Below are 72,089 nucleotides of genomic sequence, written 5' to 3'. Positions count from 1 at the left end.
CATTCTATTTTAAGGGGGTGTATTCAGTTTTCATAAATTATCTGTGGACTTGCTTGTGTAATGCACAACTGTGAGGGGATGCTCCCTCACCTGGGACCAGGCTTCCTATGCCCACAACCTCCAGGGCTCCTTGTAGACCATGGGATGTAGTGAACACACATCCCATGGCACCAGCAGCTGGGCCCCCACAGCCGGCAGGGGCCTCTAGCCACCTGGATGCCTCCTCCTCCCCATTTTCCTCGGTGGTTCTGTGGGGCTTGCCCAACCTTCTCCATGGGGCTGTCGTATTGCCCCTCACTATGAGATTTTATTTTAAACATTTTTATTTGTTCAAATTAGTTGTACATGAGCATAGAATGCATTTATGACTTTGATGTGTCATACTTAAATGGAGTATAATTTCTCATTTTTCTAATTGTGCATGTTGTAGAATCACATTGGCCATGTAGTCTTATATGTACATAAGATGGTAATGTTGGTTTCATTCTACTATCCTTCCTACCCAATACCCATTCCTCTCCCTTAACTCCCCTCTACCTACTCTAAAGTAACTGTATTCTTTCCTAGTGCCTCCCCACCTTATTTTGAATTAGTGTCCACATATCACAGAAAACATTTAGCCTTTGTTTTGGGGGGATTGGCTTATTTTGCTTAGCATGATATTCTCCAACTCTATCCATCATTGTGGGCTTTTAATCAAAAGAAACATTGGATGCAGAAATAGTTATGTTTGTCATTTTTAGCAACTGAAACTAAAACACAATTTAGGCAAATGTTGTTGACCTCACCAGACCCATTATGACAAGTGTGACATTCTTAAAGCAAACCCTAGCATCTGAGTTATTTTTTCCCATGTGGGTCAGACTTGGGAATAGGTCCCCTCTCCTGGAAAGATAGGTAGACAGTTTAATGATGACTAACACACTTGCTATTTAGTAATTGACTCAATTTTTCTTTGTTTCTTTGGAAACTTTGAAACAAGAAAACTCTTTAGTAAAAGTACTTTGATGAAGAAACTATAGAATTAATTGATAAAATAAATGATTTAGACTTAAAACAGAGTATTAATATAGAGTATTTCATCCATCATGGAGCAAATACACTTTCTTCTCAGCAGCACATGGATCCTTCTCTAAAACAGACTATATTTTATGCCACAAAGCAACTCTCAGCAAATTAAAAAAAAAAAATAGAATCCTACCCTGCATTCTATCAGATAATAATGGAATGAAACTAGAAATTAGTGATAAAATAAAGAACAGAAATTACTCCAACATTTGAAAACTAAATAGGATGCCATTGAATGATGAATGGATAGCAGAAGAAATCAAAGAGGAAATAAAAAAAATACTTAGAGGTAAATGAGAACACCAATACAACACATCAAAACCTCTGGGATACTATGAAGGCACTGCTAAAGAGGAAACTTCAATGCATTGAGCTCATACATTAAAAGAATAAAAAGTCAACAAATAAATGACCTAACGTTACATCTCAAAGCCCTAGAAAAAGAAGAGCAAATCAATACCAAAATTAAAAGACAGGAAATAATTAAAGTCAGAGATGAAATTAATGAAAATGAAACAAAAGAAACAATTCAAAAAATTGACAAAACAAAAAGTTGTTTCTTTGAAAAAATAAATTGATAAACCCTTAGCTACACTAACAAAGAGAAAGAGAAAACTCAAATTATTAAATTTGTGATAAAAAAGGAACTATCATGACAGATACTGCTGAAATACAGAAGATAATTAGAAACAATTTTGAAAATTTACCTCAAATAAAATAGAAAAACTTGAAGACATCAACAAATTTCTAGAGACGTATGACCTACCCAAACTGATGGAGGAGGACATACACAATTTAAATAGATCAATTTCAAGCAAAGAAATAGAAGATGCCATCAAATATCTACCAACCAAGAAAAGCCCAGGACCAGACAGATTCTCAGCTGAGTTCTACAAGACCTTCAAAGAATTAACACCAATAACCCTGAAATTATTCCATGAAATAGAAAAGAAGGGATCCCTTCTGAACTCATTCTATAAGGCTAGTCTCACCCTGCTACCAAAACCAGACAAACACATCAAGGAAAGAAAGCTTTAGACCAATATTACTCATAAATATAGATGCAAAAATTCTCAATAAAATTCTGGCAAATCACATACAAAAATATATTAAAAAGATAATGTCATGGTCAAGTGGGATTCATCCCTGGAATGCAAAGTTAGTTCAATGTAGGGAAATCAATAAACATAGTACATCACATCAATAGACTTAAAGGCAAGAATCATATGATTATCTCAATAGACAGAGAGAAAGCATTTGACAAAGTTTAGCACCTCTTCAAAACACTAGAAAAACTAAGGATAGTAGGAACATACCTCAACATTGTAAGAGTTACATATGCTAAGCCCATGGCCAACATCATTCTAAGTAGAGAAAAACTAAAAGCATTTCCTCTAAAAACTGGAACAAGACACGAACTTTCACCACTTCTATTTAACATCATCCTTGAAACCCTAGCCAGAGTAATTAGATGAAAGAAATTAAAGGGATATGAAGGGGCTGGGGAGATAGTTCAGTCAGTAAAGTGCTTGCCTTGTAAGCACAAGGCCCTGGGTTCGATCCCCAGCACCCCCCCAAAAAAAAAAAAAAAAAAAAAGGATATGAATAGGAAAAGAAGAACTCAAGTTATCACTATTTGCTAATGACATGATTCTACATTCAGAAGATCCAAAAAACTCCACCAGAAAACTTCTAGAACTCATAAATGAATTCAGCAAAGTAGCAGGATAATCAGTACCCTTTTAATCTAATGCATTTCTATACATAAGCGATGAATGCACTGCAAGAGAAATTGGGAAAACTACACCATTCAAAATACCCCCCCCCAAAAAAAAAAAAAGAACTTGGGAATCAATCTAACAAAAGAGGTGAAAGACCTCTATGTGTAAACTACAGCACATTAAAGAAAAAAAAATAAAGAAGACCTTAGAGGAAGGAAAGATCTCCCTTGTTCTTGGATAGGCAGAATTAATACCAAAGTGTTATATAGATTCAATGCAATTCATATTAAAATCTCAATGACATTCTTCTTAGAAATAGACAAATGAATCATGAAAACTATTTGTAAAAATATGAGACCCAATATAACCAAAGAAATCCTTAGCAAGAAGAGTGAAGCAGAAGACATCATAATACCAAAACTTGAACTATACTACAGAGCAATAGTAAAAAAAACAGCATGATATTGGCACCAAAATAGACAGATAGACCAATGGTACAGAATAGAAGACACAAAGACAAATCCACATTAAAACAGTTATCTCATACTAGGCAAAGGAGCCAAAAACATACATTGGAGAAAAGATAAACCTATTCAACAAATGGTGTTGGAAAAACTGGAAATAAACCTCTATCTCTCAGCCCACACAAAACTCAACTCAAAGTGGATCAAAGACTTAGAATAGACACCCTGTGCCTAATAAAAGAAAAAGTAGACCCAAATCTGCATCATGTGTGCTTAGGACCTGGCTTCCTAACAAGATTCCTAAAGAGCAAGAAATAAAATTAAGAATCAATAAATGGGATGGATTCAAACTAAAAAGCTTCTCAGTAAAGAAAACAATCAATTATTTGAAGAGAGAGCATACAGAATGGGAAAAAATCTTTACCACATGCACCTCAGATAGAGCGCTAGTCTCCAATTTATAAAAAGAATTCAAAAAACTTAATACCAAAAAAACAAATAACCCAATCAATGGGCTAAAGAACTGAACAGACACTTCGAAGAAGAAAAAATACAATTGATCAACAAACTTATGAAAAAAAGTTCATCATCTTTTGCAATTAGAGAAAATGCAAATCAAAACTACTCTAAGATTTTATCTCACTCCAGTCAGAATGGCAATTATTGAGAATACAAGCAATAATAAGTGTTAGCAAGGATGTGGGGAAAAGTTGCCCTCATTATTGGTGGGACTGTAGATTAGTGAAACCACTTTGGAAAGCAGTATGAAGATTCCTCAGAATACTTGGAATGGAACCACAATTCGACCCAGCTATCCCACTCCTTGGTTTACTCCCAAAGGACTTAAAATTAGTATACTCCAGTGATGCATCCACATAAATGTTTATAGCAACTCAATTCACAAATATCAAAACTATGGAACCTATCTAGATGCCCTTCAACAGATTAATGGATAAATAAAATGTCATACATATACACAATGGAATACTACTCAGCCTTAAAGAAGAATGAAATTATGACATTTGCAGGCAAATGGATGGAACTGGAGAGTATAATGCTATGTGAAAAAAACCAATCCCCAAAAAACCCAAAGGTCAAATGTTTTCTCTAGTAAGTGGATGCTGATCTGTAGTAGGGGGTGGGTAGAGAAGAATGAAGGAACTTTGGATTGTACAGAGGGAAGTGAAGGGAGGGTTGAAGTAGGTGGGGAGGTAGATTGTGAGACAAACAGTATTAACCTATACACATGTATGAAAAGAATTTTTTAAAAAATATTTATCACTGTTAAAAAGTTAATCAAAATAAATGTTTATATAAAATGTACTTTGATGTAGAAAAACATAAGCACTTTTGATGAAATCATATTTCTCTCATCATTGTATTATTTTCCTTTTTACATTATTGTCTTTATTTCTAAGTGTTCTTTTAATCTTTGCTTGTTAAGCTAGCTGTTCTAATTGTACTTTTTTCTCAAATCCCTCTCCCACACCATCACTTGAAAACTTTTTCTAGTACACTAAGAAGCCTCTGCCATGCTAGTTCTCTACTGTTTTATATTGTTGTCTTAGTTTTATATTCATTTTGTCTCCTAAAATGCATTATTTGATTCTTCAGGAAAAGAACAGTGTTTTCTCATGCCTATAATCCTCATATCTCTGAGCTGTCCTCACAAACAGTATAGAGGAAGGAGTGACAGAGTACAAGTGACATTTATTTAATCCATGCCATTTGCTATGCACTTTGAGATGTACCTTATAGTTTATCTAACATATTTTGTTTTTTAAACATTTTTTTGTTTGCAGACCACATTTAGATTCTTTGTACACAAATGGGGTAAAGTTTTTCATTTTTATGCTTGTACATGATATAGATTAATATCATTCATTTAATCATACATGTACATAGGGTAGTGATGTTTGTCTCAGATCACTATGTTTCCTTCCCCTACCCCCTCTCTCCCATTTAACATTTTTATAACAACATTAAGATACAAAATATTAGGTTCATTTTATTTTTGGGGATACTTGTTTCCAGAGAGGTTAGATAGGGTGGTCAAAATATGGGCAGAGTCTGGCATGTTTGGTATTAAATCACCTGCCTCTCTTCCACTTACTTTTTGTGTTACCAAAACATTTTACATAATCTTTCTGACTCTGTTTCAAAATAAAATTCTTGGATTGGCTACAGACGACTGCGGCCCGGACTCTCGGGCGCCCGGGTCCGACCTGCTTTTGCAGGGTCGCTCCAGCTTGTGCAGCCGCCAACTCCCGGTGCAAAGTTTGGGCCCGGCCCTGGACGTCCTTCTACGGCCGCTTCAGGCACTTCTTGGATATCATCGACCCTCGCACACTCTTTGTCACCGAGGTTGGGTTCAGCTTTGAATAAGAATAAAAAGTCTGGGGAGGTTCAAGATGGCGGACTAGAGGGCGGCTGCATTTCATGTTGCTCCAGGACTCAAGATTCAAAAGAGGAGATAGTGACTTGGGACCAACTCAAAGCCGCCGGGGGAGTTTCTCCCATAGGGGAGGCGTCCCCGATGGGGCAGTAGCCCCGGAACGCAGAGAACTTTGTGAAGTAGAGTGACTCGGCGGGTCGCCCCTCCCCCGCCGGAGCGGTAAAAACGGACAGCGAAGCGGAGCGAAAAATGGCGGATTGAAGTTTCCAGGACCGCGGGCAGATTCTCTAACCTAAGGAGACTCGTCTGTGAAGGGTGAGGCTCTCAAGCCCAGGAGGGAGGTCCGGGCCCCTGGGAACGTTGCCTGCGAAGGCTGCCCTGCCCAGGCGGCAAGACACACCTCCCCTGCTGGAGCAGTGAACTCGGAAAGCGGGGAACTTTGCAAGGGAGGTTGTGCGACACACTGCTTGGTTTTGAAGCGATCTGCCAGGGCTCCAGCGGCTGCCAGAGAAAGAGTGGGGCGGCGAGTTGTTTGGATCCAGCAACCGCCTGAGCCACGGGGAGGGGACTGCCCAGAGGAGGTGGAGGTACACAGTGAGTGCCTTGGTCTCCAAGCGCCCACACCTGGAGGAAGAGACGAGCGACGGGTCACTGGGACTTGGAGCATATGTACGAGGCTCCAAGTGACTGCTCAGAGGGCGGGTCGCATAACCAGGCGATTAGGTGCATAGCTGAGGGGCGAAGTGAAGGTTCCAGGACTTCAGGCAGCGTCTCTGAGAAGGAACAACCTAAGGAGACTCGTCTACGAAGGGTGAGGCTCCCAGGCCCAGGAGGTAGGTCTGGGCCCCTGGGAAGGCTGCCCTGCCCAGGCAGCAAGACACATCTACCCTCATTGGAACAGTGAGCTCGGAAAGTGGGGAACCTTGCAGAGGAGGCCGAGCAGCACACCGCTTGGTTTTTTGGTTTTTTGGACCAATCTGCCAGGGCTCCGGGGGCTGCCAGAGAAAGAGTTGGGTGGCGAACTCTTTGGATTCAGCAACTGCCTGAACAACGGGGAGGGGGCTGTCCTGAGGAGGTGGAGGTGCGCAGTGAGTGGCTTGGTCTCCAAGCGCCCACACAGAACACCTGCCTGGAGGAAGAGACGAGTGACGGGTCACTGGGGCTTGGAGCATATGTACGAGGCTCCAAGTGACTCTTCAGAGGAGGGGTCGCATAGCCAGGTGATTAGGTGCAAAGCACGGTCCGAGCCGGGGATCTAAGCACCTTTTCTTGAAAGAGCTACACAGAGACCAGCTGAGGGGTGGAGCGAAGGTTCCAGGACTGTGGGCAGCTTCTCTGAGGAGGGGCCACCTAAGGAGACTCGTCTGCGAAGGGCAGGGCTCCCAAGCCCAGGAGGTGGGTCCAGGCCCCTGGAAACGTTGCTTGGGAAGGCTGCCCTGCACAGGCGGTAGTTGTGGACTGAGGGGAACCTCTAGGAGGGGAACGGACTAGTGAGACCTCCCCACCGGGTGGGTCTTCCCCGCCGAGTGAGGTTTTCCCACAAAGACAGTAAAACCAGAGACACAGGCCCAAACAGGCATTGCCTTAGCCCGCAGTCTAGCTCCCCTTTGGATGACCATTGGTCAACAAGTAGAGGCACCTCTGCCCTCTAGCAGGGAATATACCCCACCTGAAGACCACCACCCCTAGAGAGGCAGCTACCTAGGGGAACACCGAAGTATCAACTTCCTCTAAGACTTCAGGCTACTGAAGGATAAGAGGGGATACACTAGCAATCTTCAGGGACATTATAAGTCAATAGAGGAAATCTGCAACATCTCTGCAGTCCACTGACACCTGAACGACATGAGAAAACAAGGGAAGAAAATGCCTCAAACAAATCTGGATGTTATATCAATAAAATCCAATGACAGCATGGCAGAAGAAATGTCAGAAAGGGAGTTCAGAATGTACATAATCAACATGATAAGGGAAGCAAATGATGAAATGAAAGAGCAAATGCAGGCATTGAATGAATGCACCAATAGACAGTTAAAAGAGCAAATACAGGAAGCAAAAGACCATTTCAATAAAGAGTTAGAGATATTGAAAAAAAACCAAACAGAAATCCTTGAAATGAAGGAAACAATAAACCAAATTAAGAACTCCATAGAAAGCACAACCAATAGGATAGAACACCTGGAAGACAGAACCTCAGATATTGAAGACAAAATATTTAACCTCGAAAACAAAGTCGAACAAACAGAGAAGATGGTAAGAAATCATGAACAGAATCTCCAAGAACTATGGGATATCATGAAAAGGCCAAATTTGAGAATTATTGGGATTGAGGAAGGCTTAGAGAAACAAACCAAAGGAATGAACAACCTATTCAATGAGATAATTTCAGAAAATTTCCCAAATCTGAAGAACGAAATGGAAAATCAAGTTCAAGAGGCTTACAGGACTCCAAATACACAAAATTACAACAGACCCACACCAAGGCACATTATAATGAAAATACCTAACATACAAAATAAAGACAGAATCTTAAAGGCTGTGAGAGAAAAGAACCAAATTACATTCAGGGGGAAGCCAATACGGATATCAGCAGATTTTTCAATCCAGACCCTAAAAGCTAGAAGGGCCTGGAATAACATTTTTCAAGCCCTAAAAGAAAATGGATGCCAACCAAGAATCTTATACCCAGCAAAACTTACCTTCAGATTTGACAACGAAATAAAATCCTTCCATGATAAACAAAAGCTAAAAGAATATACAAAAAGAAAGCCAGCATTACAGAACATTCTCAGCAAAATATTCCATGAAGAAGATATGAAAAACAAAGAAGCAAATCAGCAAAGGGAGGAGATATCCTAAAGGAACTCTCAAATAAAGAGGAACCAAGTCGTGTCAAAAATAAGCAAATAAATGAATAAAATGAGTCAAATGACCGGGAATACAAATCATATCTCAATAATTACCCTGAATATTAACGGCCTGAATTCATCAATCAAAAGACATAGACTGGCAGATTGGATAAAAAAGAAAGATCCAACAATATGTTGCCTTCAAGAGACTCATCTCTTAGAAAGAGATACCCAAAGACTAAAGGTGAAAGGATGGGAAAAAACTTACCATGCACATGGACCCAGCAAAAAAGCTGGGGTATCCATCCTCATTTCAGATAAAGTGGACTTCAAGCCAAAGTTAATCAGAAGGGATAAAGAAGGACATTTCATAATGCTTAAGGGAACCATAAATCAGCAAGACATAACAATCATAAATATCTATGCCCCAAACAGTGGCTCACCCATGTATGTCAAACAAATCCTTCTCAATCTCAGAAACCAAATAGACCACAATACAATAATACTAGGTGATTTTAACACGCCTCTCTCTCCACTGGACAGATCTTCCAAACAAAAATTGAATAAAGAAATCTTAGATCTCAATAACACAATCAATAATTTAGACTTAACAGACATTTATAGAATATACCATCCAACGAAGAGTGAATACACTTTCTTCTCAGCAGCACATGGATCCTTCTCTAAAATAGACCATATATTATGCCACAAAGCTAATGTTAGCAAATACAAGAAGATAGAGACACTTCCTTGTATTTTATCAGACCATAATGGATTGAAACTAGAAATAAATGAAAGAGCAAAAAACAGAAATTACTCCAACACCTGGAGATTAAACAATATGCTATTATATGATGAATGGATAACAGAAGATATTAGGAAGGAAATTAAAAAATTCTTAGAGGTAAACGAGAACAAAGAAACATCGTATCAAAATCTCTGGGACACTATGAAAGCCGTACTTAGAGGAAGATTTATTTCATGGAGCGCATTTAATAAAAGAAGTAAAACTCAAAAAATAAATGAACTAACACTACAGCTCAAAGCCCTAGAAAAAGAAGAACAGACCAACACCAGAAGTAGTAGAAGACAGGAAATAGTTAAACTCAGAGCTGAAATCAACGAAATTGAAACGAAAGAAACAATACAAAAAATTGACAAAATAAATAGTTGGTTCTTCGAAAAAATAAACAAAATTGATAAACCTTTAGCCACACTAACAAAGAGAAGACGAGAGAAAACCCAAATCACCAAAATTCGGAATGAACAAGGAAGTATCACAACAGACACGACTGAAATACAAAACATAATTAGAAGCTATTTTGAAAATCTATATTCCAACAAAATAGAAAATTTCGAAGATATCAACAAGTTTCTAGAGACCTATGAATTGCCTAAACTAAACGAGGAGGACATGCACAATTTAAATAGACCAATTTCAAGTAATGAAATAGAAGAAGTCATCAAAAGCCTACCAACAAAGAAAAGTCCAGGACCTGATGGTTTCTCAGCCGAGTTCTACAAAACCTTTAAAGAAGAGCTCATTCCAATACTTTTCAAAGTATTCCATGAAATAGAAGAGGAGGGAACCCTCCCAAACTCATTCTACGAAGCCAATATCACCCTGATACCTAAACCAGACAGAGACACATCGAGGAAAGAAAATTTCAGACCAATTTCCTTAATGAACATTGACGCAAAAATTCTCAACAAAATTTTAGCAAATCGCATACAAAAATGTATTAAAAAGATAGTGCATCATGATCAAGTGGGTTTCATCCCAGGGATGCAAGGTTGGTTCAACATCAGGAAATCAATAAATGTAATTCACCATATCAACAGACTTAAAGTCAAGAATCACATGATTATTTCAATAGATGCAGAAAAAGCATTTGATAAAATACAGCACCCCTTCATGCTCAAAACACTAGAAAAAATAGGGATAGTGGGAACGTTCCTTAACATTGTAAAGGCCATCTATGCTAAGCCCATGGCTAATCTTATTCTTAATGGTGAAAAACTGAAAGCATTCCCCCTAAAATCTGGAACAAGGCAGGGATGCCCTCTCTCACCACTCCTATTCAATATCGTCCTTGAAACTCTAGCCAGAGCAATTAGACAGACCAAAGAAATTAAAGGGATACGAATTGGAAAAGAAGAACTCAAACTATCCCTATTTGCTGATGATATGATTATATACTTAGAGGAACCAGGAAATTCCACCAGAAAACTCTTAGAACTCATAAGTGAATTCAGTAAAGTAGCAGGATACAAGATCAATGCTCATAAATCCAATGCATTTTTATACATAAGTGATGAATCTTCAGAAAGAGAAGTTAGGAAAACTACTCCATTCACAATAGCCTCAAAAAAAATAAAATACTTGGGAATCAATCTCACAAAAGAGGTGAAAGACCTCTACAATGAGAACTACAGAACACTAAAGAAAGAAATTAAAGAACACCTTAGAAGATGGAAAGATCTCCCATGTTCCTGGATAGGCAGAATTAATATTGTCAAAATGGCCATACTACCAAAAGTGCTATACAGATTCAATGCAATTCCAATTAAAACCCCAATGATGTACCTTGCAGAAATAGAGCAAGCAATTATGAAATTCATCTGGAAGAATAAGAAACCCAGAATTGCTAAAACAATCCTTCGCAGGAAAAATGAAGCAGGGGGTATTGCAATACCTGAACTTCAACTTTACTACAAAGCAATAGTAACAAAAACGGCATGGTATTGGTACCAAAATAGACAGGTAGATCAATGGTACAGAATAGAGGACACGGACACAAACCCAAACAAATATAATTTCCTCATACTAGACAAAGGGGCCAAAAATATGCAATGGAGAAAAGATAGCCTCTTCAATAAATGGTGCTGGGAAAATTGGAAATCCATATGCAACAAAATGAAAATAAACCCATATCTCTCACCGTGCACAAAACTAAACTCAAAATGGATTAAGGACCTCGGAATCAGACCAGAGACCCTGCATCTTATAGAAGAAAATGTAGGTCCAGATCTTCAACATGTCGGCTTAGGACCAGACTTTCTCAACAGGACTCCCATAGCACAAGAAATAAAAGTAAGAATCAACAACTGGGATAGATTCAAACTAAAAAGCTTTCTCTCAGCAAAGGAAACTATCAGCAATGTGAAGAAAGAGCCTACAGAGTGGGAGAAAATCTTTGCCAATCATACTTCAGATAGAGCACTAATCTCCAGAATCTATAAAGAACTCAAAAAACTCAACACCAAGACTACAAATAATCCAATCGACAAATGGTCTAAGGAAATGAACAGACACTTCACAGAAGAAGACCTACAAACAATCAACAAACATATGGAAAAATGTTCAACATCTCTAGTAATAAAAGAAATGCAAATCAAAACCACCCTAAGATTCCATCTCACCCCAATCAGAATGGCGATTATCAAGAACACAAGCAACAACAGGTGTTGGCGAGGATGTGGGGAAAAAGGTACACTCATACATTGCTGGTGGGGCTGCAAATTAGTGCAACCACTCTGGAAGGCAGTATGGAGATTCCTTAAAAAACTTGGAATGGAACTACCATTTGACCCAGCTATCCCACTCCTTGGCCTATACCCAAAGGACTTAAAATCAGCATACTACAGAGATACAGCCACATCAATGTTCATTGCTGCTCAATTCACCATAGCCAGATTGTGGAACCAACCTAGATGCCCTTCAGTTGATGAATGGATAAAGAAACTGTGGCATATATATACAATGGAATATTACTCAGCCATAAAGAATGATAAAATTATGGCATTTGCAAGCAAATGGACGAAATTGGAGAATATCATGCTAAGTGAGATAAGCCAATCTCAAAAAACCAAAGGAAGAATGATCTCGCTGATAAGTGGATGATGATACATAATGGGGCGTGGGAGGGGTTAGTTTTAGGGTTAGAGTGAGGGTTAGGGAGGGGGGCAAGAATGGGGGAAGGAAGGACTGTATAGAGGGAAAAGAGGGATGGGAGGGGTGGGGGAAGGGGAAAAAAAATAACAGAATGAATCAACCAACATCACCCTATGTAAACGTATGATTACACAAATGGTATGCCTTTACTCTATGTACAAACAGAGAAAGAACATGTATCCCATTTGTTCACAATAAAAAAAAAATAAATAAAATTCTTATGTACCTTGCTGGATATTTCTGAACCTTAATGAGAAATATAACATATGCATATATAATAGAAATACTGAAGGTTAAAAGTAAAATAACTAAAATAAAAAATCCATAAGAGAGTTTAAAAAACAGATTTAAGCAGGCAAAAATAGAATTAGAATACTCTCTGGTGCAGAGACATGTTTGGGTAACCCTAAGATGGTGGCTGACATTGAGCCAAGAGGTGGTGCATAATTAGTGTTAACACGGCATGATCTACTTTTGACTGATTAGTTAATGTCTCCTCTGCGCCTGTGGTCAACAGATATTCCTCATTCTTTCTTGATTGGTACTGAGGAGCATGCTTCAATTGTGCTAATCCTAAGCTGACTGGCTTCCTTAGGTATATAAGACACACGCTTATAGGAAGCACCTCGGATAAGCAGCACCTCTGATAGATCGCAGAACACAGGGGTCACAGGTTGTAGGACGTAGGCTCCATGCTGCATGCCACATGCCACACATCCAAGAAGTGAACCAACTTAAGAAGCAGTAGACATTTGATAAGCTTAGCCTCTTTGAAAGGCTAGCATTCTCTAAAATTAAGCAGTCTCTTTTCCTCTAAGCAAAGTCTCTTTTCCTCTAAGCAAAGTCTTTCTTCCTCTCAAAGCCTCTCTTCCTCTAAAACTAAAAGTAAGCAAACCCTTTCTTCCTCTATAAACTAGTGAACAAGCAAACAAGAAGGAAGTAGCCCAGATAAAGTAATAGAAGTAGTTCAGTTCCAGTCCACCTCCAATAAATTACCGTGAGGTAGTTGCTGCGGGCAGCAACAGTCTGGGATCACAAAGAAAAAAAGGGAAATGAAAATGCCTCAGCGTTTACAGAACACCATCTAGTGGAACAACATAAACATAATTCTAGAGTTCCAGAATAAGAGAGAAAAAGGAATGGGAAGAATAGTTGAAGAAACATCAGAAAATCTCCCAAATTTGATTAAACATATGTCTTTCCATATCCAATATCAACAGATTCAAGTATGAAAAACTTAAAAGTGTTTAGACACATGATAATCAAACTGAAAAACCAAGACAATCTTTTTTAAATTTATTTTTATTGTAAACAAATGGGATACATGTTATTTCTGTTTGTACATGGAGTAACAGCATACCATTTGTGTAATCATACATTTACATAGGGTAATGATGTTTGATTCATTCTGTTATTTTTTCCTTCTTCCAACCCCTTCCACCCCTCTTTTCCCTCTATAGAGTCCCTCATTCCTCCAGTCTTGCACCCCTCCCACCCCCCATTATGTGTCATCGTCCGCTTATCAGTGAGATCATTTGTCCTTTGGTTTTTTGAGATTGGCTTATCTCACTTAGCATGATATTCTCCAATTTCATCCATTTGCCTGCAAATGCCAAATTTTGTTATTCTTTATGGCTGAGTAATATTCCTTTGTGTGTGTGTATATATATATATATATATATATATATATATATATATATATATATATATCACAGTTTCTTTATCCATTCATCAATTGAGGGGCATCTAGCTTTGTTCCACAATCTGGCTATTGTGAATTGAGCAGCTATGAACATTGATGTGGCTGTATCTCTATACGATGCTGATTTTAAGTCCTTTGGGTATAGGCCAAGGAGTGAGATAGCTGGGTCAAATGGTGGTTCCATTCCAAGTTTTCTAAGGAATCTCCACATTGCTTTCCACAGTGTCTGCACTAATTTGAAGTCCCACCAGCAATGTATGAGTGTACCTTTTTCCCAACATCCTCGCCAAATCCTATTGTTGCTTGTATTCTTGATAATCGCCATTCTAATTGGGGTGAGATGGAATTGTAGGGTAGTTTTGATTTGCATTTCTCTTTTTACTAAAGATGGTGAACACTTTTTCATGTTTGTTGAGTGCTTGTAGATCTTCTTCTGTGAAGTGTCTGTTCATATTCTTAGCCCATTTGTTGAATGGGTTGTTTGTATTCTTGGTGCAGAGTTTTTTTTTTTTTTTTCTTTTTTTTTGCGGTACTGGGGATTGAACTCAGGGCCTTGTACTTGCGAGGCAAGCACTCTACCAGCTGAGCTGTCTCCCCAGCCCTGGTGCAGAGTTTTTTGAGTTCTTTATAGATTCTGGAAATTAGTGCTCTATCTGAAGTTTGAGTGGCAAAGATATTCTCCCACTCTGTAGGCTCTCTCTTCGCATTGCTGATAGTTTCCTTTGCTGAGAGAAAGCTGTTTAGTTTGAATCTGTCCCAGTTATTGATTCTTGCTTTTATTTCTTGTGCTATGGGAGTCCTGTTAAGGAAGTCTGATCCTAAGCCAACAAGGTGAAGATTTGGACCTACTTTTTCTTCTATAAGATGCAGGGTCTCTGGTCTGATTTCAAGGTCTTTGATCCATTGTGAGTTGATTTTTGTGCAGGGTGAGAGATAGAGGTTTAGTTTCATTCTGTTGCATATGGATTTCCAGTTTCCCATAACCATTTGTTGAAGAGGCTATCTTTTCTCCATTGCATATTTTTGGCACCTTTGTCTAGTATGAGATAATTGTATTTATTTGGGTTTGTGTTCATGTCCTCTATTCTGTACCATTGATCTACCTGTCTGTTTTGGTGCCAATACCATGCCATTTTTGTTACTATTGCTTTGTAGAATAGTTGAAGTTCTGGTATTATGATACCCCTTGTTTCATTCTTCCTGCTAAGGATTGCTTTAGCTATTCTGGGTTTCTTATTCTTCCAGATGAATTTCATGATTACTTGCTCTATTTCTGTAAGGTATGTCATTTGGATTTAATTGGAATTGCTTCAAATCTGTATAGCACTTTTGGTAGTATGGCATTTTGACAATATTAATTCTGCCTATCCAAGAACATGGGAAATCTTTCCATCTTCTAAGGTCTTCCTCAATTTCTCTCTTAAATGTTTTGTAGTTTTCATTGTAGAGATCTTTTACCTCTTTGGTTAGATTGATTCCCAAGTATTTTATTTTTTTTGAGGCGATTGCAAATGGAGTTGTTTTCCTCATTTCCCTTTCAGCTATTTCATCGCTTGTGTATAAAAACGCTTTAGATTTAAGCGTGTTGATTTTATAGCCTGCTATTTTGCTGAATTCATTGATGAGGTCTAGAGGTTTTCTGGAGGAGGTTTTCAGATCCTCTAAGTATACAATCATGTCATCAGCAAATAGTGACAGCTTAAGTTCCTCTTTTCCTATTTGTATCCCTTTAATTTCTTTAGTCTAATTGCTCTGGCTAGAGTTTTGAGGACAATGTTGAATAGAAGTGGTGAAAAAGGACATCCCTGTCTTGCTCCTGCTTTTAAAGAGAATGGTTTCAGTTTCTCTCCATTAAGAATGATGTTGGCCATGGACTTAACATAAATAGCCTTTACCATGTTCAGGTATGTTCCTACTATTCCTATTTTTTCTAGTGTTTTGAGCATGAAGGGGTGTTGTATTTTGTTGAACGCTTTTTCTGCATCAATTGAAATAACCATATGATTCTTATCCTTAAGTCTATTGACATGATGGATTATGTTTATTGATTTACAGATGTTAAACCATCCTTGCATTACAGGGATGAACCCCGCTTGATCATGGTGCATGATTTTTAATATGTTTTTGGATACGATTTGCCAATATTTTGTGAAGGATCTTTGCATCTATATTCATCAAGGATATTGGTCTAAAATTTTCTTTCCTTGATGTGTTTTTTCCTGGTTTGGGTGTGAGGGTGATATTTGCTTCATAGAATGAGTTTGGTAGGGCACCCTCCTTTTCTATTCCCTGGAATACTTTGAGAAGTATTGGAATGAGTTCTTCTTTGGAGGTCTTGCAGAACTCGACTGAGAATCCATCTGGTCCTGGGCTTTTCTTGGATGGTAGATTTTTAATGGCTTCTTCTATTTTATTGCTTGATATTGATCTGTTTAAATTGTGTATGTCCTCCTGGTTCAGTTTGGGAGGAGCATATGTCTCTAGAAATTTGTCAATGTCTTCGGTAGTTTCTATTTTATTGGAGTACAGAATTTCGAAGTAGCTTCTCATTATGTTATGTATCTCAGTGGATGTTTTTCCCCATCCTTTCACCTTTAGTCTGTGGGTATCTCATTCTATGAGATGAGTCTTTTGCAGGGAGCATATTGTTGGGTCTTTCTTTTTAAATAATCTCCCTGTATATGTCTTTTGATTGATGAAATTAGGCCATTAAGCTTCAGGGTTATTATAGAGATATGATTTGTATTCCCAGTCATTTGGCTTATTTTTGGTTTTTAAGTTGGCTTGGTTTCTCCTTTGAGTGCTTTTTCTCTAAGGTTGTTCCTACCTTTGCTGGCCTACATTGTTGTTTTTCATGTACTCCTCATGCAATATTTTCTTGAGAACATTCTGTAGCACAGGCTTTCTATTTTTAAATTCCTTTAAGTTTTGTTTATCAGGAAGGATTTTATTTCATCTTGAAATCTGAAGGTTAGTTTTGCTGGGTATAGGATTCTTGGTTGGCAACCATGTTCTTTCAGAGCTTGAAATATGTTGTTCCAGGCCCTTCTAGCTTTTAGAGTTGGGTTGAGAAGTCTGCTGCTATCCGTATTGGTCTCCCCCTAGATGTAATCTGAAGCTTTTCTTGTGGCCTTCAAAATTCTATCTTTATTTTGAATGTTAGACATTTTCAGTACAATGTGCCTTGCTGTGGACCTGTTGTGATTTTGTGCATTGGTGTTCTGTAAGCATCTTGTATTTGATTTTCCATTTCATTCTTCAGGTTTGGGAAATTTTCTGATATTATTTCATTGAATAGGTTATTCATTCCTTTGGTTTGTATCTCTGTGCCTTCCTCAATTCCAATAATTCTTAAATTTGGTCTTTTCATGATATCCCATAGTTCTTGGAGATTCTGTTCATGATTTCTTACCATCTTCTCTGGGCAACTTTATTTTCAAGATTAAAATTTTTTCTTCATTGTCTGAGGTTCTGTATTCCGAGTGGTCTAGTTTTTTGGTGATGCTTTCCATTGAGTTTTTTATTTGGTTTATTGTTTCTCCTCATTTCTAGGATTTCCCTTTGGTTTTTTTTTTTTTTTTTTTTTTTTTTTTTAGAATCTCTATCTCTTTTTTGAAATGATCTTTTGCTTCCTCAGTTGCTCTTTCAGATTATTGGTATTATCAATCATTGCCTGCATTTGCTCTCATTTCTTCTAACATAGTGTCATTGGATCCTATTAATATAGAATCTAGATTTGTTTGGATCATTTTCTTCCCTTGTTTTTTCATTTTGTTCTTGTATCTTCCCCTCTAGCAGTACAGATCTCAGCTATTGCAGATTTCCCCCTATAGGCTTATAGTGGCCCTATAGGTTTCCAAAACCTTTTCTTTAAGGAGAGATCAATATTAGCAGTGCTCAATTCAGACACTATGCAATCCCAGACCAAATAGCCCCTATGAGGACAATAACAGTATTGTCATAATAAACAGAATGAATTCAACTATTATCTTCAGTAAAACAAACATATTTGCAATAAGGTCTGCAGTTTCAAATGGAAGACAAAGAGGATGCAGAGGGATGTAGAATGTGACTGTTAATGGATAAGAAAAGAATATACAGAAGTTCTAGATAATAGAGAGGGTTAGAGTGTAATCAAAAGAAATTGGATGTTAGCATGCAAAAAAGGGACAAAGAGACTCTGAGGGAACCGGTAAACAAAAGGAAAAGAGAACAAGAAAAGTTAAGAAATAAAAACTTAAATTTTTCAATAAGGAGAAAAAAGGAAATCTACAGTCTAACAGTCATATAGTAATGAAACCTCCAAGTCTTCAGTGGCCTGATGCATGAGAGGTACCTGACAATGAGCTTCAGATCTCCAGCAGGCATCTCAGGATGGGATTTTCCCCACCTAAAGATCAGAGCTACAGCTTCCAGGATTATCCCAGATGGCCACTCTGGATTTGAAATGTGTTGGCAAATGGGGATCTGCATCTCAGGGTGTGGATGTGGTCAACTGGAGGTCCTGGAGGTGGGGTCTGGTTGGTCAGGCAGGGGTCCTGGATGTCAGGTGTTTTTGGAGTGGTTTTGGGATCCTGGAGGCTGGGTGCATTCAGTCTGGGGACCCAGTGCTAGGGTGCAGTCAGTTGGTCTGGGGTCCTGTTGGCAGGGAGCAGTCAATGTGAGGGCCCCAGAGGCAGGGAGTGATCGCTCAGGCTGAAGGATCCTGGAGATGGGGCTCAGTCAGTTCAGTCAGGGGTCCTTTGGGGCCTGGCTATTGTCTCAAAATGGTGGCAACCACATGTAATCAAACCTGCAGGTACTGTAACAGTGAACTTCCAGGCAACAGCAGATAGCTGGTGCTCCACTGGTGGTCGGCAATCAGTTTGCTGACTGTTGTCCAAAGATTGGGAGGTGAACCTCATGCTTTAGGTGATGGATAGGTGCAAGGTAGGCAATGGACAGGCGAGAGGCAGGCAAATGGTGGATGATAGGTGCCTGACAGTGAGCAATATGCACTCAAAAAAGGCATCGATATGCTGGCAGACTGCAGGTGATCACAGCAGAGAAATGGGGTAAACAGCAGTGGATTGATAAGCAGCAAAAACTGCCTTACCAAGAAACAGATATCCTCTGCTTGAATCCAGAGTTACAGAGTGACAAGGAATGCAGCCTCCCTCTAGTCCACCCTCTTGGATCTCTCCTGCTTCAAAGACAATCTTGAAAGTGGAAAAAAGAGAAATAACTCATCATGTCATTCTTCCCTAAAATATTACAGCTTATTCCTCATCAGAAGAGACAAGTGGCCAGAGGCCACCTGACTACACATTCAAAATGCTGAAAAAGTCTCTCAATCAAGAATGTTTTGTATAAAAATATTTTTCTTAAAAATTAAAGGAGGCCTGGGGATATGGTTCAGTGATAGAGCACATTTATAGGGTGAGCAAAGTCCTGAGTTTGATTGCCAGCATTGTGTAAAATAAGACTATAAAGGAGAGGATGGATTCATATGATAGGTCACAAAACAAGTATTCATTTTAAAATTATAATTTATATTTTCTTTTTCAATCACAATGTAGAGAAACTATAAATCTTTTTCAAATAAGCAAAAAAATTAGAAATTATACAAATATGTAGAAATTAAATAGCTTAGGTAAAGAATAAAATCAAGAAAGTGTTGAAAAAATCTTGGAACAGAAGAGAATAAGATACTGGAGTGGATCTAGGCAGCAACCCCCCATGCTTTCACATTACAGAAAGGAAGCAGTGAAAGCAACAGACCAAAGTGAACATTAATATAATTTTATAACTATATAAATGTGGAGAATATTATCAAGTTTTTTTCTAATGTTGATTACTACATTGCTTTGCTCTGAAGCAATTACTGTAAATAGAGTTTAATGTCTTTTCTCAAAGTGGGTCTGATCCTGCGAACATCAGAGAACACAGTGAAGGCTGTCTCATTTGTTTTTCTTGGGACATATGAGAAGAAGCAACTGATTATCTAGAACCTTATGTCTTCAGAATTTAACCTTTTTCTTCACTCAAGTACTAGGAAATAGGAAGAACTCCCAAGTAGTGGCTAAGGGCATTCTTTCTGTGAAGGGAGAGACTCTGACTCACTCCTCTTGCTATGGGATGTAAAAAGTGCATCCTGTTGGGAGCATGTCCCAAGTCTGTACAGGGCATCTCCAAAGATTTCACAGTCTGCCTACATGATGGTGAGATGGCCCTCAATTACTCTGGACTAACATCCAATAATGATCCATGTAAAATACTCAGGTTTACACAAAATGTGTCAAAAAACAAAGCAAAAAAAACAGAATTGAAATATACTGAAGAAGTATTCATTGATAGAATTATGATGATTTAAAACTGAGGCACTATTCTTTTTTTTATTGAAACAAATTGGGTACAACTTGTTTCTCTGTACATGAAGTAGAGGTGTATCATTTGTATAATCATACATTTACATAAAGTAATGGTGTTTGATTCATTCTGTTATTTTTTCCTTCCTCCCACCCCTCCTACCCCTCCTTTTCTCTATACAGTCCCTCCTTCCTCCATTCTTGCTTCCCTCCAACCCCCCATTATATGTCATCATCCGCTTACCAGCAAGATCATTCATCCTTTGGTTTTATAAGATTGGCTTAACCCACTAAGCATAATATTCTCCAATTTCATCCATTTGCCTGCAAATGCCATAATTTTATTCTTTATGGCCGAGTAATATTTCATTGTATTATATATATACATATATATATATAAAAGTTTATTTATCCATTCATCAATTGAGGGGCATCTAGGTTGGTTCCACAATCTGGCTATTGTGAATTGAGCAGCTATGAACATTGAGGTGGTTGCATCACTGTAGTATGCTGATTTTAAGTCCTTTGAGTATAGGCCAAGGAGTGGGATAGCTGGGTCAAATGGTGGTTCCATTCCAAATTTTCTAAGGAATCTCCACACTGCTTTCCAGAATGGCTACACTAATTTGCAACCCTACCAGAATGTATGAGTGTACTTTTTTCCCCACATCCTCGCCAACTCTTGGACCTACATTTTCTCCTTCTATAAGATGAAGAGTCTCTGGTCTGATTCCGAGGTCTTGATCCATTTAGAGTTGAGTTTTGTACAGGGTGAGAGATAGGGTTTTAGTTTCATTCTGCTGCATATGGGTTTCCAGTTGTCCCAGCACCATTTGTTGAAGAGGCTATCTTTTCTTCATTGCATGTTTTTGCACATTTGTCTAGTATGAGAAAACTAATTATTAGGGTTTGTGTCTCTGGTCTCTATTCTGTACCATTGATCTACCTGTCTATTTTGGTTCCAAAACCATGCCATTTTTGTTACTATTGCTTTGTAGTATAGTTGAAGTTCTGATATTGTGATATTCCTGCTTCACTCCTCCTGCTAAGGATTGCTTTAGCTATTCTGGGTTTCTTATTCTTCCAGATGAATTTCATGATTGCTTCCTCTATTTCTGTGAGGTATGTCATTGGGATTTTAATTGGAATTGTATAGCACTTTCGGTCGTATGGCCACTGTGACAATATTAATTCTGCCTATCCAAGAACATTGGAGATCTTTCCATCTTCTAAGGTTTCTTTAATTTCTTTCTAATGTAGTTCTTATTGTAGAGGTCTTTCACCTCTTTTCTTAGATTGATTCCCAAGTATTTTATTTTTTTCAGGGCTATTGTGAATGGGGTAGTTTTCCTAATTTCTCTTTCTGTAGATTCATCACTTATGTATAAAAATGCATTGGATTTATGAGCATTGATCTTGTAACCTGCTACTTTACTGAATTCACTTATGAGTTCTAAAAGTTTTCTGGTGGAATTTCCAGGTTCCTCTAAATATATAATCATGTCATCAGCAAAAAAAGGATAGTTTGAGTTCTTTTTTTCTATTCATATCCCTTTAATTTCTTTGGTCTGTCTAATTGCTCTGGCTAGAATTTCAAGGACAATGTTGAATAAAAGTGGTGAAAGAGGGCCTCCCTGCCTTGTTCCAGTTTTTAGGGGGAGTGCTTTCAGTTTTTCACCATATAGAATGATATTGGCCATGGGCTTAGCATAGGTGACCTTTGTAATGTTAAGGAATGTTCCCACTATCCCTATTTTTCTAGTGTTTTGAACATGAAGGGATGCTGTATTTTATCAAATGCTTTTTCTGCATCTATTGAAATAATCATGTGACTCTTGACTTTAAGTCTGTTGATATGGTGAATGACATTTATTGATCTCCAGATGTTGGACCAACTTTGCATCCCTGGGATAAAACCCACTTGATCCTGGTGCACTATCTTTTAAATATATTTTTGTATGCAATTTGCTAAAATTTTGTTGAGAATTTTTGTGTCGATGTTCATTAAGGATATTGGTCTGAAAATTTCTTTCTTCGATGTGTCTCTGTCTGGTTTAGGTATCAGGGTGATATTGGCTTCATAGAATGAGTTTGGGAGGGTTCCCTCCTCTTCTATTTATGGAATACTTTGAGAAGTATTGGAATGAGCTCTTCTTTAAAGGTTTTGTAGAACTCGGCTGAGAACTCATTTGGTCCCGGACTTTTCTTTGTTGGTAGGCTTTTGATGACTTCTTCTATTTCATTACTTGAAATCGATCTATTTAAATTGTATATGTCCTCTTGGTTCAGTTTAAGTAATTCATATGTCTCTAGAAACCTGTTGATGCCTTTGAGATTTTCTATTTTGTTGGAGTTTAGATTTTCAGAATAGCTTCTTATTATGTTTTCTTTCTTTAGTGTTCTGTAGTTCTCATTGTAGAGGTCTTTCACCTCTTTTGTGAGATTGATTCCCAAGTATTTTATTTTTTTCAAAGCTATTGTGAATGGGGTAGTTTTCCTAATTTCTCTTTCTGAAGATTCTTCACAAATGTATAAAAATGCCTTAGATTTATGTGCATTGATCTTATATCCCACTACTTTACTGAATTCACTTATGAGATCTAAAAGTTTTCTGGTGGAATTTCCTGGTTCCTCTAAGTATATAATCATATCATCAGCAAATAGGGATAGTTTGAGTTCTTTTTTTCCTATTTGTATTCCTTTAATTTCTTTGGTCTGTCTAATTGCTCTGGCTAGAGTTTCAAGGACGATATTGAAAAGAAGTGGTGAAAGAGGGCATCCCTGCCTTGTTCCAATTTTCAGGGGGAATGCTTTCAGTTTTTCACCATTTAGAATGATATTAGCCATGGGCTTAGCATGGATGGCCTTTATAATGTTAAGGAATGTTCCCACTATCCCTATTTTTTCTAGTGTTTTGAGCATGAAGGGGTGCTGTATTTTCTCAAATGCTTTTTCTGCATCTATTGAAATAATCATGTGATTCTTGACTTTAAGTCTATTGATATGGTGAATTACATTTATTGATTTCCTGATGTTGAACCAACCTTGCCTCCCTGGGATGAAACCCACTTGATCATGGTGCACTATCTTTTAATATGTTTTTGTATGCGATTTGCTAAAAATTTGTTGAGAATTTTTACGTCGATGTTCATTAAGGATATTGGTCTGAAATTTTCTTTCCTTGATGTGTCTCTGTCTGGTTTAGGTATCAGGGTGATATTGGCTTCATAGAATGAGTTTGGGAGGGTTCCCTCCTCTTCTATTTTATGGAATACTTTGAGAAGTATTGGAATGAGCTCTTCTCTAAAGGTTTTGTAGAACTCGGCTGAAAACCCATCTGGTCCTGCACTTTTCTTTGTTGGTAGGTTTTTGATGACTTCTTCTATTTCATTACTTGAAATTGGTCTAAATTGTGTATGTCCTCCTCGTTCAGTTTAGGCAATTCATATGTCTCTAGAAACCTGTTGATGTCTTTGAAATTTTCTATTTTGTTGGAGTATAGATTTTCAAAATAGCTTCTAATTATGTTTTGTATTTCAATTGTGTCTGTCGTGATATTTCCTTGTTCATTTCGGATTTTAGTAATGTGAGTTTTCTCTCTCCTTCTCTTTGTTAGTGTGGCTAAGGGTTTATCAATTTTGTTTATTTTTTCAAAGAACCAACTATTTATTTGTCGATTTTTTCAATTGTTTCTTTTCTTTCAATTTCATTGATTTCAGCTCTGATTTGAACTCTTTCCTGTCTTCTACTCCTTTTGGTGTTGCTTTGTTCTTCTTTTTCTAGGGCTTTGCACTATAGTGTTAAGTCATTTATTTGTTGATTTTTTTCTTCTTTTACTGAATTCACTCAATGTAATAAATTTTCCTCTAAGTAGTGCATTCATAGTGTCCCAAGATTTTAATATGTTTCTTTGTTCTCATTTACCTCTAAGAATTTTCCCCCCCTGATGTCTTCTGTTATCCATTCATCATTCAATAGTGTATTATTTAATCCCCAGGTGTTGGAGTAGTTTCTGTTTTTTCCTCTTTCATTTATTTCTAATTTAAATCCATTATGATCTGATAGAATACAAGGCAGTATCTCTATCTTCTTGTATTTGTTAACAGTAGCTTTGTGGCATAATTTATGGTCTATTTTAGAGAAGGATCCATGTGCTGCTGAGAAGAAAGTGTATTCGCTCTTTGTTGGATGGTATATTCTATATATGTCCGTTAAGTCTAAATTATTGATTGTGTTATTGAAACCTATGGTTTCTTTGTTCAATTTTTGTTTGGAAGATCTGTCCAGTGGTGAGAGAGGTGTGTTAAAGTCACCTAGTATTATTGTGTTGTGGTGTATTTGATTCCTGGAATTGAGAAGGATTTATTTGATGAATATGGATGAGCCACTCTTCGGGGCATAGATATTTATGATTGTTATGTCTTGCTGATTTATGCTTCCCTTAAGCAGTATGAAATGTCCTTCTTTATCCCTTCTAACTTTGGCTTGAAGTCCACATTATCTGATATGAGAATGGATACTTTGGCTTTATTGCTGTGTCCATGTGCATGGTATGTTTCCCCCCATCCTTTCACCTTTAGTCTGTGGGTATCTCTTTCTATGAGATGAGTCTCTTGCAGGCAGCATATTGCTGGATCTTTCTTTTTAAATAATCTCCCGGTCTACATCTTTTGATTGATGAATTCAGGCCATTAACATTCAGGGTTATTATTGAGATATGATTTGTATTCCTGGTCATTTGGCTCATATTTGTTTTCTGACACAACTTGGTTTCTCCTTTATTTGGCTATTCCTTTAGGGTAGTTCCTCCCTTTTCTGATTTAGATCATAGTTTTTCATCTTTTCCTCATGGAATATTTTGCTGAGAATGTTCTGTAGTGCTGGCTTTCTTTTTGTAAATTCTTTTAGCTTTTGTTTTTCATGGAAGGATTTAATTTTGTCGTCAAATCTGAAAGTAAGTTTTGCTGGGTATAAGATTCTTGGTTGGCATCCTTTTTCTTTCAGAGTTGAAACATCTTGTTCCAGACCCTTCTAGCTTTTAATGTCTGGGTTGAAAAATATGCTGATATCCATATTGGTTTCCCCCGAATGTAATTTGTTTTTTTTCTCTCACAGCCTTTAAAATTATGTCTTTATTTTGTATGTTAGGTATTTTTGTTATAATGTGTCTGGTGTGGGTCTACTGTTATTTTGTATATTTGGAGTCCTATTAGCCTCTTGTGCTTGATTTTCCATTTTATTCTTCAGGTTTGGGAAATTTTCTGATATTATTTCATTGAATAGGTTGTTCATTCCCTTGGTTTGTGTCTCTGTGCCTTCCTCAATCCCAGTAATTCTTAGATTTGGCCTTTTCATGATATTCCATAATTCTTGTAGATTCTGTTTATGATATCTTACCATCTTCTCTGTTTGGTCAACTTTGTTTTCAAGATTAAATATTTTGTCTTCAATGTCTGAGGTTCTGCCTTTCAGTTGTTCTATCCTATTGGTTATGCTTTCTATGGAGTTTATCATTTGGTTTATTGTTTCCTTCATTTCAAAGATTTCTGTATGGTTTTTTTTTCCCAGTATTTCTAACTCTTTATTGAAATCATCTTTTGCTTCGCACATTTGCTCTTTTAACTGTTGGGTGATACGATTATTCAAAGCCTGCATTTGCTCTTTCATCTCATCATTTGCTTATCTGATCACTTTAATTATGTACATTCTGAATTCCCTCCTGACATTTCTTCTGTCATGCTGTCATTGGATTTTATTGCTGTAGCATCTAGGTTTGTTTGGGACATTTTCTTCCCTTGTTTTCTTATACTGCTCAGGTATCTACCCCTCTAGTAGTGAAACTCTGAGATATTGCAAATTTTCTCTATTGACTTATAGTGTCCCTGTACATTTCCAATAACTCACCTCCTAGCCTTCAGTAGCCTGAGGTCTTCGAGGAACTTGATAATGCAGTGATACACAAGGAAGTTGCCCCTCTAGCTGGCTTTCAGGTGGGGTATATTCTCTGCTATTGGCCAGAGGTGCTTCCACTTGTTGACCAATGGTCAGCCAAAGGAGGACTAGACTGTGTGCTGGGTCATGGCTCTTCTGGGCCTGGGTCTCTGGTTCTATTGCCCTGGCAGGGAAGACTCACACCGTGGGGAAGTCTCAGTGGGGAGCTCTCCTCTGAGAACTTCCCTTTGGTCCAGAACTACCACCTGGGCTAGGCAGCCCTCCTGTGCAATGTTCCCTGGGGTCCAGACCTACCACCTGGCCCAGGGAGCATTGCCCTGTGAGTGAGACTCTAGCTGGGTGATCCTCCTCTGAGAAGCTGCCTGTGGTGTGGTCCTGCTGCCTGGGTCAGGGAGCCTCGCTTTGCACCCAAGTCTCTCACTGTGAGGCCCTCCTCTACAATGCTCCTGACTTTCCAGGTTCACCACTCCAGCAGGTGAGTCTCGCTGGGCAACTCTACTCCACAAAGTTCCCTGTGTTCCAGGACTACCGCCCCATCCGGGGAACCTCACCCAGTAGGTTAGACTCACCCAGTGGCTCTGAGTTGGTCCTGAGTCTCTCAATACCTCCTCTTTTTGAATCCTGAGTCATGGTCCTTCAGTTGTAAATGTCTTCATGTGACAAGGAGAATCAAGATTATTCAGGGATACATGATTTCACCATTGCACATGGAATAATATTCGAAATCCTTGCCATGACCTTTGACTTCATCTGTTGTCAGTTTTCTTCATTCCCTTTATGTAAAGGTTCTGGAGGCTGAAAAGTCCAAGACTGGAGAACTGGTTTTGATGGTAGCCTCCTGTTTACTTCGGCATTAATGAGTTGCCTTTGTTGATTCATCTGCCTCATTCCTGATCCAAAATCCCGTAAGAAGTTCTGCATGTCTTCTATGCACACTTACAAAGAATCTAGTCAGTCATTCCCATTTGATCTAGCAATTTCACTCTTCAATATATACTCTAGACAAACTTTGAAGAGGTATACAGGGGATCATGATCAAGTATCTTCATGACTACATTCATTGTGATAACAAGCATCAGACTTAGGAACCCACAGAGTCCAAAAATTCACTTCTCAAAATAAAAAATAAAAAGGGCTTCAGATGTAGATCAGTAGTGGTAAAGCATCCCTGGATTCAAATGCCAGTACCAAAAAAAAAAAAAAAAAAAAAAAAAAAAAAAAAAGAAAGAAAGAAAAAAAAAAAAAAAAAAAAACAAGCATGAAAGCAAGTTTCATGCTGCACCAAGATGACCAGGGGATCTGTTGAGGCCCCATTATTAATGGAACTAATTTAAAAAAAGCCAGAGTACAATTGTGGTTTGTACCAACCAACTTAAAAGATTGGATATGAAGTATCCCTTGGAAGGTCATATGAGTTAATGTAGGAACATTCAGAGATGAAATGATTAGGCATGCTATAACCTAGAGTGATTCATTTGATGAATTGATGATTTGAAAGAACTACTGTACTGGGTGGTAACTTTAGGTAGACAGGGTATGGCTGGAGGAAGTCAATGAGTGTGCCATTGGGGTTTATGTTTTGTCACCAGTGACTTTCTCTGCTTCCCAGCTGTGAGGAACTGAGTGACTTCCCTCCTCCATACCATTCTGCCATTATGTTCTGAATTACCTTGGGTCTAGAGCACTGGAGTCAGCCCATCACTAGATTAAAACCTCTGAAACAAAGAGGCCAAAATTAAAGTTTTTGTTCTATAGGTTGTTCCTGTTAGGTATTTTGGTCAGTGATAAAAAGCTAACACAGAAAGTGGTACCAGAAATGGAGTCAATGTGAGTAAACTGACCATGTGGTTCAGAAGTCTTTGGATTGGTTTGTGGGAGCAGTTTTGAAATTTTTGAAATGCAGACTGCAGAAGGCTTATAATGTAAGCAGAGCATAACAGGTTATTCTTGAATGAGCTCAGAGAACCAGATAGATGATAGGAATGTAAAGACTATGCTTATGATAGTTCAGAGTGAAAGAGACTCTTTTGGGAATTGAACTAGAAGCCACATGCTATATTCTGCCAAATAATCTGTCTCCACTTTATCCATGAACTGAGAATCTGTCAAGCCAAATTTAAAATCAATGACTCAATGTTGTGGGGAAAAAAATCATAACAGTACAGCATTCAGGAAGAAGCACAGGTATTGATGATTGCTTTAAGTCAGGTTGAATGTGATAATCAGAAGCAAAAAGCAGAGTGAAAGAATTTTAAAAACTTGCAGGTTAGCCAGAACATTGCCTGTAAAATTGGTGCCAAGAAAGATGATTGTTCAAGAGATTAGTACAAGGGAAGAAAATGCTTTGCAAAGAGAGAACAGAAAATGTGCTTTGAGGGCATCTAAGCAATCAGCAATACCATATTAAAGTGTGCAAAAATGAAAGCTTATGTTAAGAGACTGGGTGCACATTGGTTGCAGAAGGAAGTCCAGGAAGTCCTTTCCCCAGGATCTATTTTACTGTTCTTAGTTGACCATGCATGCAAAGGCTATTGCAGCTATGGCTCATGGGGGCCCTGCTACTGCTCAAGCCAGCAACAGTCCTTGGCATCATTCTGGTGATGCTGGTTCTGCAAAAATGTAGGGTTCTTAGTAGGGGTCACAGGGTCTTCCACTGAGATTCAAAGAAAGTCCTGTGAAGCTAACAAGACTGTAGCAGTGTCACAATCCCTATGGGCATTCCTGAGGGGGTTATTGTGGAGCTGATAATGAAACTGAAGCTGAAATGAAGACATCAGAGGTTGAGATATCAGTAACATGTAGCGTATGCCATGAAGAGTTGTTGTCATTTTGTATTACCAAACATGTCATGCTAAGTGCTTGTTGTAGCACTATTTACAACAGTCATGATATGGAATAAAATCAAGTACCCATACACATATAAATGGAAAAAAGATACACACACGAACACATAAAATGGAATATAACTCAGTAGCAAAAGGATAAAATTCTGTCATTTTCAGCAAAGTAGGTGAACCTATTGAACTTAGTGGTAAGTGAAAGAAAGGTAGTCGTGGAATTAAAAACACTATGCTCCAATGAATAAAATCTAAAAAAGTTGATCTCAGAGAAGTAGAGAGCAGAACTGTGGTTATACCTGAGGGAGGTATGGAAGGACAGGGAGGTATTGATAATAACAGCTATATAGAAACAATAAGTTCTAATGTTTTATTACATCCTAGGTTGACAGTAGTTAATAATGTATTATCAGTAGATGTATCAAACTTATTTCTTAAATTTCCAAAATAAAGATCAACCACAACACTTGACTGTGAGTAGTTTCAGAAAAGAGACCTGGAGTTTTCTTCTCCAGACTGCCTTTACCATCAACCCCTAAGGCAGGGCTTGGGCCACGGGTGTCCTAGGAAGTCTTACTTACTAAGCAAAGACTGTTAAGCCTTTGCTTAGAAAGCTCCAGGTCTTGGCTTTGGATATTGTGATGCCAATGACTTGGCAATAAAGACATTTACTCCAGATGCTCCAGATGGAAAGATTAGTGAAATGACTTGTAGTGGAGGTGAGGGCAGCATTTGGGAAACAAGGCAACCACAGACTCAACTAGAATAGTGAGAAATCATCACCACCCAAAGCACCTATGAGTGCTGAACCAGGTCTGGAGAAAGAATTCAGCAGAGACTGTCCTTATGGAAGGGCCCAGCTGCTGCCAAGAAAGCAGAGTAAACACAGGGAAAGACTACCCCAATCTCTTTCTCCTGTCCTGCCACTGCCCCTTGTTGGTCAAACCCACCTAGAAAACAGTCAGCAGGTAAACAAGGAAAATGTGCTTGGGAAAGGTCAGCCTCCTGGGCACAGAGCAGGACAGGTCAGAGCATTAAATGGTGGGGGAGGAAAAGCAAGCAGGACAAATAGAAAACACCAACCCAGAAGAGAAGTAGAGTCCTTTAATAATACTGGTTTGGAGCCTTCAGACCCACCCTTCTCCCTACTGTAGATAATATCCTTCTGCTTTTGGGATGGAAATGGGGATCCTCTCTCTACTTATTCAGAAAAAAAAATAATGTATTGATATTATAAGGCAGTGTGTGGGGAGCCATTCATGTTTAGCAGAATCAGGCTTGATTGAGCCATGGGATACTGAGGTCTGACTCCCAGGAACTGGCAGTCATGAGAGACTGTTTCAGTCAGCCAGGGGGTAGGTGGCCCTGTACAGAGCTGGTTTACCCCTAAGGAAATGCTAATTCTCTAAGCAAATGGTTTTCCTAACTCCACCCCATCCTGTTCCTCACAGAGGGAACCCCTCCTGGTCCAGGCCCCTTTACTTATGTAAATATAAATAAAGGTGGTGGGGTCCTCCATTTTGCTGGAGGCCAGATCTGGTATGGCCTGATCCATCACACACCCTTCCATTTGAAAAGAGTATTGACTCGTGTTTATTGATTAGTTAAGTTTATTAGTAGTTAATTGATCACCAGCACCATTGTTCTCTTACAAAAAATCTTCCCCTCATCCATGTGGGATGAGAAAAATCCCCCACAGTTGGTGCCCAAAACACGGACAGTTCGAGAGGACTTTAGAAGAAATAAATTAAGGTAGGTGTCTGGTCCTTGCTCCTGGAAACACGTGCATGTGAATAGCTTATTAATAGGAAGAGAAAGGAATTTTTTATTGTGTGATATTAAGCCTGGGGAATTCACACTCTAGAGAGAGAAATAAAAACACAAATCTATTCTGTCACATTCAGTACATAGCCAGAATAAAAATTCAGTGGAAAGAACATAACTTCCAGCAGACCTGGTCATTTTTTTTTCTTTTTATTGTAAACAAATGGGATACATGTTGTTTCTCTATTTGTACATGGCGTAAAGGCATACCATTTGTGTAATCATAAATTTACATAGGGTAATGTTGTTTGATTCATTCTGCCATTTTTCCCCTTCCCCCCCTCCCCTCCCACCCTTCCCCTCCATCTATACAGTCCTTCCTTCCTCCATTCCTGCCCCCTCCCTAAACCCAACTCCAACCCCAACACTAACCCTTCCCACCCCCCATTATGTGTCATCATCCACTTATTAGTGATATCATTCTTCCTTTGGTTTTTTGAGATTGGCTTATCTCACTTAGCATGATATTCTCCAGTTTCATCCATTTGCCTGCAAATGCCATAATTTTATCATTCTTTATGGCTGAGTAATATTCCATTGTATATATATACCACATTTTCTTTATCCATTCATCGGTTGAAGGACATCTAGGTTGGTTCCACAATCTGGCTATTGTGAACTGAGCAGCTATGAACATTGATGTGGCTGTATCTCTGTAATATGCTGATTTTAAGTCCTTTGGGTATAGGCCAAGGAGTGGGATAGCTGGGTCAAATGGTGGTTCCATTCCAAGTTTTCTAAGGAATCTCCACACTGCTTTCCAGAGTGGCTGCACTAATTTGCAGCCCCACCAGCAATGTAAGAGTGTACCTTTATCCCCACATCGTCGCCAACACCTGTTGTTGGTTGTATTCTTGATAATTGCCATTCTAATTGGGGTGAGATGGAATCTTAGGGTGGTTTTGATTTGCATTTCTCTTATTACTAGAGATGTTGAACATTTTTCCATATGTTTGTTGATTGCTTGTACATCTTCTTCTGTGAAGTGTCTATTCATTTCCTTAGCCCATTTGTCAATTGGATTATTTACATTCTTGGTGTAGAGTTTTTTGTGTTCTTTATAGATTCTGGAGATTAGCGCTCTATCTGAAGTATGATTGGCAAAGATTTTCTCCCACTCTGTAGGCTCTTTCATTGCATTGCTGATAGTTTCCTTTGCTGAGAGAAAGCTTTTTAGTTTGAATCTATCCCAGTTATTAATTCTTGCTTTTATTTCTTGTGCTATGGGAGTCCTGTTGAGGAAGTCTGGTCCTAAGCCGACATGTTGAAGCTCTGGACCTACTTTTTCTTCTATAAGATGCAAGGTCTCTGGTCTGATTCCGAGATCCTTAATCCATTTTGAGTTTAGTTTTGTGCATGGTGAGAGATATGGGTTTAGTTTCATTCTGTTGCATATGGATTTCCAATTCTCCCAGCACCATTTGTTGAAGAGGCTATCTTTTCTCCATTGCATATTTTTGGCACCTTTGTCTAGTATGAGAAAATTGTATTTATTTGGGTTTGTGTCCATGTCCTCTATTCTGTACCATTGATCCACCTTTCTATTTTGGTACCAATACCATGCCGTTTTTGTTACTATTGCTTTGTAGTAGAGTTGAAGATGTGGTATTGCGATACCCCCTGCTTCACTCTTTCTGCCAAGGATTGCTTTAGCTATTCTGGGTTTTTTATTCTTCCAGATGAATTTCATAATTGCTTGCTCTATTTCTGTAAGGTACATCATTGGGATTTTAATTGGAATTGCATTGAATCTGTATAGCACTTTTGGTAGTATGGCCATTTTGACAATATTAATTCTTCCTATCGAAGAACATGGGAGATCTTTCCATCTTCTAAGGTTTTCTTGAATTTCTTTCTTTAGTGTTCTGTAGTTCTCATTGTAGAGGTCTTTCACCTCTTTTGTGAGATTGATTCCCAAATACTTTATTTTTTTCGAAGCTATATTGAATGGGGTAGTTTTCCTAATTTCTCTTTCTGAAGATTCATCGCTTATGTATAAAAATGCCTTAGATTTATGTGCATTGATCTTATATCCCGCTACTTTACTGAATTCACTTATGAGATCTAAAAGTTTTCTGGTGGAATTTCCTGGTTCCTCTAAGTATATAATCATATCATCAGCAAATAGGGATAGTTTGAGTTCTTCTTTTCCTATTCGTATCCCTTTAATTTCTTTGGTCTGTCTAATTGCTCTGGCTAGAGTTTCAAGGATGATATTGAATAGAAGTGGTGAAAGAGGGCATCCCTGCCTTGTTCCAGTTTTTAGAGGGAATGCTTTCAGTTTTTCACCATTAAGAATGATATTAGCCATGGGTTTAGCATAGATGGCCTTTACAATGTTAAGGAATGTTCCCACTATCCCTATTTTTTCTAGTGTTTTGAGCATGAAGGGGTGCTGTATTTTATCAAATGCTTTTTCTGCATCTATCGAAATAATCATGTGATTCTTGACTTTAAGTCTATTGATATGGTGAATGACATTTATTGATTTCCTGATGTTGAACCAACCTTGCATCCCTGGGATGAAACCCACTTGATCATGGTGCACTATCTTTTTAATATGTTTTTGTATGCGATTTGCTAAAATTTTGTTGAGAATTTTTGCGTCAATGTTCATTAAGGATATTGGTCTGAAATTTTCTTTCCTTGATGTGTCTCTGTCTGGTTTAGGAATCAGGGTAATATTGGCTTCATAGAATGAGTTTGGGAGAGTTCCCTCCTCTTCTATTTTCTGGAATACTTTGAGAAGTATTGGAATGAGTTCTTCTTTAAAAGTTTTGTAGAACTCGGCTGAGAACCCATCTGGTCCTGGACTTTTCTTTGTTGGAAGGCTTTTGATGACTTCTTCTATTTCATTACTTGAAATTGGTCTATTTAAATTGTGTATGTCCTCCTCGTTCAGTTTAGGCAATTCATATGTCTCTAGAAACCTGTTGATGTCTTCGAAATTTTCTATTTTGTTGGAGTATAGATTTTCAAAATAGCTTCTAATTATGTTTTGTATTTCGGTCGTGTCTGTTGTGATATTTCCTTGTTCATTCTGAATTTTAGTGATTTGGGTTTTCTCTCGTCTTCTCTTTGTTAGTGTGGCTAAAGGTTTATCAATTTTGTTTATTTTTTCGAAGAACCAACTATTTATTTTGTCAACTTTTTGTATTGTTTCTTTCATTTCAATTTCGTTGATTTCAGCTCTCAGTTTAACTATTTCCTGTCTTCTACTACTTTTGGTGTTGGTCTGTTCTTCTTTTTCTAGGGCTTTGAGCTGTAGTGTTAGGTCATTTATTTTTTGAGTTTTACTTCTTTTATTAAATGCGCTCCATGAAATAAATCTTCCTCTAAGTACCGCTTTCATAGTGTCCCAGAGATTTTGATATGTTGTTTCTTTGTTCTCGTTTACCTCTAAGAATTTTTTAATTTCCTTCCTAATATCTTCTGTTATCCATTCATCATATAGTAGCATATTGTTTAATCTCCAGGTGTTGCAGTAGTTTCTGTTTTTCACTCTTTCATTAATTTGTAACTTCAATCCATTATGATCTGATAGAATACAAGGTAGTGTCTCTATCTTCTTGTATTTGCTGACATTAGCTTTGTGGCATAATATATGGTCTATTTTAGAGAAGGATCCATGTGCTGCTGAGAAGAAAGTGTATTCGCTCTTGGTTGGATGGTATATTCTATAAATGTCTGTTAAGTCTAAATTATTGATTGTGTTATTGAGATCTATGGTTTCTTTGTTCAATTTTTGTTTGGAAGATCTGTCCAGTGGTGAAAGAGGAGTGTTAAAATCACCTAGTATTATTGTGTTATGGTCTATTTGGTTTCTAAAATTGAGAAGGATTTGTTTAACATACATGGATGAGCCACTGTTTGGGGCATAGATGTTTATGATTGTTATATCTTGCTGATTTATGCTTCCCTTAAGCAGTATGAAATGTCCTTCTTTATCCCTTCTGAACTAACATTGGCTTGAAGTCCACATTATCTGAAATGAGGATGGATACTCCAGCTTTTTTGCTGAGTCCATGTGCATGGTATGTTTTTCCCCATCCTTTCACCTTTAGTCTATGGGTATCTCTTTCTATGAGGTGAGTCTCTTGCAGGCAACATATTGTTGGATCTTTCTTTTTAATCCAATCTGCCAGTCTATGTCTTTTGATTGATGAATTCAGGCCATTAACATTCAGGGTTATTATTGAGATATGATTTGTATTCCCAGTCATTTGGTTCATATTTAAAATTTTTGACACATCTTGGTTCCTCCTTTATTTGACAGTTCCTTTAGGATAATTCCTCCCTTTGCTGATTTGCTTCTTTGTTTTTTATCTCTTCCTCATGGAATATTTTGCTGAGAATGTTCTGTAATGCTGGCTTTCTTTTTGTAAATTCTTTTAGCTTTTGTTTATCATGGAATGATCTTATTTCATCGTCAAATTTGAAGGTAAGTTTTGCTGGGTATAAGATTCTTGGTTGGCATCCATTTTCTTTCAGAGCTTGAAAAATGTTGTTCCAGGCCCTTCTAGCTTTTAGGGTCTGGATTGAAAAATCTGCTGATATCCGTATTGGCTTCCCCCTGAATGTAATTTGGTTCTTTTCTCTCACAGCCTTTAAAATTCTGTCTTTATTTTGTATGTTAGGTATTTTCATTATAATGTGCCTTGGTGTGGGTCTGTTGTAATTTTGTGTATTTGGAGTCCTATAAGCCTCTTGGACTTGATTTTCCATTTCATTCTTCAGATTTGGGAAATTTTCTGATATTATTTCTTCAAATAGATTGTTCATTCCTTTGGTTTGTTTCTCTAAGCCTTCCTCAATCCCAATAATTCTCAAATTTGGCCTTTTCATGATATCCCATAGTTCTTGGAGATTCTGTTCATGATTTCTCACCATCTTCTCTGTTTGTTCAACTTTGTTTTCGAGGTTAAATATTTTGTCTTCAATATCTGAAGTTCTATCTTCCAGCTGTTCTATCCTATTGGTTATGCTTTCTATGGAGTTCTTAATTTGGTTTATTGTTTCCTTCATTTCAAGGATTTCTGTTTGGTTTTTTTTCAATATCTCTAACTCTTTATTGAAATGATCTTTTGCTTCCTGAATTTGCTCTGTTAACTGTCGATTGGTGCGATCGTTCAATGCCTGCATTTGCTCTTTCATCTCATCGTTTGCTTCCCTAATCATTTTAATTATGTACATTCTGAACTCCCTTTCTGTCATTTCTTCTGCCATGCTGTCGTTGGATTTTATTGATGTAACATCTAGATTTGTTTGGGGCATTTTCTTCCCTTGTTTTCTCATATTGTTCAGGGATCAGTGGGTCATTAAGATATTGCAGATTTCCTCTATCAACTTATAATGTCCCTGAAGATTGCTAGTATATCCCCTCTTATCCTTCAGTAGCCTGAAGTCTTGGAGGAGGTTGATAATGCAGAGCTCCACGAAGAAGCTGCCTCTCTAGGGTGGTGACCCTCAGGTGGCGTATATTCCCTGCTAGTGGTCAGAGGTGTCTCCACTTGTTGACCAATGGTCATCCAACGGGGAAGTAGGCTGCGGTCTGAGGCAAGGCCTGTTTGTGCCTATGTCTCTGACTTTACCGTCCCTGTGGGAAAACCTCCCCCGGCTGGGAAGAGTCACTCGGTGGGGACGTCTCGCTAGTCAGTTGCCCTCCTAGAGGTTCCCCTCAATCTACAACTACCCCCTGGACAGGGCTGTCTTCTTCTGCAACGATCCCAGGGGCCCGGACCTACGTCCTGGGCCTGGGAGCCTCACCCTTCGCAGGCGAGTCTCCTTAGGCTGCCTCTCCCAGAGAATCTGCCCGCCGCCCTGGAAACTTCGCTCCGCCCCTAGGCGTGTCTCTGTGCGGCTCTTCCAGCAAGAAGCCACCTAGCTCCTGGGACCCTGCTCTGCACCAATCGCCTGGCTATGCAGCCCCTCCCCTGAGCCACCACCTGGAGCCCCGTACAATAGCTCTGAGACACAGAGACCCGCCACACACCTCCTCCTCCGGACAGCCGCCCGGTTTCCGACGCAGTCACTAGGAATCCAAACAACTCACTTTGGGTCTCCTCCTCCCACCAACCACCCGTAGCCCTAGGCAGTCACTCCAAGTCCAAGTGACCCGCCCTGTTCCTCCTCCTCCTCCTTGGGGTAGCCCCCCGGGTGTTCAGGAGCGGTGGCTCCTGAGACCAGGTGACTCACCACGCTCCTTCTCCAGGCAGGCCACCGGTGTTCCGGAGCGGTTGCTTTTAGTCCAATCAACTCACCACTCGCCTCCTCCTCTGGCAACCGCCTGTGGTTCTGATGCAGTCACTCCCAGACTAAGCGTCCCACCGCTCTCCTCCTCCAGGCAGGCCACCAGTGTTCTGGAGCAGCTGCTCCGAGTTCAAACAGCTCGTCACGCAGCTCCTCCTTCGGCAACCGCCCGCAGCTCTGATGCAGTCACTCCCAGGTCAAACAACAAGCCACGCTCCTCCTCCTCCTCCGGGCAACCTCCCGGCACTCAGGAGCGCTAGCTCTGAGTTCAAACAGTTCACCACGCAACTCCTCCTCTGGCAACCGCCTGTGGTTCTGATGCAGTCACTCCCAGACCAAGCGTCCCGCAGTGCTCCTCCTCTTCCTCCGGGCAGTCCCCCGGCGCTCAGGAGCGCCCACTCTGATTTCAAACAGCTCACCACGCAGCTCCTCCTCTGGCAACCGCCCGTGGCTCTGATGCAGTCACTCCTAGACCCAAGCGACCCGCCGGGCCTCTCCTCCTCCTCCGGGCAACCCCCCAGTGTTCGGAAGCGGTCGTTCTGGGTCCAAACAGCTCGCCACGCAGCTCCTCCCCAGGCAGCCGCCCGGAGCCCCAGCAGCTGCTTGAGTCCAAGCGCTATGCTGAGCCGCCTCCTCTACGATGATCCCAGTTGTCCATGTTTACCGCTCCAGTGGGGGGAGGGGCGTCTCGCCGAGCAACTCCACTTCACAAATTCCCTGCATTCCGGGGCTACTGCCCCATCCGGGACGCCTCCCCAACAGGAGAGACTCACCCGGCAGCTTTGAGTTGGTCCCAAGTCTCTCACTATCTCCTCTTTTGAATCTTGCGTCCTGGAGCAGCGTGAAATGCAGCCGCCCTCTAGTCCGCCATCTTGGCCCCTAGTCAGACCTGGTCATTTTTAATCTCACAGATCTGCCTGCATCTCTCTCCTGCAGTGCTGTGAAGCTTCACTGTGTGACTTGGTTCAAGACTGAGACCTAACTTGGGTGAGATAGGTGCCAAAGTTTGGAATCCTGGGAAGAAAAGATCCTAATCAGGAATTCAGGGAAAATCTCTAACTTAAGGGAGGAAAAGTTACTTAGATATCTTCAAAACTATCTTAAAACAGAAGGGACACTATGTACAAAAGCTCATATTGTTCTTAAAGGTATTTCAGAAAGTTTGTCCATCATTTTCTGAGGAAAATTTCCTTGTATTTGGACCAAGATATTGATTAACAGACTTCAGGAGATTTGATCACAGGACTTAGAAATGCTGTTAAGATATTTAGATCTAAGAGTCAAGAATATTAATCCTCAAGGACATCTCTGTCTTCTGGGAATGTGTTAAGTAAAAAAAAAGTTTTTTTTTCAAAAATTGAAGTTAGCTCTAGGCAGGTTCCCTTACACAAAGTGATACTGGAGAATGGGGACAGGATCTCTATGCAATGGAAAGCATTCAGAGTCAGAGGAAGATGAGTTAGCATGGGACCTCTGTAATTTGCATTTCAACAGTCCTGCTCCAGTGACCCACCTTGCTCCAAACTGTAAAGAATTTGGAGAAAACATGGCAGATCTGCATGGTTTTCACGGGCTTATTTCTAGCCCCTCCCCCTGCTCCGCTGCACTTGAATGCTAATTCTTCTTAATTCTACAGAAGAAAAGGCAAATTAAATCTTAATCTTCTACTTAGTTAGTCTTCTACTTTCCTGAGTAACAATTTGCTGGGAAAAATAAAATAAATAACATAAAATAAGGTCTCATAATTTTCTTTGACATCCAAACCTGTGTGATTACTAACTGGAAAAAAAATAATTAAAATACCCTAGGCATGAAGTTTCTGCTCAGACAAATAATTTACCTCAGCTCCTTCCAAATCTCAGTCAAGGCTCACATTGAAATATAAATGGAAGGAGACTGCAGACTCAGCAGAAGACAAGTCTTAGACACTGCCCCCCCCCAAAAAAAAAGGAAAAAAATATTTTTTACCTGAACTCTGGCTAATATAAACCAAAAAGTAAATTGCATGGTGCTTTCCTAAAATAATTAATGTCCATATCATTTTTTCCAGAACTCGTGTTTTCCTTAAATTCTATATTTTTGACCTCATAATTTTAATGCTTTTCTGATCAGCCCTATTTTTATTCAACTAGGGTTTTTGAACATCTGTTACATTACAATGGGGATTCTACTATAAAAAGCTACAAGGTCTTTGCTTTTGTGTTATGTGCATATTATATTGTCTGTCTATATGTGTGCATCCATATATCATGTACATGATTTCAAAATTGGTATATAGATGACAACTCATGAATTAAAATTTAAAAATGGAACAATATACCTTTAATTCATGTAAATTTGTAAAGTTTAATTTATATTGGGTGAACAACTAAAAATAAAAAGGTTTCTTTATAATTATAAACTCACATTTTTCCAGGTGGTCAAATAAATAATAAAATTGCTAATCCCTATATCCCTTGTTTCATACAGTTTTCTTCAACAGGAAAGAGATGATTAATATTAATATGTACATTTGTTTGATGTCTTGACTTTTGCAGTTAAGAATAAATAAATCTAATTTGAGGTAAATGGGATTAATTATTCAAAATTTTATTACAGGTATAATAATTAATTATAATTATTATTATACTTATATATTATTAATGATTTACAAGGATGAAATGCTAACAGATTGTCACTGGATACAAAAATGTCTACTAAATATAAAAACATCAGATACTCTTAACTAAAAAATATTTAAACATTAGACATATTTGCAAACTGATTAATATAAAGAAGGTATAAAATTCCTTTATTCTCTTTGTTCTCATTGAGAACCAAGATGCTAGGACTTAAACTATCAGATGTGATATATAAGGGTCTAAAAATTTTTTTTCACCTGGTAAAATAGAAGACTATAACATATTTGAATAAATTAAAACAAAATTTGTACAAAATAATTTTCAAAAGGCTTATATATAATTAAATTGACTATATATAATTAACATAATCAGCTAAGATTATTATTATTATTATTTTTTGTCAGTACTGGGGGTCGAACTCAGGGCTTTGTGCTTGCAAGGCAAGCACTCTATCAGCTGAGCAATCTCCCCAGCCCCAGCTAAGATTATTTAAAGCTTTTTATTCTTTAAAATCTACTGTTTCTATCATAAAGGCTATCTACAAATATGGATAAGATCTTTTCACAAACCCCTATTAATTGGACCTTCTAACTTAAGAGTAGAAGAAAAAGGAATTACATAAAACATTAATCTTCCATTCCAATAAAATAATTTCTTATGCCTGTTGAATTTTTATTATTTAAAAATCTAATTTCAAAGAAATTATAACATACAATTTGATTAAACAATAACTTATTTTAAAATACCACCTTTCATTCCAAATTTCAAATTTCTCTTTAAAAGTCAAATTTGATTAATATAAAACATCAATGACTATATTTTAATTAACCATTGTAATCAGCGCTGACTTATTATGCTAGCTGTATCCTAGTTTTCTAGATAAAGAAGTCTTTAAAATACAAGATTTGAAGGAACATTTTACTAAGTCAATGCTCTCCAAACTAAAGCTTTTTCAATAATGTTCACTTATAAACTTACATAATAATAACAAATTAATTTAAAAATTATGTCATTTAATATTTTAAAATTAAATAAACACATTATACAATTTTTATGTTACTCTCTACACTAAAAAGTAAACTATATTCCTAGTGACATTCAGGAGATACTGGCTTATTTAAAGGTTAACATATGGGATATAGAAATATTTTTACACCTTTCCCCAAGAGGGGATGGAAGCTCTCTTGACTTATCTGTTTCATGTTTCAGATGTGATACTGAATTATGCTACCTAATTTTTATTAATCCAAAGAATTACATATGGAGGTTTTATGAAATAATATTCAGATAAGAGGCTAAAGATGGTTTCAAGATTAAGGTAACTTACTTGAATTTTGTCAGGAAATCCACTTAGAAAAAATTAAGTACACATAAGACTCTTTTGAGGTTCTGTCATCCATAAGCAACTATTATTAACATTTAGTAAATAACCTTCTAAATTGCTTTCCATAAATGATCCAGGAGCTATACATACTTTTTACACATAGAATCATATTGTTAATTTTAAAGCTAGTAAGATTTAGATTGCACATAATTAATATTCTTTTACATTACTTTCAATGCAAGATTTTTTTATCATACACTTTATCCAAAACCCTATAGTGGACATTTGGATTATTTTTGCTACCTTAAAACCAAGGTTATTAAAGATATTCATACAACTATATCTTTATGCATAAAGATTATCTTTGCATACATCCCTTAGAATTTGATTGCTAGATCAATGACATAAATTCTGACTTTTTAAATAATTTATTGAATCACTATCCTGAATTCTAATAAGTTAATGTAAAATAATAAAGTCATTACCTATAGAATAAACAGGTCATGAGACTGATTTTCAATGTCTGTACTGACTCCATTTTATAACTTTGTAACTCAGCCCACTACTAGAGACAAAATAAAATCATATTTGGTTAAAAACTAGGCCTTATTTAACTGTAATGCCCTCTTCAACTCAACAACATTGACTTTAATGATAGGTGAATTTTATTAATTTTCCTGATCAAATAGAAATATTTATTAAGTCACTTCTTATGGTTTGAATACTGGTACAATGCTAGGGCATTGTCTACAATTTAAGGCCAATAATACTCCAGTTTCTATCAATCTTTTTCTACAATTAAAAAACAATAAAAAGGGGGAAACAGAACTCTATGTAAACCAACTTAATTTCAAAAACTTTTCTAAAAATTATATTAGGAGTCTAACCACTGATGAGTGACACATGGAGTAATAAAATGCACCAGATTTTACAATAATAAGATCTTAAATCTCCAACCAAAATATTTGTATGAGCTCTATTGAGCTCTCAGGTAAGTGAAATACGTGGGAAATCTGTTGGGCCATTTCCTGAATTCACCTTTAATACACCCAGCAATGTAGGCTGGAGAATAAATCCCAGTACTTATTGATGATAGTCATATGATGGGAGGTTTCACAGATACTCACATTACACCCTTCCATGTGACTGGATTTAATTATACTGGCTACAGTGGAAATTTATCTATATGCTAGTCCCATGATAGACACTCTGGTTGTCTAAAGATAACCTTTGAGGAAAAGACAACGTAAGGAATACCTAGGCCAGCCAATTATACTGGCCCATGGAATTTAAGATTATATGTTCAAACAGTTATTAGAATGGGACTTTCTCATAAAAAGTCTGTCATTTCTATGACATACTCACCAACATCTTACTGCCTTAATTGTTCTGTAATAGAATCTGGCACCTTTCCTAAATGAATGAAATATATAAATGTCTTGCCAATACTACCTTTATCTCTAAAGGTGGTGGATATGTTTTTGGATTGATCTTCAAAAATTGATAAAAAGATAGTTATATCAAAATATCTTCCTCTAGAAGCTTCAAAGCCAGAAAGGCCTAATGTGGCAACATTGCCACTAAAAATATTTTGCTTTTACTTCTTCTTGAAAATAATTTACAAACAAACATATTTAAACTAAATTTTTAATACAATGGAAGGCCTAAGAAACTAGGCAAATAATTGAGTTATTTAAAACTATTTTCAGAATACAAAATAAGATTAGATATATAATCATTCTGATTTTTGAAACTCCATGTACTTTGGACTATTACTCTATTGTTTGGATATTACTTTGCACTGCTGGTAAGAATGTAATAAATACCAAATTAGAATCCAACAAACTTGATTAATATTTCATTAGAAAGATGAGTAATTCACATTTATATTCTAAAAGTTATTTCTAATATGCTAATTTGAGTCCTATATATTTCAATGTATTCTTTTAGGTTTCTATCTCTTCCCACATGCATTATATCTAGGGGCATAATTACTCTGTCAAGATGCTATGGCCCTTGGAAAGTTATTAATAAAATGATTGAGATCAAAATAAATACTTTAACAGTTATTATAAATATCAGTGATGAGCTTTTTACTCTCTGATTTGAACAAAGGCTCAAATGCCATAATGACTGAAAGCATGTCTGTGTTGCTATAACTAAATATCATATTTCCCAATGGGACTAAGAGATAATTAGGAATCATCTAATGGATATTTGACATATCAATAATAATAACCTGAATCTTATAAAATCACATTGCCACATCCAGGATATTCCAAAAAGCAGAATTGATCTCATGGACTCTGCATCTCTAGCTGATCAAATACTTCCTAAATTGAATGGTATATTATTGTAATGACATGTTTGCTTCTAATTCTTTTTTGTATCAAGATAATATGTTGCCATACCCTCAGAACTAAGATCCAGGATCCCGAAGCAGCTCTCAGAACCAAGATCTGGAACCTCAGAGTAGCTGCCCATCTTTTGTGGTTTTTTCTTTCTTTTTTTTTTTTATTGTAAACAAATGGGATACATGTTGTTTCTCTGTTTGTACATGGAGTAAAGGCATACCATTTGTGTAATCATAAATTTACATAGGGTAATGTTGTTTGATTCATTCTGTTATTTTTTCCCTTCCCCCCACCCCTCCCACCCCTCTTTTCCCTCTATACAGTCCTTCCTTCCTCCATTCTTGCTCCCCTCCCTAACCCTAACTCTAACCCTAACACTAACCCCTCCCACCCCCCATTATGTGTCATCATCCACATATCAGCTGTGTTTTTAAAGAGAAGAAAAGGGGAATATACAGGGAGCCATCCATGTTTAGCAGAATCAGGCTTGGCTGAGCCATGGGATACAGAGGTCTGACTCCCAGGAATTGGCAATCATGAGAGAGTGTTTCAGACAGCCAAGGAGTAAATGGCCCTGTACAGAGGTGGCTCACCCCCGAGGAAATGCTAATTCTCTAAGAAAATGACTTCCCTAACTCCACCCCATCCTGTTCCTCACCAAAGCCCCTCCCAGTCTGGGCTCCTTTACCTATGTAACTATAAATAAAGGTGAAGGTGGGGTCCTCCATCTTGTTGGAGGCCAGATCTAGTATGGTCCGATCTGTCACACCCCCTTCCATTTGAAAAGAGTATTGACTCTTGTGTTTATTGATTAGGTAAGTTTATTAGTAATTGATCGCCAGCAGCATTGATATCTGACAGAAACTCTTCTCATCCATGCAGGACATGGAAAACTCCCCACAGTAGATAGAAAAATGTATTCTGAATGTTCTCACAAGAAATCTACATCATGCATAACCATAGAAATGAAATGACATATCCCATTTGTATAAAATGAGTCAAAATGCAGTCTGTAAAAATTAAAAAAATAAATAAAATAAAATAAAAAAGAAAGAATAAAGTCAACCATAGGCAGATAAAAAATAGAAGTGATATTTGAACTGATAAATATTAATTCATAATATATACATATTTTGTGAATTCACACTGTACCATAAAATAAAAATTTTAATTATATATAACATAAACTAGAGTGAAGCCCCCATATTACCAAAACACCATTTATTTTCACATTAAATTCCAAACAATTCACCAGAGATAAAAAATTCCTGTATGACATGAAATGCATAGAAAATTAAGAAATGAAGAACTATAACATAACCCATGAAGGATAATTGCTGTGATGCCTACATAACTGAAGACAAATCTGAAGTCAATGAGAAATGAGATAATTATAAAATAAAATATTCTTCTTCCTAAATTTAGAATGAGTAATTCATATAGTTCTGGGAGAAATGTACTTTCACCATATGCAGAATTAAATTAATTTCTTTACTTCAATTTCTTATATGAAACATCAACCTCATTTTAATAATAATATTTTGCTCATAATTATGGAGAGTCTATTGTATTCCTAGCAATATTTTTTCAGAACTTTCCCCTCTATACAAATGTCAAGACAGTCTCATGAGAACTGGTCTACCCAGTTTTCACCTGAATGAATTGGCTTAGTAAATTTTTTAAATTTTGTGATATCACATGTCAAGTTATAAATAAAAATTAATGTTTTCCCATTCAGAAGGAAATAATTAAATAATTAAATAAATAAATAATTAAAGTAAAATGTATCAATATTCTCATTGTAGAATTATATCTACAAGTCAACATCTGAATGCATAATGTCATAAAGTTGTTCTTATGAAGTCATAAATAATACTTTGAATGAATAAGTCATATATTAGACCTTACATGAGTAAGAAGCAAGTAAAAAATGACAAAATTGGGATAGTGAGATTTTAAACAAGGAACTGAAGTAGGAATAAGTTCAATGTCCATAAAGTAGACTTTTCATGAGTTTTCTCATAAATTATTAGCAATTTAAATTTTTTTTCAGTTCAATTCTCTTTTCTTCTCAATATATATATATATATATATATATATATATATATATATATATATGCATAGGGGGCTAGCAAGATAGCTCAGTTGGTAGAGTGCTTGCCTTGTAAGCACAAGGCCCTGGGTTTGATCTCCAGCACCAAAAAAAAAAAAAAAAGAAAAGAAAAAAGAAAAAAAAATATATATGCACAAACATGCATGCAAACAAATAACACATATACACATATGCATGCATGACATTTATTACACCCATAGTTCAATTAACCCTAAGTTTTCACCAGATTGTAATACTTGTTTATTTCACAAGGCATTTTGTTGCATGCCTATAATCCCAGTGACACAGGAGGCTTAGGCCAGAGGACTACAACTTTGTGCTCAGTCTTCTCAACTTAGCAAGAATCTGTTGCAAAATAAAAAGGTTTGGGTCTGTAACTCAGTGGTAGAGCATCCTCAGTTTCAATACCTAGCACTAAAAAATGTATATTTTATAATATTCATATGTACTTGTATGAATACACTATAGTGAATCTCACCATCATGTACATTCATAAGAATGGGGTCTGAACTAGAAGATACATTCCATGTTTGTTTAAATATATAAAATTGGATCTTATTGTCATGTATAATAAAAGAACCAAAAACTATATAAATATATATTTCAGTCTATGTAAATCACAACCAAAGTCTGGTTTGGGATTTTATTTATATATTTATTTATTTTTCATGTTTTGTAGGCCCAAAATGATGGCCTGTGAAAAACAATGTACAGTAAAATTTTAGAATATGAAATTTAGAAATCTGGGGCTTACCACCATGTTCCTATAACACCTGTCTAAGAACTATCAATCTCTCAGTAACTACACAATGATGAAGAAATAAAAATATAACATGGTAACAGTTCTCCAAATAATTTGAAATTTTACAAAACTGGGGAAAAGGATTAATAGTGATCTTATTCCTAATCTACCCAATAGTATATTACCATTACCTATAGCATTAAGTGAAATAGCTTAATGTGTGAAGTAGAATAAACTATCCTTCAAGATACAAAGTGTTACATAATAGAAAACTGACTTATATTTAGTAAAAAATTATGTATAATCAGAAGAATATATTCCAATATTCACTGTAAAGTCTCTGGAAACAATGCAGACTAAAATATTTCAGGAATGAACTTTATTCTTCTGACATGATGCTAAGTCATACAAGATGTAAGAATTTTGTTCTCCAGGCTTCAAGAATAAGGTTATTAAGCTTGAATTTATAATGAATCTATATCTCTTCTGAGATGAGCTATCTGCACTATACTCCATATTTGTAAAATTTATACCATATCAAATAATGATGGCCAGCAAACCTTAATGAAAATTTAAAGTTATTGCTACATTGTCTACAGGATTTTCCATCAGTAACACTTGTACATGTATATGATGTACAGATAAATTATTTGATACACCCTTAAAAACTATATTTTTTCCTATAGCATAAATATTTTTGCTGTTCTCTGAAGTGTACACTTCAGAAAATTTTCTTTTGTCATTACACATGAGATTTCTAAATAGGATCCATTACCTAATGTTGGAGAAGGTTTAAAATTTGAATACAGGCTTTATCATATTCTTTATATTTTAAGGGCTCCTCTCAACTATGAATTTTCTGGTATTGAGTGAAGCTTGATTAATTGTTAAAATTTTTGCCACAATTTTTACTTTGTGGCATTTCTCTCAACTATGAATTCTTTGCTGTTTAGATAGTGTTGAACAATCCTTCAAGGTTTTAACATTGTTTAAATTTGTAAGGTCTTTCTCCAGTATGAGTTCTCTTATGTTGAGTAAGTTGAAATTTGATTAAAAGCCTTGTTACATTTTTTACACTTGTAAGGTCCCTCTTCAGTATGAATTCTCTGATGTTTAGAAAGGGTTGAATGATCCTTAAATGTTTTAACACATTGTTTACATATGTACAGTTTCTCACCAGTATGAATTCTAGGATGTTGAGTAAGGGCTGAGGTTTGCTTAAAAGTTTTACCACATTGTTTATATTTGTAGGGCCTCTCTCCAGTATGAATTCTTAGATGTTTGTTAAGGTTTGAACTTTGATGTAAAGCTTTGCTGGGGCTGGGGAGATAGCTCAGTTGGTAGAGTGCTTGCCTTGTAAGCACAAGGCCTTGGGTTCGATCCCCAGCACCACCACCCAAAAAAAAAAAAAAAAAAGTCTTTGCCACATTTTTCACATTTGTAGGGTTTCTCTCCAGTATGAATTCTCTGGTGTGTAGCAAGGGCTGCACAATCTTTAAAGGATTTAACACATTGTTCACATCTGTAGGGTCTCTCTCCAGTATGAATTCTCTGATGCTGAGTAAGACTTGGGATTTGATTAAAAGCATTGCCACATTCTTTACACTTACAGAGTTTTTCTCCAGTATGAATTCTCTGGTGTTTAGAAAGAGCTTAACAATCCTTAAAGGTTTTGACGCATTGTTTACATCTGTAGGGTCTCTCTCCAGTATGAATTCTCTGATGCTGAGTAAGGCTTGGGATTTGATTAAAAGATTTGCCACATTCTTTACACTTGTAGGGTTCTTCTCCAGTATGAATTCTCTGGTGTTTAGAAAGGGCTGAACTATTCTTAAAGGTTCCTACACATTGTTTGTATCTGTAGGGTCTCTCTCCAGTATGAATTTTTTTTTGGTGTTGTTTAAGATTTGAAATTTGACTAAAAACTCTGGCACATTCTTTACATTTGTAGAGTTTCTCTCCAGTATGAATTCTCTGGTGTTTAGCAAGGCCTGAATAATTCTCAAAGACTGGAACATACTGTTTACATTTGTAGGTTTTCTCTCGAGTAATAATTTTGCAATGTTAAGTAAGGCTTAAGATTTGATTAAAAGCACTGCCACATTCTTTAGGATTGCAAGGCTTGTCTTGAATATATATATTTGGTGGATGTTAAGTTTTGAACATTGAGAAAAGACTTTTCCACATTTTTTTAATTGCAAAGGAGGTCTTGAAAATAAGTATACTGATGTTTTTGAGAATCTAAGTCACGGTAAAAGTTGTTATGAGTTACATTGCATTCATATGCTTCTACACCCATATATATATATACACACCAGTATTTATTGTGGCTACAGACTTTGCTACGAGTATTCATACTTTCATTTATATATATATATATATATATATATATATATATATATATATAGTGCAGTTTACAAATATCTATATCTGCATTTTGATTAGGCAATAATGTGTAAGTTATTATTACCACATGTGTAATTATATTACCACATGCAATAGTATTACATATTTTGGCATAGAGAGGAATTACCTGTTGATTGCAGAATAATAAACTTTTCATAAAGGAACTCTCAAATTTATGAAACATAGAAATATGTCCTTTACTTTAAAATCTCCTGTACTTAAAAATATTTGAGTGAAAGTTTAACTCAATGTTTCATTTGAAATCGTTGAATTTGTCAACTGAACCATGGTCTAGACCTCTTTTTATATTTTCTAATTTTTTTAAGAGAAAAGTTGTATTTTAAAAATTTCTGTGGATATTTGCATATAGAAATGCATGTTTCTTCAAAAGTGACTAGCACATATTGAAGTTTTTGTTATATGTTATATGTTCTCATTCGTTGTTTATAGTTAAGTATTTTGCAAGGATAGTTGGCATACATTCATTGTTTCCATTAAACTCTCTGTTCACCACACTCACCCACACTTTCCCATTTTTGGGTAAATTTTCAAGGCTGCAATTTTCAAATCTTCATTTTGTCCCTTTTTGGAATAAATACTTTACACCTTGATTTGCTGAAAAGTCTTCAGTACAATCAGAAGATAAAACTGAAAGAAATAAAAATACTAAATTATCTCACTTATAAGATTCAGGTAAATACATTTGGTAAATATGATGAATGTAATTAGATAGTAGGGATATCAGTAGGATGAGATAGAGTAGTAAATACAAGGACATCATTTCTCCACAGATATATAAAATATAAGCAATCTTTTTAAACTAAGGAATGCAAAGACAATGCAGAGAAGATATCATGAAAACAGATTTGAGAGGTTTCAATAGCCTCTAGCATAGCTGATTGCTGTCAGTAATGCCTGGATGCAGCCAATACAGTGATTGGGACAAACAACAGTCTTAAAATTTTTTAAAACATTTTTATTGTTATTTATTGATTGATTTCATTGAAAAATTAAATTTTATGTGTTTACCACATACATAAGAATTTTTAAAGTATATATGTGCAATGCAATGACTATATACAGCTAAATAATATGTAAATTATTGGACATAATTATCATTCTTGTACATTTTTATCTATTATATTAGCTTTTATGAATAGAATGATTGTAAATATTCTCATGTTATAAGGACTCTTACCTTCTTATGCATGTGAAATTCAAATTGTGTAGCCCTTGACCATTATTCCTACACTCCAACAAATGATGCCATAGTGAGTGTCATTTCACTCTACATTTGTGTTAAACTTTTTCAGATTTTACACGTGAAACATAGTAAATGGCTTTCTGTGTCTACCTTATATCACATAATGTAAAATCCTATATGTTAACCATTATTGCTTTAAAAGACAAGATTTTATTTTATATGGATAAATAGTAATTCATCGTATATGTTTATATGTATACACACATATACACACACAAACTATATACACAAATATATAAAACTCACATATTTTTAAATTTATTCATTCATTGATGGGCTCTTAAGAAGTTCCATACTTTGACTAGTGTAAACAATGATTCACTGACCATGGTAATTGGAATATCTCCTCAATATATTGATTTTATCTCCTTTGGTTATGTAAAATTTGAAATATGAAAGAATAAAAAGCATCTTAGAACTCTGCTAATGCTTATACAATATAAAAAGAGCTGTGATATCAATAATGTAATATTCAGAGGAAATATGAAAACAGAATTTCCATATGGAATAGAAGTGAATGCTTTATCAGTTTAAAATATAGTGTAAACTTATATTGCTTTTAGTGCTTAAAGTGTTCAATATACTTCCTTTAGATGAATTACTGGGTTGTATGATCACTCCATTTTAATTTATTAACTTTTGTACTCTTTTCCACAATGAATTTGCTAATATATTGTTGGTTGAGTTTTAAATGGACAAATCTAAATGAGACTATACAGCATATAGAGAAAAATGGAAAGATGGCTAAATCAAAGGGACAAAGTAAAGCCATAGTAATTTACTATTTCAAAGTAGAGATTTATGAATTAACTACAGAACTCTTAAATCACCATTTGAAAATGTTTCATGAGCCTGAAGAAAACAGAAAAACTGAATTAAATCAGTAAAATGAGAATATGAACACAGAGATGAAAATGGTAAATAGGAGCAAGCAGAAATTGAGACCTAAAGAATTCAATAAGGGGGGGTTCAAGATGGCAGACTAGAGAGTGGCTGCATTTCATGTTGCTCCAGGACTCAGGATTCAAAAGAGGAGATATTGAGAGACTTGGGACCAACTGAAAGCCACTGGGTGAGTCTCTTCCATTGGGGATGCGTCCCAGATGGGGCGGTAGTCCTGGAATGCAGGGAACTTTGTGAAGTAGAGTTGCCCAACGAGACACCCCTCCACCCACTGGAGCAGTGAACTCAGACAACTGGGAGCATCGTAGAGGAGGCCGCACAGCACAGTGCTTGGACTTGGAGCAACCACTGCAGCTCCGGGCAGCTGCCCAGAGGAGGAGCTGCATGGCGAACTGTTTGGACTCAGAGCAATTGCCCCTGAACACTGGGGGGCTACCCGGAGGAGGAGGAGGAGTGCGGTGGGTCACTTGGACTCAGAGTGACTGCACCAGAGCTACAGGCAGTTGCCAGAGGAGGAGCTGCACAGCGAGCTGTTTGGACTCAGAGCGACCACTCCTGAACACCAGGGGGCTGCCCAGAGGAGGAGGAGCATGGCAGGTCCCTAGGACTTGAAGTGACTGCATCAGAGCTCTGGGTGGCTGCTCAGAGGAGGAGGCTAGTGGTGAGTTGTTTGGACTCAAAGTGACTGCTATTGAACACCGGGGGGCTGCCCAGAAGAGGAGCGTGGTGAGTCGCTTGGTCTTGGAGTGGCCACACCAGAGTTCCGGGCAGCAGCCCGCAGGAGGCGACCACTCCTGAACACCTGGGGGGCTGCCTGCAGGAGGAGGAGGTGCGCAGTGGGTCACTGGGACTTGGAGTGACTACCCAGGGCTACGGGCAGGTTGGCAGGAGGAGAAGGCACACAGTGAGTTGCTTGGACTCCTAGTGACCGTACCAGAGCACCGGGCGGCTGCCTCAAGGAAGAGGCATGCAGCGAGTCACTGACTCGGAGCGACTGTACAGGACTCCAGGTGGCTGCTCAGAGGAGGGGCCACATAGTCAGGTGATTAGGTGCAGAGTAGGGTACCAGGATCTAGGAGGCTTCTTGGTGGAAGAGCTGCACAGAGACAAGCTGAGAGGGGGAGCGAAGGTTCCAGGACTGCGGGCAGATTCTCTGAGGAGAGGCAGCCTAAGGAGACTCGTCTGCGAAGGGTGAGGCTCCCAGGCCTAGGAGGTAGGTCTGGGCTCCTGGGAATGTTGCAGAGGAAGGCAGCCCAGACCAGGCGGTAGCTGTAGATTGAGGGGAATATCTAGGAGATTCTCTCTGACCAGTGAGACCTCCCCACTGGGTGAGTCTTTCCTGCCGGGTGAGGTTTCCCACAAGGACAGTAAAACCAGAGACACAGGCACAAACAGGCCTTCACTCAGCCCACAGCCTAGTTCCCCTTTGGATGACCATTGGTCAACAAGGGGAGGCACCTCTGCCCACTAGCAGGGAATATACGCCACCTGAAGGCCACCACCTCTAGAGAGGCAGCTTTCTTGTGGAGCACTGCATTATCAACTTTCTCCAAGACTTCAGGCTACTGAAGGATAAGAGGGGATATACTAGAAATCTTCAGGGACATAGTAAGTCAGTAGAGGAAATCTGCAATATCTCAGCAGTCCACTGATACCTGAACAATATGAGAAAACAAGGGAAGAAAATGCCCCAAACAAATCTAGATGTTACATCAATGAAATCCAATGACAGCATGGCAGAAGAGATGACAAAAGGGAGTTCATAATGTACATAATTTAAATGATCAGGGAAGCAAATGATGAGATGAAAGAGCAAATGCAGGCATTGAATGATAAGATGAAAGAGCAAATGCAGGCATAGAATGATCGCACCAATCGACAGTTAAAAGAGCAAATACAGGAAGCAAAAGATCATTTCAATAAAGAGTTAGAGATATTGAAAAAAAACCAAACAGAAATCCTTGAAATGAAGGAAACAATAAACCAAATTAAGAACTCCATAGAAAGCATAACCAATAGGATAGAACACCTGGAAGAGAGAACCTCAGATATTGAAGACAAAATATTTAACCTTGAAAACAAAGTTGACCAAACAGAGAAGATGGTAAGAAATCATGAACAGAATCTCCAAGAACTATGGGATATCATGAAAAGGCCAAATCTGAGAATTATTGGAATTGAGGAAGGCTTACAAAAACAAACCAAAGGAATGAACAACCTATTCAATGAAATAATATCAGAAAAATTCCCAAATCTGAAGAATGAAATGGAAGATCAAGTTCAAGAGGCTTATAGGACTCCAAATACACAAAATTAGAGCAGACCCACACCAAGGCACATTAAAATGAAAATACCTAACATACAAAATAAAGACAGAATTTTAAAGGCTGTGAGAGAAAAGAACCAAATTACATTCAGGGGGAAACCAATACAGATATCAGCAGATTTTTCAATCCAGACCCTAAAAGCTAGAAGGGCCTGGAACAACATTTTTCAAGCCCTGAAAGAAAATGGATGCCAACCAAGAATCTTATACACAGCAAAACTTACCTTCAAATTTGACGATGAAATAAAATCCTTCCATGATAAGCAAAAGCTAAAAGAATTTACAAAAAGAAAGCCAGCATTACAGAATGTTCTCAGCAAAATATTCCATGAGGGAGGTTTTCAAGATGGTGGACTAGAGGGTGGCTGCATTTCATGTTGCTCCAGGACGCAGGATTCAAAAGAGGAGATAGTGAGAGACTTGGGACCAATTCAAAGCCGCTGGGTGAGTCTCTCCCGTTGGGGAGGTGTCCCGGATGGGGCGGTAACCCCAGAATGCAGGAAACTTTGTGAAGTAGAGTTGCTCGGCATGACGCCCCTCCCCCCTGCTGGAGCTGTAAACACGGACAAATGGGATCATTGTAGAGGAGGCGGCTCAGCACAGACTTGGACTCAGAGCAACCACTGGGGCTCCAGGCAGCTGCCTGAGGAGGAGCTGTGTGGCGAGCTGTTTGGAATCAGAGCGATCACTTCTGAACACCGGGGGGCTGCCCAGAGGAAGAGGAGAAGTGCAGCGGGTCACTTGGTCTAGGAGTGACTGCATCAGAGCCACAGGCGGTGGCCAGAGGAGGAGGCGAGTGTTGAGTTGTTTGGACTCAAAGCGACCACTCCTGACACTGGTGGACTGCCTGGAGGAGGAGCATGGTGGGTCGCCTGGTCTCCGAGCGACCGCTTCTGAACAACCGGGGGGTACCCCCCGACGAGGAGGAGGAACAGGGAGGGTCACTTGGACTTGGAGTGACTGCCTAGGGCTACAGGCGGTTAGCAGGAGGAGGAGACGTGAAGTGAGTTGCTTGGACTCCTAGTGACTCTGTCTGAACACCGGGTGGCTGTCTGGAGGAAGAGATGTGTGGCAGGTCTCTGGGTCTTGGAGCTATTGTACAGGGCTACAGGTGGCGGCTCAGAGGAGGGGCCGCATAGCCAGGCGATTAGGTGCAGAGCAGGGTCCCAGGACCGGCTTCTTGGTGGAAGAGCCACACAGAGACACGCCTAGGAGCTGAGCGAAGTTTCAGGACTGCAGGCAGATTCTCTGAGGAGAGGCAGCCTAAGGAGACTCGTCTGCAAAGTGTGAGGCTCCCAAGCACAGGAGGTAGGTCTGGACTCCTGGGAACGTTGCAGAGGAAGACACCCCAGCCCAGGCGGTAGTTGTAGATTGAGGGGAACCTCTAGGAGGGGAACTGAACAGCGAGACCTCCCAAACAGGTGAGTCTTCCCTGCCGGGTGAGGTTTTCCCACAAGACGGTAAAACCAGAGACACAGGCTCAAACAGGCCTTGCCTCAGCCCACAGCTTAGTTCCCCTTTGGATGACCATTGGTCAACAAGTGGAGGCACCTCTGCCCACTAGCAGGGAATATACCCCACCTGAGGGTCACCACCCCTAGAGAGGCAGCTTCCTTGTGGAGCACCTGCATTATCAACTTCCTCCAAGACTGCAGGCTACTGAAGGATAAGAGAGGATATACTAGCAATCTTCAGGGACATTATAAGTCGATAGAGGAAATCTGCAATATCTTAATGACCCACTGATTCCTGAACAATATGAGAAAACAAGGGAAGAAAATGCCCCAAACAAATCTAGATGTTACATCAATAAAATCCAATGACAGCATGGCAGAAGAAATGACAGAAAGGGAGTTCAGAATGTACATAATTAAAATGATCAGGGAAGCAAACGATGAGATGAAAGAGCAAATGCAGGCATAGAATGATCGCACCAATCGACACTTAAAAGAGCAAATACAGGAAGCAAAAGATCATTTCAAAAAAGAGTTAGAGATATTGAAAAAAAACCAAACAGAAATCCTTGAAATGAAGGAAACAATAAACCAAATTAAGAACTCCATAGAAAGCATAACCTATAGGATAGAACACCTGGAAGAGAGAACCTCAGATATTGAAGACAAAATATTTAACCTTGAAATCAAAGTTGACCAAACAGAGAAGATGGTAAGAAATCATGAACAGAATCAGGAAACCAATAAATGTAATTCACCATATCAATAGACTTAAAGTCAAGAATCACATGATTATTTCAATAGATGCAGAAAAAGCATTTGATAAAATACAGCACCCCTTCATGCTCAAAACACTAGAAAAAATAGGGATAGTGGGAACATTCCTTAACATTGTAAAGGCCATCTATGCTAAGCCCATGGCTAATATCATTCTAAATAGTGAAAAACTGAAAGCATTCCCTCTAAAAACTGGAACAAGGCAGGGATGCACTCTTTCACCACTTCTATTCAATATCATCCTTGAAACTCTATCCAGAGCAATTAGACAGACCAAAGAAATTATAGGGATACGAATAGGAAAAGAAGAACTCAAACTATCCCTATTTGCTGATGATATGATTGTATACTTAGAGGAACCAGGAAATTCCACCAGAAAACTTTTAGATCTCATAAGTGAATTCAGTAAAGTAGCGGGATATAAGATCAGTGCACATAAATCTAAGGCATTTTTATACATAAGCGATGAATCTTCAGAAAGAGAAATCAGGAAAACTACCCCATTCACAATAGCATTGAAAAAAATAAAATACTTGGGAATCAATCTCACAAAAGAGGTGAAAGACCTCTACAATGAGAACTACAGAACACTAGAGAAAGAAATTAAAGAAAACCTTAGAAGATGGAAAGATCTCCCATGTTCTTGGATAGGAAGAATTAATATTGTCAAAATGGCCATACTACCAAAAGTGCTATACTATTCAATGCAATTCCAATTAAAATCCCAATGATGTACCTTGCAGACATAGAGCAAGCAATTGTGAAATTCATCTGGAAGAATAAAAAACCGAGAATAGCTAAAGCAATCCTTGGCAGAAAGAGTGAAGCAGGGGGTATCGCAATACCAGATATTCAACTCTACTACAAAGCAATAGTAACAAAATTGGCATGGTATTGGTACCAAAATAGAAAGGTGGATCAATGGTACAGAATAGAGGACATGGACACAAACCCAAATAAATACAATTATCTCATACTAGACAAAGAGGCCAAAAATATGCAATGGAGAAAAGATAGCCTCTTCAACAAATGGTGCTGGGAGAATTGCAAATCCATATGCAACAGAATGAAACCAAACCCATATCTCTCACCCTACACGAAACTAAACTCAACAGGGATTAAGGACCTTGGAATCAGACCAGAGACCTTGCATCTTATAGAAGAAAAAGTAGGTCCAGAGCTTCAACATGTCGGCTTAGGACCAGACTTCCTCAACAGGACTCCCATAGCACAATAAATAAAAGCAAGAATCAACAACTGGGATAGATTCAAACTAAAAAGCTTTCTCTCAGCAAATAAAACTATCAACAATGCAAAGAAAGAGCCTACAGAGTAGGGTAAAATCTTTGCCAATCATACTTCAGATAGAGCACTAATCGCCAGAATCTATAAAGAACTTAAAAAACTCTACACCAAGAATGCAAATAATCCAATCAACAAATGGGCTAAGGAAATGAATAGATACTTCACAGAAGAAGATGTACAAGCAATCAACAAACATATGCAAAAATGTTCAACATCTCTAGTAATAACAGAAATGCAAATCAAAATCACCCTAAGATTCCATCTCACCCCAATTTGAATGGCGATTATCAAGAATATAAGCAACAACAGGTGTTGGCAAGGATGTGGGGAGAAAGGTACACTCATACATTGCTGTTGGGGCTGCAAACTAGTTCAGCCACTCAGGAAAGCAGTGTGGAGACTCCTTAGAAAACTTGGAATGGACCCACCATTTGACCCAGCTATCCCACTACTTGACCTGTACCCAAAGGACTTAAAATCAGCATACTACAGAGATACAGCCACATCAATGTTCATAGCTGCTCAGTTCACAATAGCCAGATTGTGGAACCAACCTAGATGTCCTTCAATTGATGAATGGGTAAAGAAAATGTGGTATATATATACAATGGAATATTACTGAGCCATAAAGAATGATAAAATTATGGCATTTGCAGGCAAATGGTGAAATTGGAGAATATCATGCTAAGTGAGATAAGCCAATCTCAAAAAACAAAGGACAAATGATATCGCTAATAAGTGGATGATGACACATAATGGGGGGTGGGAGGGGTTAGTGTTAGGGTTAGAGTTAGTGTTAGGGAAGGGGGCAAGAATGGAGGAAGAAAGGACTGTATAGAGAGAAAAGAGGGGTGGGAGGGGTGGGAGGGAAGGGAAAAAATAACAGAATCAATCAAACAACATTACCCTATGTAAATTTATGATTACATAAATGGTATGCCTTTACACCATGTACAGAGAAAGAACATTATCCCATTTGTTTTCAATAAAAAAAAAATTCCATGAGGAAGAGATGAAAAACAAAAAAGCAAATCAGCAAAGGGAGGAATTATCATAGAGGAATTATCAAATAAAGGAGGAACAAAATCATGTCCAAAAAAAATAAATTAATTAAATAAAATAAATATACCAAATGACCGGGAATACAAATCATATCTGAATAATAACCCTGAATGTTAATGGTCTGAATTCATCAATCAAAAGACATAGACTGGCAGATTGGATTAAAAAGAAAGATCCAACAATGTGTTGCCTGCAAAGACTCACCTCATAGAAAGAGATACCCATAGACTAAAGGTGAAATGATGGGGAAAAACATACCATGCACATGGACTCAGCAAAAAAGCTGGAGTATCCATCCTCATTTCAGATAATGTGGACTTCAAACCAAAGTTAGTCAGAAGGGATAAAGAAGGACATTTCACACTGCTTAAGGGAAGCATAAATCAGCAAGACATAAACATAAACAATCATAAACATCTATGCCCCAAACAGTGTCTCATCCATGTATGTCAAACAAATCCTTCTCAATTTCAGAAATCAAATACACCATAACACAAAAATACTAGTTGATTTTAACATGATTCTCTCACCACTGGACAGATCTTCAAAACAAAAATGGAACAAAGAAACCAAAGATCTCAATAACACAATCAATAATTTAGACTTAACAGTCATTTATAGAATATAACATCCAACCAAGAGTGAATACACTTTCCTCTCGGCAGCACATGGATCCTTCTCTAAAATAGACCATATATCATGCCACAAAGCTAATGTTAGCAAATACAAGAAGATAGAGACACTACCTTGTTTTCTATCAGATCATAATGGATTGAAGTTAGAAATAAATGAAAGAGTAAAAAACAGAAAATACTCTAACACCTGGAGATTAAACAATATGCTATTATATGATGAATGGATAACAGAAGATATTAGGAAGGAAATTAAAAAATTCTTAGAGGTAAATGAGCACAAAGAAACATCATATCAAAATCTCTGGGACACTATGAAAGCAGTACTTAGAGGAAAATTTATTTCATGGAGTGCATTCAATAAAAGAAATAAAACTCAACAAATAAACAACCTAACACTACAGCTCAAAGCCCTAGAAAAGAAGAACAAAGCAACACCAAAAGTAGAAGACAGGAAATAGTTAAACTCAGAGCTGAAATCAATGATATTGAAACAAAAGGAACAATACAAAAATTTGACAAAATAAATAGTTGGTTCTTTGAAAAAATAAACAAAATTGATAAACCTTTAGCCACACTAACAAAGAGAAGATGAGAGAAAACCCAAATCAATAAAATTCGGAATGAACAAGGAAATATCACAACAGACACGACTGAAATACAAAGCATAATTAGAAGCTATTTTGAAAATCTATACTCCAACAAAATAGAAAATTTCAAAGATATCAACAGGTTTCTAGAGACATATGAATTGCCTAAACTGAACAAGGAGGACATACACAATTTAAATAGACCTATTTCAAGTAACGAAATAGAAGAAGTCATCAAAAGCCTACCAACAAAGAAAAGTCCAAGACCAGATGGGTTCTCAGCTGAGTTCTACAAAACCTTTAAAGAAGAGCTCATTCCAATACTTCTCAAAGTATTCCATAAAATAGAAGAGGAGGGAACCTCCCAAACTCATTCTATGAAGCCAATATTACCCTGATACCTAAACCACACAGAGACACATCGAGGAAAGAAAATTTAAGACCAATATCATTAATGAACATTGACACAAAAATTCTTAACAAAATTTTAGCAAATTGCATACAAAAACATATTAAAAAGATAGTGCACCATGATCAAGTGGGTTTCATCCCAGGGATGCAAGGTTGGTTCAACATCAGAAAATCAATAAATGTAATTCACCATATCAATAGACTTAAAGTCAAGAATCACATGATTATTTCAATAGATGCAGAAAAAGCATTTGATAAAATACAGCACCCCTTCATGCTCAAAACACTAGAAAAAATAGGGATAGTGGGAACATTCCTTAACATTGTAAAGGCCATCTATGCTAAGCCAATGGTTAATATCATTCTGAATCTTGAAAAACTGAAAGCATTTTTCCTAAAAACTGGAAGAAGGCAGGGATGCCTTCTTTCACCACTTCTATTCAATATCGTCCTTGAAACTCTAGCCAGAGCAATTAGACAGACCAAAGAATTTAAAGGGATACGAATAGGAAAAGAAGAGCTCAAACTATCCCTATTTGCTGATGATATGCTTAAATACTTAGAGGAACCAGGAAATTCCACCAGAAAACTTTAGAACTCATAAGTGAATTAAGTAAAGTAGCAGGATATAAGATCAATGCACATAAATCTAATGCATTTTATACATAAGTGATGAATCTTTGGAAAGAATAATTAGGAAAACTACCCCATTTACATTAGCATCAAAAAAAATAAAATATTTGGGAATCAATCTAACAAAAGAGGTGAAAGACCTCTACAATGAGAACTACAGAACACTAAAGAAAGAAATTAAAGAAAACCTTAGAAGATGGAAAGATCTCCCATGTTTTTGGATAGGCCGAATTATTATTGTCAAAATGGCCATACTACCAAAAGTGCTATACAGATTCAATGCAATTCCAATTAAAATCCCAATGATGTACCTTGCAGAAATAGAGCAATCAATTATGAAATTCATGTGGAAGAGTAAGAAACCCAGAATAGCTAAGGCAATCCTTAGCAGAAAGAGTGAAGCAGGGGGTATCGCAATACCAGGTCTTCAACTCTACTACAAAGCAATAGTAACAAAAACGGCATGGTAGTGGTACCCAAATAGAAAGATAGATCAATGGTACAGAATAGAGGACACAGACACAAACCCAAATAAATACAATTTTCTCATACTAGACAAAGGGGCCAAAAATATGCAATGGAGAAACGATATCCTCTTCAACAAATGGTGCTGGGAGGATTGAAAATCCATATGCAACAGAATGAAACTAAACCCATATCTCTCACCATGCACGACCTAAAAATGGAACTAAAAACTAAACTCAAAATGGATTAAGGACCTCGGAATCAGACCAGAGACCCTGCAGATTATAGAAGAACAATTAGGTCCAAATCTTCCACATGTCGACGTAGGACCAGACTTCCTCAACAGGAGTCCTATAGCACAAGAAATAAAAACAAGAATCAACAACTGGGATAGATTCAAACTAAAACGCTTTCTCTCAGCAAAGGAAACCATCAGCAATGTGAAGAAAGAGCCTACAGAGTGGGGGAAAATCTTTGCCAATCATACTTCAGATAGAGCACTAATCTCCAGAATCTATAAAGAACTTAAAAAACTCTACATCAAGAATGCAAATAATCCAATCAACAAATGGGCTAAGGAAATGAATAGACACTTCACAGAAGAAGATCTACAAGCAATCAAAAAACATATGGAAAAATGTTCAACATCTCTAGTAATAAGAGAAATGCAAATCAAAACTACCTTAAGATTCCATCTCACCCCAATTAGAATGGCGATTATCAAGAATACAAGCAGCAATAGGTGTTGGCGAGGATTTGGGGAGAAAGGTACACTCATACATTGCTGGTGGGGCTGCAAATTAATGCAGTCACTCTGGAAAGCAGTATGGAGATTCCTCAGAAAGCTTGGAATGGACCCACCATTTGACCCAGCTATCCCACTCCTTGGCCTATACCCAAAGGACTTAAAATCAGCATACTACAGAGATACAGTCACATCAATGTTCATAGCTGCTCAATTCCCAATAGCCAGATTGTGGAACCAAGCTAGATGTCCTTCAATTGATGAATGGATAAAGAAACTGTGGTATATATACACAATGGAATATCACTCAGCTATAAAGAAAAAGAAAATTATGGCATTTGCAGGCAAATGGATGAAATTGGAGAATATCATGCTAAGTGAGATAAGCCAATCTCAAAAAACAAAAGAACGAATGATATCGCTAATAAGTGGATGATGACACATAATGGGGGGTGGGAGGGATTAGTGTGAGGTTTAGAATTAGGGTTAGGGAGGGGGGCAAGAATGGAGGAAGGAAGGATTGTTTAGAGGGAAAAGAGGGGTGGGAGGGGTGGGAGGGAAAGGAAAAAATAAGGGAATGAATCAAACAATATTACCCTATGTAAATTTATGATTACAAAAATGGTATGCCTTTATGCCATGTACGAACAGAGAAAGAACATGTATCCCATTTGTTTACAATAAAAATAAAAAGAATTCAATAAGAAATAATGATTGACAAATTAGAAACATGAAGAATAAAACATACATAAAAATTTATGAAGCCTAATGATCTCCAAATGGGATAAAAATGAAGACATAAAAAGTGAAGAGCATTATATCTAAAGTTTCAAAAATGATAAAGAGAATCTTTTGAGCAGCAGTAAAAAAGTGGTCATCTATGAGTGTTGCCTTGCATGATTATCAGTGGATTTCCTAGTAGAAACCTTGCAATACAGAATGGAATGAAGAAATACAGTCAAAGGGCTGAAAGACAAAAATTACCTAACACGAATAACGTATTCAGCAAAACTATCATTCAAGAATGAAAAAAATGGACTCTCAAGATATACAAATACTCAAAAAGGTCACTAGACCTGCCCTATCAGAAATACAGAAAATTCTTTCCATTGCAATATAAAATAATGTTGCAGAGCCACACCAATCATGAAATTTTCAAGTTTTCTGGGAAAAAGAAGTACAAACACCAAGGTACCTACAGGTTTGATGCTACTGCCACTGCCAACTACAACCATGGCTGCTTCCATTTAGCCAGGACCTGGAAAACCATCACCAAGGTCCCTCCAGGCTTCATTACACCTGAGAGTCCCTCCTACCCCATAAACATCACACCATACATCACCCTGTTCTCTCTTTGTCCACCATTAGAAGCTGTAGACTTTATTACCAACCTACTGTTTGTATTGTAGATAATAATCAAACATATCATTTCTGTTTATTGTGACAAAACTGTAAACTTCTTAATAGGAGTTATTTAAGGCTGCATATTGTTTGCAGTGGGTGCTGTTAACACTTATCTCCCCCTTAAAGGCAAGGTATTAGAAACCTGCAGGGACACTATAAATCTATAGGGTAGAAATTAGATTCTTTGGATCCACACTGGTAGAGAAGACACATAAACAAAATTAAAAAAAAAAAAAGAAGGAAAGTGCCCCAAACAAACCAAGAGGCTACAATAATAGAATCTATTGACAGCACAGTAGGAGAAATGTCAGAGAAAGAGTTCAGAATGTACATAATTAAAATTATTTGGAAAGTAAAGGATGATATGAGAGAGCAAATGCAGGTAACAAAAGATCACTTCAATAAAGAACTACGAGAGCAAATGCAGGAAGCAAAAGATTACTTCAATAAAGAAATAGATATTCTGAAAAAAAAAACACCAAAAATCCTTGAAATGAAGGAAATAAACAATAAACAGAAGTAAAAACTCAATAGAAAGTATCACAAATAGACTAGATCACTTGGAAGGCAGAACCAGAGGTAATGAAGACAAAATACATAATCTTGAAAATAAAGTCAACCACACAGTGCAGATGGCACCATAAATAGAAACTCCAAGAAATATGGGATAACACGAAAAGACCAAATTTAAGAATTATTGGGATAGAGGAAGGCACAGAGACAAAACCAAAGGAATTCACAATATTAAAAAAAATTAGAAAATGTCCCAAACTTGATGAATGAAATGGAAAAATCAAATATGAGAGGCGTATAGGACATCAAATATTCAAAGTTATAACAGATCCACACCAAGGCTCATGATGATGAAAATGCCTACAATACAACATATAGAATTTTAAAGACTGTAAGAGAAAAGCCTCAGATTACATATAGGGGGAGACCCATTTGAATCTCAGCAGATTCTCAACTCAGACCCTCAAAACTAGGAGGTCCTGGAACAACATATATCAAGCTCTGAAAGAAAATTAGTGCTGACCAAGAATCTTATATCCAGAAAGATTAATTTTCATATTTGATAAGGAAATAAACACCTTCCATGGTAAACAAAAGCTAAAAGAATTTACAAATAGAAAGCCTGCCCTACAGAACATTCTCAGCAAAATATTCCATGAGGAAGAAATGAAAATGAACAAAGACAGCAAAAGGAGGGAAGTACTCTAAAGGAAAAGCCCATCAAAGAAGATACCAAGTCATGTTAAAAACAGAAAATAAACCAAAATGACTGAAAATACAAATCATATCTCAATAGTAACCCTGAATGTTAACAGTCTGAACACATTAATCGGAAGACATAGACTGGCAGATAGAATTAAAAAAAAAAAAGACTCAACAATATGCTACCTTCAAGAAACCCATCTCACAGGAAAATACATCTAGACTGAAAGTGAAAGGATGGGAAAAAACATATCATTCTCATGGACTGGGTAAAAAAGAAGGGGTTTCCATCCTCATATCAGACAAAGTTGACTTCAAACCAAAGTTAGAAGGGATAAGGAAGGAAGTTTATTTTACATTTCATGTAAGAGAATCAGACATCAATAAGACATAACAATCATAAATATTTATTCCTCAAACAATAGAGCATCTATATACGTCAAAGATTTTTCAATTTCAAGTCTCAAATAGACCACACACAACACAATAATACTGGGTGAATTTAACACTCTCAACATTGGATAGATCTTCTAAAAACAAACTAGACAAAGAAACTATAGAACTCAACAATACAATCAATAACTTAGACTTAACAGACATATATAGAATATTCCATCCATCAACAAGCAAATATACTTTTCTCTTAGCAACACATAGATCCTATTCCAAAATAGAACATATATTATGCCACAAAGAAACTCCTAGCAAATACAAAAAATAGAGATACTACCCTGCATTCCATCAGATGATAATGGAATAAAATTAGAAATCAATTATAAAATAAAAAAGAAACTACTCCAACACCAGGAGACTAAATAATACACTATTGAATGATGCATGGATAACAGAAGACATCCAGGAGGAGATTAAAAAATTTTAGAGATAAATGAGTATACTGATACAACATGTCACAATCTCTGGGACAATATGAAGGCAGTGCTAAGAGGAAAGTTCATTGCATTGAACCCATTCAGAAAAGATTTAAAAGTCAACAAATAAATGACCTAACAAAGTGCTAGAAAAAGAAGAACAAATCAACACCAAACATAGTAGGAGACAAGAAATAATTAAAATTGGAGCTGAAATCAATGATATTGAAACAAAAGAAACAATTGAAAAAATTGACAAAAAAGTTGGTTTTTTGAAACAGTAAATAAAATTGATAAACCCCTAGCCACACTAATGAAAAGGAGAGAGAAAACTTAAATTACTAAAATTCATGATGAAAAAGGAAATATCATGTCAGCACCACTGAAATACAGAAGATAATTAGAAACTATTTAGAATATTTGTACTCCAACAAAAGAGAAAACCTTGAAGACATTGACAAATTTCTAGTGTCATATGAACTACCCAAACTGAATCAGGAAGACATACACAATTTAAACATGTCATTTTCAAGCAGTGAAATACAAGTCACCATCAAAAGCTTACCAACAAAGAAAAGTCCAGGACCAGATGGATTCCCAGCCAAATTCTACAAGACCTACAAAGAAGAACTAATACTACTACTCCTCAAAATAGTCCATGAAATGGAAAAGGAGGGAACCCTACCAAACTTATCTTTGAAGCAAGTATCATGATACAAAAACCAGATAAAGACATGTCAAGGAATGAAAACTTCAGACCAATATCCCTGATGAACACAGATGCAAAAATTCTTAATAAAATTCTGGCAAACTGCACACAAAAATGTATTAAAAAGATAGTGCACCATCATCAACTAGGGGTCATCCCAGGGATGCAAGTTTGGTTCAATATATAGAAATCAATAAACATAATTTACCATATGAAAAGACTTAAAGAGTCATATGATTATCTCAAGAGACACAGAGAAGGCATTTGACAAAATATAGCACCACTTTATGTTCAAAACACTAGAAAAACTAGGGATAGTAGGACCCTACCTCAACATTGTAAAAGCTATCTATGCTAAGCCCAAGGCCAACATCATTCTAAATGGAGAAAATTGAAAGCATTCCCCCTAAAAACTGGAACAAGACAGGGATGCCCTCTTTCACTGCTTTTATTCAACATAGTCCTTGAAACTCTAGCCAGAGCAATTAGACAGACCAAAGAAATTAAAAAGATACATATGAGAAGAACTTGAACTATCACTTTTTGCCAAGAACATGATTCTATATTTAGAAGATCCAAAAAAGTCCACCAGAAAACTTCTAGAACTCATAAATGAATTTAGCAAAGTAGCAGGATATAAAATCAATACCCATAAGTCTAATGCATTTCTATACATCAGTGATGAGTCCACTGCAAGGGAAATTACGAAAACTACCCCACATTCACAATAGCCTCAACAAAAATAAAATACTTGGGGCTCAATCTAATAAAAGAGGTGGAAGACGTCTACTCTTCCATAGGGTTCCAATGAAAACTATGGAACACTAAAGAAAGAAATTAATGAAAACCTTAGAAGATGAAAAGATCTCTCATGCTTTTGGATAGGCAGAATTAATACTGTCAAAATGGCCATGCAACCAAGTGTTCTATTGATTCAATGCAATTCCAATTAAACTCCCAATGTTTTCTCTCATAGAAATAGAGAAAGCAATTTTGAAATTCATTTGGAAAAATAAGAGACCTAGACTAGCCAAAGCAATACTTAGCAAGAAGAGTGAAGCAAGAGGCATCACAACCCCAGACCTTAAACAATACTACAGATCTATATTAACAAAAAAGGCATGGTATTGGCACCAAAATAGACAGGTAGACCAATGGTACAGAATAGAAGATACGGAGACAAACTCACATAAATACAGTTATCTCATACTAGACAAAGGTGCCAAAAACATAAATTATAGAAAAGACAGCCTGTTCAACAAATGATACTGGGAAAACTGGAAATCCATATGGAGCAAAATAAAATTAAATCTCTCTCTCACTCTGTACTAAACTCAACTCAAAGTGGATCAAGGACCTAGGAATAGTCCAGAGACCCTGCATCTAACAAAAGAAAAAGTAGGCCTAAATCTTCATCATGTTAGTTTAGGACCTGACTTCCTTAACAAGACTTCTGCAGCAGAAGAAGTAGAATCAAGAATCAATAAATAAGATGAATTCAAACTAAAAACTTCTTCTCAGCAAAGGAAACAATAAGGAAATGTCAAGAGAAAGTCTACAGAATGGGAAAAAATCTTTACCACATGCACACCAGAGCACTAAACTCTAGGATATATATAAAGAATTCAATATACAACACCAAAAAACTCCCCAAATAACCCAATCAATAAATAGGCAAAGGACCTGAAGACACTTCACAGAAGTACAATTGATCAACAAACATATGAAAAAATGTTCATCATCATTAGCAACTACAGAAACACAAATCAAAACTAAGATTTCATATTCCTCCAGTTAGAATGGCAATGATTAAGAAGACAAGCAACAATAAGTGTTGGCTAGGATATGGGGAGAAAGGTACACTCATACATTGCTGCTGGTAGTGTAAATTAGTGTAATAACTCTTGAAAGCAGTATGGAGATTCCTCAGGAAACTTGGAAAGGAACCACCATTTGACCCAGTTATCCCCCTCCTCCATCTATACCCAAAGGTCTTAAAGTCTGTATACTATAGTGGGCTAATAGGGGACCAATAATGGAGAAGGATACCTGCAAGCTGACTGATGAACCAATAGCTAGCTAAGATGATCACAGACTGACAAGAAGTTGGGAGGCAGGGAAATGACTGCAGTGTAAAGGACACAGGAGCAGCTTTATATTATATTCCCCCATTTCTATTTTTATAAGAAGATCTTTTGTTCTCCAGTTCTTTCCCCCCTTATCTCTTCTTCCTGCCATTATGACTAGGCCTGGTTTTGCAGGTGAGATGCAAAAAGTCCATTCTCCCAGGGGCAGTTGCCAACTTCCAGACTTCCAGAGGCAGATGGCTTTCATGGACTTCATTTCCTCGATTTGACTGATCCTGTATTTCTACACTAACTGCCTGTCCCCAATTCTGGCTTCATTCCCCCCTCTAGTTTTAGGAACTCCTTACTGCTGTAGGGAAAGGGGCGCGATGACCACTCTGGCTTCTTCAAGCTGGGAGGGGCAGCATGGGACAAGCAGTTTGGAGTTCCCTTTTCAGAAATCAGGACAATTGAGGGGTCCATGGTAGAAGTCTGGTTGGGGAAGAGCAGGTTGTAAAGGCATCTGGGGGTGGGTGCTTCCATGAGAGAAGAACAAAAAGACATGAGTGCTGAAATGAGATTAATACAAAATAAATGTTGCAGAATCTGGAACATGCCAATGAATGTCATGAAGATGACAGAACTCAATAATCCCTCACCAGGAGGTGGAAGAACTGAGAAATTGTTCCCATAACAAGATCCAACAAAGGTTGGAGAGGATGAGGCCTTTATTTGGGAACTATAATATTGTCCAGGTTATCAGTAATGTAAACCCAACATTTAGAGCGATCTCTATATTTCTGTTACTAGCAAACATTAAGCCTACCTGTATCTGTAGGCCTTAAACTGACTAAAAACTTCTGACTCTGGCAGTTTCTCTTGATAGTTATCAGGTACATTTGCCTAAGAATCTCTCTTTTATAGCTTCCAGTATTTATTCTAGTGGGCTAACACAAGTGTATATTTTAAGTTAAATTTACAATTATTTACCCTTTTATTTAACTGGAGTCTGTATTAGTATTGGAAGTTATCATTATATACTATCTGTTCTGTAGGTGATGGCTTATTATCACAACTTACCTAGGTTCTTGAACCAGTACCTCTGCAAAACAGGTAACAGTTTTACAAAATGAAATTAGCAAGGGTAAAAATATATTCAGCTTGTATAATCGCTATCTTGAATTTTTGGCTGAGCTCTACATTATATCCCGTTTGAGATCACAGTAGTTTTACAATAAGAACCAATCCTTTGAATATAACTTTAAAGAAGCTGGAGTCCGGCTTATTTTGGAGCCACTCTAACATGCAGTAAGGTGGGAGGGGAGGCAGAGCCTTATCTCAGGTAAGGCGTGGCTCTTTACAAATCTTAAGTGAAGTGTTTTAATTCTGATGTTGATCTTCACTTCTTTCTTAAATGTCATTTTAAAAAGTTTACATATATTGATTTCTGAGTCCATATGAACATTAGTTAACACAATTTAACATTATATATAAAACATGAATTAAAGAAAGGCTGAGAGGGCTTTTAACTTTCCATTTGTGTGGCAAAGTGGCAAAACGCTTTCATGTTTCATGATATTAACCTTTAAACAAATCAGGCTCTCATTTTTTTTAATCTCAGTGTAAAAAGTAACAAATTTTACATATACCCTATTGATGACAGGTCCTATAATAGAACATTAAGTGATAGAAATAAATCCCCAATAACATTTACTCTTCTTATAAGTTTAAAATTATCATTACAGACAAGTTTAATTTGGAAAATAGCAGTTTGATAAATTTTCTGCTTTAAAGGTTTGTATACCTGGAAAATATACACATTTAATATACAAAGAATGACCATTCAACAATTATTACCAAATTTAGTTTTTAAAGAAAAAAATTTAGACTCTGTAACGTACTACAATACTTCACAGTTTTATTTAACTATAAGAGTAAATTTCACCAACCTATGAAAACATCAAAATGTTTAAGTATGTTACTCCATGAAATTTAAGGAGTTGAGAGTACTCAATGTTATTCAATAATTAGCATTTTAACTTTTAAATTAATCACATGTATCTAACAAACACATTTGAGTAATTCCATACATGTATCAGACAAGTGTACTAAACAGCATTTGCCAATCTTTCCTGTTGAAGAAAAATCCTAGAAAAACATTGATGTTAGATATTTTATAAACATCAACATTTTATGAGTTTGATCCCCTAAAAGCTTGTGAGCTAATTTTAAGGACATTTTACTTTAATTAGTTTATCCAATTTAAATTGAACCTTTTTATTTTTATTTTTTTATTGTAAACAAATGGGAGACATGTTGTTCCTCTGTACATGGAGTAAAGGCATACCATTTCTGTAATCATAAATTACATAGGGTAATATTGTTTGATTCATTCTGTTACTTTTCCCTTCCCCCCATGACTCCCACCCCTCTTTTCCCTCTATCAGTCCTTCCTTCCTCCATTCTTGCCACTCTCCTTAAACCTAAACCTAAACCTAACCCTAACCCTAACACTAACCCCTCTCACCCCCCATTATGTGTCATCATCCTGATTATCAGTGAGATCATTAGTCCTTTGGTTTTTTGAGATTGGCTTATCTCACTTAGCATGATATTCTCCAATTTCATCCATTTGCCTGCAAATGCCATAATTTTATCATTCTTTTTGGTGGAGTAATATTCCATTGTATATATATGCCACAGTTTCTTTATCCATTCATCAACTGAAGGGCATCTAGGTTGGTTCCACAATTTGGCTATTGGGAATTGAGCAGCTATGAACATTGATGTGGCTGTATCTCTGTCATATGCTGATTTTAAGTCCTTTGGGTATAGGCCAAGGAGTGGGATAGTTGGGTCAAATGGTGGTTCCAGTCAAAGCTTTCTGAGGAATCTCCATACTGCTTTCCAGAGTGGCTGCACCAATTTGCAGCCCCACCAGCAATGTATGAGTGTACTTTTTTCCCTACATCCTCTCCAACACCTATTGTTGCTTGTGTTCTTGATAATCGCCATTCTAATTGGGGTGAGATGGAATCTTAGGGTAGTTTTGATTTGCATTTCTCTTATTACTAGAGATGTTCAACATTTTTTCATGTATCTGTTGATTGCTTGTAGATCTTCTTCTGTGAAGTGTCTGTTCATTTCCATAGCCCATTTGTTGATTGGATTATTTGTATTCTTGGTGTAGAGTTTTTTGAGTTCTTTATAGATTCTGGAGATTAGTGCTCTATCTGAAGTATGAATGGCAAAGGTTTTCTCCCATTCTGTAGGCTCTCTCTTCACATTGCTGATAGTTTCCTTTGCTGAGAGAAAGCTTTTTAGTTTGAATCTACCCCAGTTGTTGATTCTTGCTTTTATTTCTTGTGCTATGGGAGTCCTGTTAAGGAAGTCTGATCCTAAGCCGACAAGTTGAAGATTTGTACCTACTTTTTCTTCCATAAGATGCAGAGTCTCTGGTCTGATTCCAAGGTCCTTGATCCATTTTGAGTTGAGTTTTGTGCAGGGTGAAAGATAGGGTTTTAATTTCATTCTGTTGTATATGGATTTCCAGGTTTCCCAGCACCATTTGTTGAAGAGGCTATCTTTTCTCCATTGCATATTTTTGGCACCTTTGTCTAATATGAGAAAATTGTATTTATTTGGGTTTGTGTCCATGTCCTCTATTCTGTACCATTGATCTACCTGTCTATTTTGGTACCAATATCATGCTATTTTTGTTACCCTTACTTTGTAGTAGAGTTGAAGATCTGGTATTGCGACATCCCCTGCTTCGCTCTTTCTGCTAAGGATTGCTTTAGCTATTCTGGGTTTCTTGTTCTTCCAGATGAATTTCATAATTGCTTCCTCTATTTCTGTAAGGTACATCATTGGTATTTTAATTGGAATTGCATTGAATCTGTATAGCACTTTTGGTAGTATGGTCATTTTGACAATGTTAATTCTGCCTATCCAAGAACATGGGAGATCTTTCCATCTTCTAAGGTTTTCTGTAATTTCTTTCATTAGTGTTTTGTAGTTCTCATTGTAGAGGTCTTTCACCTCTTTTTTTAGATTGATTCCCAAGTATTTTATTTTTTTCGAGGCTATTGTGAATGGGGTAGTTTTCCTAACTTCTCTTTCTGAAGATTCATCACTTATGTATAAAAATGCATTGGATTTATGAGCATTGATCTTGTAACCTGATACTTTACTGAATTCACTTATGAATTCTAAAGGTTTTCTGGTGGAATTTTCGGGTTCCTCTAAATATATATTCATGTCATCAGCGAACAGGGATAGTTTGAGTTCTTCTTTTCCTATTCGTATCCCTTTAATTTCTTTGGTTTGTCTAATT

The sequence above is a fragment of the Sciurus carolinensis genome, chromosome 12 (assembly GCF_902686445.1).
Source record: "Sciurus carolinensis chromosome 12, mSciCar1.2, whole genome shotgun sequence".
Classification (NCBI taxonomy): Eukaryota; Metazoa; Chordata; class Mammalia; order Rodentia; family Sciuridae; genus Sciurus; species Sciurus carolinensis.
This window is presented reverse-complemented; position numbering follows the sequence as displayed.